Source organism: Gossypium arboreum, chromosome 8 (genome assembly GCF_025698485.1).
Source record: "Gossypium arboreum isolate Shixiya-1 chromosome 8, ASM2569848v2, whole genome shotgun sequence".
Classification (NCBI taxonomy): domain Eukaryota; kingdom Viridiplantae; phylum Streptophyta; class Magnoliopsida; order Malvales; family Malvaceae; genus Gossypium; species Gossypium arboreum.
Genome location: NC_069077.1, coordinates 54992886 through 55064974, shown reverse-complemented (window position 1 = coordinate 55064974; position 72089 = coordinate 54992886). Strand labels below are relative to the sequence as shown.

Here is a 72089-nt window from a genome sequence, read left to right as displayed (position 1 = left end):
GGCCACACCAAAAATTCTGAAAATTTTATGGATGAAAGATACATGAGTCTACATTCGGGGAAAATTAATGGCAATTGATTTTGAGTTTTGTAGCTCCAGTTATAAACAATTTAGTGACTGTTGCTCAGGAAAACTGCTTGTAGTGAATAGGTGATTTTGTTGTAAACTTTGATGAAACTATTTGAGTTGCTTATGAGCTATTGCTGAAATTGATGTACAAGAAAAATATGAAATATGTATGAGATGTATATATGTGATAAGCCCTAATGGCCAATGTGATGAATGTGAAAGTGTGTATATATGTGATAAGGCGATAAGGCCTAATGGCCGATGTGATGAATGTGAAAGTGTGTATATATGTGATAAGGCCTAATGGCCGATGTGATGAATGTGAAAGTGTGTATATATGTGATAAGGCCTAATGGCCAATGTGATGAATGTGAAAGTGTATATATGTGATAAGGCCTAATGGCCGAATGGCTAATGTGAAATATATGTGTGATATGTATATGTGGTAAAGCCGAATGGCTAATGTGAATGTTGTAACATGTGATTAAATGTACATGAAACTTGGAAATATGTTCCGGGTGAGACCCGATGACGTGTGGAGATTATGTCCGGGTAAGACCCGATAACTACGTGTGGAGATTATGTCCGGGTAAGACTTCGTAATAAGAATTGCTTATAAATATACGCAATGCGAAAGGTTAAACAGGTATGTACTCCAAGTTTATATATGATGCACACGAGAGCAATCTATGGGACTATTCCTATGATTATGTGACATCGGTTTAGTGTGAGAGGTTATGTGAAATCATATGATATATCTATGTCACATGAGCTCACTTTTATGTGAGAGTTTATCCGCCTATTGTATATGATGAGATGTGCATATTCGGAAAAGGGATAGTATGCTAGAAAGAAGAGTGAAATAAAAATACGAACAACTATGTTATAATTTTGTTGTTATCTGTTGACCTTGCTTAAAACTTACTAAGCATTGTAATGCTTACTCCGTTTACTTTGTTTCCTCTGTTTTATAGATCTCATTGGAAGCTACAGGCTCGGGGATCGTCAGCAACTAGTCACACTATCACTACCTTTGTTTGGTACTACTACGTTTTGGAATATCTTATGGCATGTATAGAATAGACTAGTAGCGGAGGATATTTTGGTTAATGTATATAAGCCATGCGAAAATGGCTTTAAGTATACTTTGATCATAGCATTGTAATCATTTTGTATGTCATCCATCGAGAGGTATGGAAATGTTGGTAACGGTTAGTCATGGGAATGGTTATTCATGATCACTTTTGGTATATGTATGACAAACTCTAGTTGATCCATGGAGGATCATGAAATAGGTCAAGTTTACCTAAAAAAATAAATGCTGGCAGCAGCAGTGATGTGGATGTGAAAAATCTCTAAAAATAGTAGGAATGGAATTAAATAGTGAATAAATTATGTAATCGAACCTTGATGAATATATTTTCATAGGAAAGTAACGAAACGTTCATATGAACATTATATTATGAGATGTTAAAGTTTTCGTGAGACGGGGCCAGAACAGTTTCTGGATCCCCTGATCTGATTTTGGAAATTCATTGTAAATTAACCAGAGATAATTATGAGTCATGCCATATATGGATAGATTCCTCTTTGAGTCTAGTTTCTATAGAAACAAACAGTATCAGTATTGAATCCCTGTGCAGGGAGATATCCGATTCGTAATGCATGAAGGTCAGTGTAGTCAAACCCTGGAATAGGGGAGAATTTAACTAATAAACTGTACTAATTGGCCTGACCAAAAATTCTAGAAAAAAATATGTAGATGGACATATGAGTCTAGTTTCAGGGAAAAATTACGAAACTGATTTTTGAGTTTTGAAACTCAAGATATGATTTTTAAGGCGACAGTGATGCAGTAACCAGCTTGTCTGGAAAATTTTTTTTTATTGGACTGTGAGAGTAAATGAATTAGTCGGTTAGCACCTCGTGTTCGACTCCGGTAACGGTCTTGGGTACGGGGTGTTACACCATTTTTCAAGTCATTTTGGAAATTTAGTTTCCTTATCGATTTGTTTTTCAAAAATGGTTCATTTGCAATGCAGCGAAAATTAGGAAACAATGTCAAAATTTACTTAAGCTAGATATCATGCATTTTTTTGTTATTATGCTTGAGTAATCCACGCATGCAAAATTCGCCAGAAGAAAAGTTACCAAGTCACAAACTAGAAATAATTAAAAGTTACAAACCAAAACCAATAAAGACTTAATAATACTTATTAAGAATAGTCCAAGGACCAAGGTGATTCTCCAAATGCCGAGTCTAGTCCTAATTTCAAGGTTTACCTGAAAAGTTAAACACTATTGGGGGTGAGCTTATGAAAGCTTAGTGAGAATGGAACATTTATTTAAATAGACATAAATATCGAATATAGTGAAACATATTAGCTTTAACAGAAGAACACAGAACCATCATTAGAATTTCATATCATTATACAGCCTGTAACATCCCGAATTAGGGCCTAGTCTGAACAGTGGTTTCGAGACCAAAAATCTAAGATAAAAATAATTATTTTATGATTCTTATGAGGGTTATGTTATGAATGCATGCATGTGTGAAAGTTTCATGAAGAAATTCTATGCACAAAATGTCTAATTGCATTTTAGGGACCAAATTGAATAAAGTGCAAAACTTGCATTCTAGAAGCTTTAAGCATGAAATTGCTTTAGATTATGAATTGGAGGGTCCTAATTATCAATTTGACCAATTTCCATGATTTTGGACAAAAATGGACATGCATAGGAAAAATGTAAAAAAGAAACCCTAGGGGTATTCTGGTCATTTGGTAATTAAAAGAATAAACAGGGAAAAATAAGTCAAAATTGGTGTCCATATTCTTCCTTCATTGTCGAAAATTGCAAGACACCATAGCTAAGGTTTGTTCAACATTTCCAAGCTTGATTGTAAGTGCATCTTAGCCCTGTTTTTAATGTTCTTTGCATTTTTAAAGTCATTGAAGCATGATCGACCCGTTTTTAGCTATATTTTGAGCTAGGGTTCATGTATAAAATTTTACCCATGTACAACATGCATGTGTTTTGATGATTAATGAAGGAATATGAATGTTTGAGGCATGATAAGCATCTTTTACTAGGTGATTTTTAGTGAAAACACCTAAACAAGGAACTTGTTTGTAAAAGTGTTAAGGTGAGTAGTAATAATGTCAAATAAAAGAACATATGGGCTGGTATGAACATAATAAAGGTTTGGCTAGGCTTTGGTAACCAAGAAAATGCATGCATTCCACTTTACGAGCCTAGGGACTAAATCGTAAATATGTGAAAGGGGTCAAAAATGTAAATTTGAAAAAGTATGATTTATGGACCCATTTGAATAATGTGAATAATAAATAAGTTAAATTTGGCATTATAGATCAAGGAAAACATGAACCGGGACTTGATCGAGGAAAGAATAAAGTATATGACGATTAGGTTCGATTATCATCATTTTGTACTGAAGTAAGTACATATGCAAATAATATGGTTTGTAATATGTTTTTAATGCTTTAATATATTATGATAAGTATTGTATTGTGATTATGAGTTATATGCTTATTGAACGTTACGAAAGCATGAATGTTATTATGGCCGTTACATACGATGTCACGAACAAGTACGATAGAGATATTATATGCAAGTGAGGAAAAGCCCGTTTGAACCTTAGGAATAGTTTTGGATACAAATGACATGTCACTAGGAATTTAGAAATCTGAGCTCGTTGAGTTGGTCTGAGTTCATTATGGATACAATGCATGTGACATCCGAGCTCGTTGAGTTGGTTTGCGTTCATTTTGGATGTACACATCTTATGAGGTAGCTTTGGCTACTTATGTATATGTGGCACTTAGGTTCAAGTTTTCGCGTATCCAATAGTATTCTGAGTGTTCAATGGGTAATGAAATGAATGTGATCATAGTCTCGAGGAGGACATATGAAAGAGGTATGGTTATCGATACTTTACGACGGGTATAGGCATGTATGCTAAACCTATGAGTAATGCCTTGATAAAGATCGATTTACAATGAGCAAGCATATATGTGCGTATGATAAATAAGCAAAAAGGTTTGAATGATGAATACTCTAATGTATATATGCTATGTTTTGCATGCTAAATCTTTACTATCATTTCATATTATTTGTATGTGGACTTACTAAGCTTTAATGCTTACTCCCCTCTCCTTCCATTCTTTGTAGCTCTACCAAGCTAGCTCGGGGATCGGAAGTTGTCAAAGTATTTCGATCACACTATCAAAAGACTATTGGGTATAGTGAAATTATTGTTTTGAGTATGGCATGTATAGGAAGCTTGGTCATTTTGTGATATGTGTCATGCTATTTGGCCAAATTGTGAAGGCCTATGATGATGATTCTTTTTGTAATGGCCATGTGATATGGCTCATATTTGATCATTTGGGTCGTAACTGTAACACCTCTTACACGAGTCAGAGGCCGGGACTGGGCACGAGGCATTACCATACTTAACCATATGCATACAATCATTTCCGAGTTACCAAGACTTGATCAAATTTAAAACTTTTTCTAACATTGTTTAAACTCCTTAATGTGGGCCTACGAGGCCTCAAACTCTCATTGGGAACCATTCGAAACCAAATTGGGTCCTTAAATCGACTTAATAAAAATGACTCTTGAAATAGGGCGCACGCCCGTGTGGAAGGGTAACACGTCCGTGTGTTCATTATAACACGGCTGTGTTGATGGCCCGTGTGACAGACACGGCCTAAGCCTCTAGGGACACGCCCGTGTGAATGAAATTCTAAATTTGAACCTACAGGGGTTTTCACATGGTCTGACACACGCTCGTGTCTATGGCCCGTGTCCCTCACACGACCATGACACGCCCGTGTCCTAGCCCATGTCTAAAAATCTTGACATTTTGTTTCTGAGGTTAGCATCCCATTTAAGGTACACGGCCGAGGCACACGCCCGTGGCCATAAGCCGTGTCCTCCACATGGCTGAGACACATGGCCGTGTCTCTGCCCGTGTGTTTACTACCATGGATACTGACATGAAATTTTTACTTGCAGGGGACACACGGCCGAACAACACACCCAAGGGGTTGGCCGTGTGTCTACCCGTGTGGACAACATAGGGCTATTTACCAAACCCCTTTGCCACCCTGAAACACAAAATAACAACATCCATCATGCTAAAGATCATCATAATATGATTCCCCAATCCAACAGCCACATCTAAGACCTTTACACATTTCATATTCACTAAAACAACCAACAAATTACCCATTCATGAAATAACCTCTTGTATTCATATAACAACTTTCAATTTTAGCCATTTTCGTGGCCTTATACAAAATGAATCAAAATTCTAAAAATAAGCCAACACATTTGGCTGATTAAAAATGACACAAAATCCTAAAGTCAAGGTCCTATACATGCCATAATCAAAATAAATAAATCTAATTATACCAAAGGCTTCTGTAACGCCCCAAATTTCTGTAATTTCGGCTTTTGTGATTGTTAAGCATGGAAATTGTAACACTCCTAACTCGTATCCGCTGCCAGAACAAGATTTCGGAGCATTACTACCATTTGCAGATCACCAAAAATAAAATTTAAATACTTACCGATTCAATGCATCATATAAATAAATATATTACCATTCAATCAACAGTTTGGTACTTGTATAAGCATCAAACAGCAACATTGTTATTATACTTGCACATATCTCATATAAATTCAACATTGATATATCTATTTTCTCGACATATCGCACTTGAGTTTAATAATAGTCTCAACTTACATAATTTCCTTGTATCAGCATATCAAAGATAATCATATATGTACATGTCATGAAACATATCATGCTCTTACCATTTCTTCATAAGCATATATCATTCATTTCATTATATTAATATTTCATGCTCCATCATTTCCATATATTTTATGTATATTTATTAGGTAATAGCTTATATCTTAACATAAATTATATTCCATGTACTTATACTTATTTCGTTTATCTATCTTCATAATTATTTCATACAACTATTTTGTACATATATTTCCATATGACCAGTTCTTGTAAACATTTCACACAACTATTTCATATAATTATTCGTCATTTGATACATATTACCTGAATATTAATTGTTCAACAGATGTCATAGCGTCTCCCATCCACAGCCTTATTTATCTTTGACATGATGTCATAGTGTCTTTCAACTATGGTCTTACTCATTTTCTGTCATGTTGCCATGGTGTCTTTTAATCATGGTCTTGTTCATTTCATATCACGTTGCCATGGTATCTTTCAGCCATGGTCTTACACAATTCTTATCAGGTTGCCATGGTATCTTTCAACCATGGTCTTACACATTTCATATCAGGTTGCCATGGTATCTTTCAACCATGGTCTTACACATTTCATATCAGAGAGCACACTCCCGCGAACCTCATCCTTACAGTGGGATTACTAGTCCAGGCTAAATCCCCTGTAATATAAACTCATAGAGTATTTCGGGATTATCAGTCTAGGCTAAATCCCCTGCAACGACAATTACTCTAATGAGCTTAGATCTGAATTACCAGTCTAGGCTAAATTCAGACCCTAATTCAGATTACCCATCCGGGATAAATCCATTTTACACATATTCTTTAGAAGGGCTATATCAGGATAGGATCACCCGTCCGGGCTAGATCCTTTTTATTACCGTCAATTCCTTTTCAGAGATCCATCGAAATTTCCTTTCATTCAACCGGGATTTCTTCCCCTTTTTATCAAATATATCAATGTTTCATTAATTTTCATACAATGAACATTCAAATCATATTCACATCAATAATATTCAATCTCAAGCATTTAAGAATATAATTCAAGTTATACGAACTTACCTCATTGCTTGTTTGTGTTTATAATTTCATTAATTCGATATCTTTTCTTTTCCACGATCAAGTCTCATATTTGAGTCGTCCGGATCTTTATAAATAAATTTGATCATCATTTTCATTCATTTCATATTCTAATGCATTTAATTAATGCTCTAGGCAAAATTACCATTTTGCCCCTAAACTTTTAATTAATAACGATTTCATCCTTTGGGTCAGGAAAATAAAATTCTTGCAATTTAATCCTTATTTCCAGCTATTATTCTCATATATATTGATAACAGATCCATGAATTCTATAAAATATCGAATTTTCCATAATTTCAACACTTTTCAATTTAATCCCTAAAACATGTTTTCCCCGATCTTGAACTAAATTAATAATTTCATTTAAATTTTGTAATTTAAATAATAAAATAATCCATTTCATGCAATTTGGTCATTTCGACATTTTACAAAATTTCCCATAAAGTTTTACTTTTATTCAATTTAGTCCACGAGCCTAAAATATACAAATTAGTCATGCTAGATGAATATTCATACATATTTTTCCTCCTCCTCCTCTCCATTCCACATCCTTAATGTAGATAACACACTTGTAAGTAACATTATCCATAATTTTTATTATTTACTTTTATGAATATTCAAGCTGTCTATATGCGTCATAGTCACTAAATTATTTATATCTGGCGCTATAGAACTCCAAATTAAGATCCGCTAATTTTTCCTGAAACTAGACTCATATATATTATTACCATAAAATTTTCATAATTTTTGGTTTAGCAAATAAGTACATTTTATTCTTTAAATTCACCCTTATTCTGCTATCTGACAGTTCCGACCTTCTTCACTAAAAATTAATTATCTCACAGTACAGAACTCGGATAATATTCCCGTTGATTTCTCCAAAAAATATACTCATTATGGATTCTAAAAATATAAATTTAAGCCTCTAATTATTTTTCTCCAATTTTTGGTGATTTTCCAAAATTAAAACAAGGGACCCAAATTAATTCTGACCTTGTCTCACAAAATTCATTATATCTCATAATTTACAATTCAATTACTTACACTGTTTCTTCTATAAGAAACTAGACTCAATAAGATTTAATTCCATACTTTATTCATTCTCTAATTCAATTTATACAATTTTTTGTGATTTTTAAAACTTAGACTACTGCTGCTGTCCAAAATAGTCTTGTGCAAAATGTTGATTTTCTACTTTTAATTTCAATTTAATCCTAACTAAATTCACTTACTTTTCTATCTTAATTCATACTTTATTTCTACTCAATTTTTAACCAAACTTAGACATAATTATCTATTTTTCATCATAAAACCATAATTTTAAAATTCTTTCAATTCAGTCCTTAAAGCATAAAACTTATGAATCACTTTACAATTCAATCCTTATTTCATTTCTAACTTGAATTTCTATCAATTTAGCCCTTAATTCATCTTTTGTTCAACTTATTCAACACATAAAATTCATTAACTTCCTAACTTTTGATATAATTCATATAGTACTCTTCTCTAGAATTCCATAAACATCAAATTGACTTACCTAGTAAAGCTTAAGGTTTCAAAAACCCCAATTTTCCTTTTATTTTTCTTTCCTTCCTTTCTTTCCCCTGTTTCGTCTCATTCTCTGTTTTTTTTTTCCTTTTGTTTTACTTTATATATATAATATATAATAACAATAATAATAATAATGACTTTATTAAATATATACTTAATATCAAATATTTATCTTACACTTGGGCACACATATATTATTACATTTGTATTTCATCCTCACCATACACTTGTCATTTTACATTTATTTATCATATAAATATATTATAATATAATTATTTATTTAATTTCAATAAATAATAAATATCCATTTAATATCAAATACATATATTACAAATGTATGTATTTTTTTATTAATACATTTGTACCAAATCATTACCATACACTTGTCTTTATTTAATCTATTCATCATATAATATCAATTTAATAATAATAAATACATTAATTATTTACTTAAATAATAAGTAAATACATACATGTATTACAAATGTATGTATAATACTTATTACACATGTATTTTATTTTTGCCATACACTTGGCACTCCTTTGGCTTATTTATTTATTTAGTCCTTTCAATTTCTTTATCCTATAATTAAACTTTCACACTTCATTCAATTTAATCCTTTTATCTAATTATCCTTTATTTAAGCTAATTTTCTTCATTAAACTTTAATTAATCACTCTCTTAACTTCGTAAATATTTTTAATAAATATTTACGAATCTATTTTTAGAAATACCCGGAAATGCACTTTTTTGATAATTGTAAAAATTTTCAGGGTATAACAGAAATATCAAAACTTTTGTTTTGATTCTTTTTGGTACATATATATGTGGTTTAAGAGGTTATGTGTTTTGGGGTGTGTTTGAGAGGTCCCAAATTCAAGTTTTAACTTGGGCTAAATTTTGGTTTTATTTGAGTAAAGCCTGACTTTAGGTCAGTGGGCTTATAAGGAATTGATGGTAAAAACCTAACAAAATGGACCTACTGGTCTAGTGGTTAAGATGTGTGTTGGTATGTTGGAGGTCTGGAGTTCGATTTCCTGCAGTAGCGATGGGATTATTTTTGCTGCAAGTTTCAGTAGTGTTGGGTTTTATTAAAATTCTGAGTTGAAGGTTTTAAGAAAAATTAAGGGGTTTTCTTATTTCCTTCTTTTTGGAAAAATATTTTCTCTGTCGTTCTTCCTCTTCCAAACCCTAGCTAGCGAACTTCTCTTCTTCTTTTTCCCTTCTTTTCCATTTTTCTTCTCCTTCGTTTTCTTCTTTTTCGATTAGTTGTGGCATGTTGCTAGTAATTTCGTCGGTTCGGTAAGTTTGGTTTTTAATATTCTAGGGTCTGTGGATCATTAATCGAGCTCTTAACAGCGAGGAATCACCGTTATTCGATGAAGGTAAGTAGATATCTCGTTTCGAGATTTGCCTATTCTTAATAATATAACTTAAGAGACTGATTTTGGGCTCGATATTGTCGATTTTAGGCTTTGGAGTGCTCCTGATTGGATTAGCAGTGAAAACGAACCAGGTGTGTACTCCGATTACGCAGAAAATGAATTTTGGTAAAAGCCGAAAAGTGGCCTGTTGACGCCACACGGGCGTGTGTTCTGCCCGTGTGGTAGCCTGCGTCGCGAGACACAGGAGTCACTAACGAACCAGGCCGTGCGTGCCCCACATGGGCACGAAGACACTGGCGTGTGACGGCTGGTAGGTCGTGTGAGAGGCACGGGCTCAGGCAAATGGGTCATGTGGGCCACACGGGCGTGTGGGCCCACACGGGTGAACCACACAAGCGTGTGAGTCCCTTTAATCTAAAATGTTCTGTAAGGTTGCACGGGTCGCCCAAGTCAACTGTGACCTGTAGTAGGGTCGGAAAGCCTTATCTAGACTCTTAATTCTGTGATGTATGGGTATGCATGACATACTTAGCATGATTATCTGATCTGTTCTATTCTGTAAATAAAGGTATGATCTGTTTATCTGTATTATAGCATGTCATGCTTGTATGATGCATTGCATCGAGGTGGGTTTGACGAAGTGAAGGGAGGACCTGAAGGGCTTCATAAACCCTTTATCTGGCAGCTAAGCTGCATACTTATGATATGTGCTGCAATGTGATACTTTATGGTGTGTAGGGTTGGATGGGTCAATTATATCCCCATATACAGTATGCAGGGATGGGTGGGTCGATTTTATCCCCACATGGTGTGTTGGGTTGGACGGAGATGGTGTGCAGGGTTGGTGGGCATGATATTTCTGATATCTGATCTATTATGCATGCGATATCTATATGGCTGAGGCCGAATAATTGTATTCTGTTATCTGTTTGTATGGATGATGTTAGTGGGGATGTACACACTGAGTTGCGAAAACTCACCCCTTTATTTATTTATTTGTTCATGTAATCCCCAGCAATAGATGGATCGGTGTGACGGAGGGCTCGATGGTGACCATTAGTAAACATTTACGGATTTTTGAGTAACACTTTATTTTGTCTGCTTTATTTAAATATATATTTTGGGATTATTTTGGGAATTTTAAATTGTTAAATTATTGATTTATGAATTAATGATGTTTTAGCTTCCGCGTTAATGAAATGTTTTCACTTAATATTTGGAATAGAGATTTCACGACTTAAATAAAGATAACAAATTGGACGACATTTAACTTGCTAAGGTTTTTCTAAAAAGCACTCACATGTAACGTCGCTAGATTCGGCCATAGCATCTAGGCTGGGTTTAGGGGTATTACAGCTTTGATTGATAGTGTGATCGATGCCTCCGACGTCTATTGATCCACGAGCTAAATAGGCGGCACTATAAGAAAATGGAAAGAAATAGGGTAAGCATAAAGCTTACTAAGTTGCATGAAAATAATTATAATGACAACTTTACCAATCTTCATAATACTCATGATACAAAAATAGGTATAAGCACAACTTACTCATCACTATCCAATACCATTTACATAGCATATACTAAGCTCACATCTCATACATTTTAAAATAGGTACCTGTACCACTCACAACACGGTTATACTTTTCTCGTATAACTTAAACTGTAACTCTCACCGTTGAACCAATTAAAATACTATCAGATATTCACTAAGCCTCGGACACAGGGTATAATGCCGATGCCATGTCCCAGACATCGTCTTACACTAGCTCATCCTTTAAGTCAATGCCACGTCCCAGACATGGTCTTACCGATGCATGTCTAAGACATATCTTACACTGGCTTACATCTTGAAGCCAATGCATGTCCCAACATGTCTTACACTAGCTCTCGTCTCAATGCTGATGCCATACACCAGACATGGTCTTACACTGGCTCTCATAATGTGGCTGATGCATGTCCCAAACATGTCTTACACTAGCTCACAATTAACCTGAATGTCATGGCATGAATATCCGATTTATTTCCTAAGTTTCAAACGGAGGTTCTACTATCTCAATATTCATCATAAATAATTATTTTCACAAACAAGCATTTTATGCTATATTAATTCAAACACATATACTAACAATGTAGTTGTATTATTTACATACAACTTACCTTGGTATACAAAATGTAGACTACTCGTTCGGCTTAGTCCACTTGCTTTCCTTTTCCCCGGTCTAGACCTAGATTTTGCAACTCTTAATCTATAATGATAAAAATTCACAAATTTAATCATTTTAATGATCTAGGCACTCAACAATTTATAATTGGGCAAAATGACCATTTTGCCCCTATACTTTTGCGAAATGACCATTTTACCACTAGTTCCGAAAATCAATTTTTTATCGAATTTCTTCATATATTAAGCCTAACCAAACCCTTTTTACTCTTATAGCAACCCAAAATTCCCATTATTTCTCACATTTACCATCTAATTTTTCAACTTATGCAAAATGGTCTCTAGTTAGGGCTTCTATGAAAATTTCTTCACAAAAGTTATTTATTTCACAACCATAACTCATATTCTTCCATAAAATTTTAGAAATCAACATGTCTGCTATCATGGAAAAACCCTATACTTTCAACCATTTTGCAAAATAGTCCCCTTGTTAGGAAGCTCATCAAAAGTACAAAAATATTCAAGAAAAGCCCCCAAAATCACTTACCTACAAAGGTTTTAAGTTGTTGAAATTTTGAAGCTCCAAGAGCTCTATAATGGCTGATTTTTCGATGGTGAATAGAGGGAATTGAGAAAGATGATAGCTATCTTTAGATTTATTATTATTTTATCCTTTTTTGTCACCTAACATTTGTCCATCCCTTAATTTAAGGATCCATGTCTAGCCACTAATATAATATTGGTCTATTTTCTCAATAAAGACCTCTAATTTAATGTTCCGTGACTATTTGACACTTTTAGCTATCTAAATAGGACTTTTGCACTTTATGCAATTTAGTCCTTTTTCGCAATTAAGCTCACAAACGCTAAAATTACTTCACCAAATTTTTTATGCACTAATATAAACATGCTATAACTCTAAAATAATAATAAAATATTATATTTGACTTCAGATTGGTGGTCTCAAAACCACTATTCTGACTAAGCCCAAAATCGGGCTATTATAGTAATCTAATTACCCATACATGCATGAGCTAGTGTTTTGATGGTAAGATACGTTATTGTTTGGTGAGTGCATAATAATGATGCAATATATTGTTGATCAATGAATGCATGGTAAAGTATGAATCTAGTGCTAAAGGATAAGGGATGACCTAATAGCTTAAAATGACCATATGTATGAATGCTCAATTTGAAGTTTTGGTAATAAGTTTAATAATGCATGAAATTGGTGTGGAATGCCTTTAAATGATGCAACAGATGAATGTGCAATAGGATGATATTATAATGATGTGAAAGTGCCATGGTGGGGAACAATTGTGTGCCTAAATATGTCATGTTGCATGTTATAAAGTATGTTTGAATGCATGAGTGATTAAGGGTGACTATTGGCTTGGGAAATAGCCTTTAAATGGTCCACACGAGTAGACACACGGGCATGTGTCTAGACCGTGTGTGACACACGGTCTGCCCCAAGGGCATGTTGAATGGCTGCGTGTCCCCTGCACCTAAAATTTCTAAGTCAATATGCATGATAGTAAACACACGGGTAGAGACATGACTGTGTGTCTCAATCGTGTAGAGGACACAGCCTAGCATACGGGTGTGTGCCCTTAAATGAATGATGATGTCATAAACAGAATGTCTAGGTTTTTGGACACAGGCGATGACACGGGCGTGTCTAAGCTGTGTGAAGGACTCGGGCCTGGGAAACTGGCGTGTGCCTGGCTATGTAAAAACCTCTGTAGGTCCAAAATCAAAAATAAATTCTAGAAATTCCACACGGTATGGGACACAGGCATGTCCCAAAGCACACGGGCGTGTGCATTGCCTCCACACGAACGTGTGAGGCTTAAACCTAGAAATTTTCTTAAAATTTTCCTAAGTTCTTGGTTTAGTCCCAGACTACTTTTAATGTATGTTTTGGACCTCGTAGGTCCATAATAAGGACAATATGATTTTCTTTGATCAGTTTTAATTTGGAATAAAATTTTATGACCCGTATTTTCTAGAAAGACCCTGTTTATGTTTCATAATGCCTCGTACCTTGTCCCAGTCTCGGGTACGGGTAAGGGTAAGGGGTGTTACATTTAGTGGTATCAGAGCTATGGTTTAGTCAATTCTCAAACTAACCTAATGTATTTGAGTCTAGCTAGGCATGCCATACATATATATATAAGTAATGATAGTGTGACGGCTCTTGAAAATATTAAAATGTGTTTTTATATAGCAAACGGATCCCGAAAAAACACTAGAGGATGACGTAGAAAGTAACGTGCCTGTCTAGCAGAAGGAACGGTGCCATCTGAAAGTAGACCTGAAACTGTCAGTAGAGGGGAAGGAGGCAGAAAGGCCTTCCTCTACATAATGACTACATGATATACGGAGTTCGTTCGAATGAAACCGAATGCTCAACCTCTCCCACCTCCCCCAAATCCTCAACAAGTACCTGTGATGCCTCAACATAAGGATTTCATGAGATTTACTAGAACACCTATTGATAGAATTCAGAAATAAGATGCCGAAGAATTTAGGGAAAATTCCAATAATGACCCTGAAAGAGCTGAGTTCTGGTTAGAGAACTCAATACGGGTATTCAAAGAATTATCATGTACACTCGAGGAGTGCTTGAAATGTGCCATATCCTTGTTGAGAATTGCAGTGTATCACTGGTGGAGAACATTGATATCTGATAGTACCACCAGAGAGGGTTACTTGGGAATTCTTTTTGGAGGAATTTCGAAAGAAATACATTAGTGAAAGATTCATCGAACAGAAGCACAAGATATTTCTAGAATTGAAACAGGGTCGTATGACAGTCAGTGAATATGAGAGGGAATTCGTCAGACTTAGAAAATATGCTCGGGAGTATGTACCCTCCGAAGCTAAGATGTGTAGAATATTTGAAGATGGGCTCAATGAGGATATTAAGACATTAATGGGTATTCTTGAGTTGAAAGAATTTGTGGTACTTGTTGAACGAGATTGTAAAGCCGAAAACTTGGTTAAAGAGAGGAAGAAGGCTGAGTCTGATGCAAGAGATACAAGAAAAAGGTACATGAGTAAGTCATTGCCATCCTAGTCTAAGAAATCTAGAGAGATGTATTCTCGTTCACATGTGTCAACTAGACATTCATACGAGAATCCTAGAAAGTAGAATCTGAGTTTTAGAACCCCGGCTACCTCTGCGGCAAGCATGGGTAACGCTAAACCTTCCAAGCCTGAGTGCCTACAATGTGGTAGATGTCATTTTGGCACCTGTAGGGTGAGTGAAGGATCTTGTTTCAAGTGTGGTTCTCAAGACCACTATATTAGAGACTGTCCTGAGATGGTAGAGAAAGAAATATTTCAGAACTCAAGGTCGAGTGGCACAGCTTTTAGAGGAAGGCCCTCGAGAAATGCCGAGAATGAGTCCGGTAGTAAGAATGTGACGCGAGACACAGCAGTGAGGTCTGAAGTTAGGGCTCCGACTAGAGCCTATGCCATACGTGCATGCGAAGACGTAACTTCTCCTGATGTAATCACTTGTAAATTTTGTCTCTATGATACTAATGTTATTGCTTTGATAGACCTTGCTCCATTCATTCGTATGTGTGTATGAAATTGGCATCTAGTATGAATATACCCGTTGAGTCTACAGAATTTGTAATTAAGGTTTCTAACCCATTAGGAAAGCATGTGATAGTTGATAAAATATGTAAGAAATGTCCTTTGATGATTAAAGATCATTATTTTCTGGCCGACTTGATGTTATTGTCGTTTGACGAATTTGATGTCATACTGGGTATGGATTGGTTGACACTACATAAGGCTATAGTGAATTGTAGTTAGAAAGTTATGGAATTGAAATGTGAAAACGATGAAAATTATTTGGGTTGAATCAGATAATGCAGATAAGTCACCGATGATGATTTATTCGATGGTTTCTTGGAGATATGTGAGAAAAAGGTATGAAGCCTATTTGGCATATATATTGAATACAAAGGGGTCTGAATTGAAAATCAAATCAGTGCCGGTTGTGTACAAGTATGCGAACGTATTTCCGGTTGAATTGTTGGGTTTACCTCCAGTTAGAGAAGTTGAATTCAATATTGAGCTAATGCCAGGGACGACACCTATCTCTATTGCCCCATATAGGATGGCCCCGACTGAACTAAAAGAATTGAAGTCATAGTTGCAAGAATTGACTGACAAGGGTTTTGCGAGACCAAGTTTTTGGCCATGGGGCACTCCCGTACAATTCGTGAAAAAGAAAAATGGCTCTATGAGATTATGCATTGACTACCGGCAAATCAGTAAGGTGACAATAAAAAATAAGTATCCTCTTCTAAGGATTGATGACTTGTTTGATCTGCTAAAGGGAGCGACGTGGTTCTCTAAGATAGACTTGAGGTCTGGATACTACCAGTTACGAGTGAAAGAGTCTGACGTGCCTAAGACTGCCTTTGGAACGAGGTATGGCCACTATAAGTTTCTTGTTATGCCATTTGGACTAACGAATGCTCCTACTGTGTTTATGGATTTAATGAACCGGATTTTTTGGCCATATTTAGATAAGTTTGTTGTGGTGTTTATTGATGATATTCTGATTTATTCTAGAGATGAGGCAGAGCATGTCAAACATTTGAGGACTATTTTGCAGACTTTGAAGGATAAACAATTATATGTCAAGTTTAGTAAAAGTGAGTTTTGGCTTCGAGAGGTTGGGTTCTTAGGCCACATTGTTTCAGGAGATGGTATACGAGTTGACCCCAGTAAGATTTCTACTGTTGTCGAATGGAAGCCGCCGAGGAATGTAACTGAAGTTAGGAGCTTTTTGGGTTTAGCCGATTATTAAAGAAGATTTGTGAAAGGATTTTCGATGATAGCCACCCCAATGACGAGGTTGTTGCAAAAGGATGTTAAGTTTGAATGGACCGAGAAGTGCCAACAGAGCTTTGAGAAACTAAAAGTGTTGTTAACCGAGGCACCAGTGTTAGTACAACCGGAATCAAGGAAAGAATTTGTGATTTATAGTGATGCATCCTTGAATGGACTGGGTTGTGTCCTTATGCAAGAAGGTAAGGTAGTAGCTTATGCTTTGAGGCAACTGAAGCCCCATGAAAAGAACTATCCTACACATGATTTAGAATTAACCGTTATTGTATTTGCTTTGAAGATTTGGTGGCGTTACCTATTCGAGGAGAAGTGTCATGTCTATTCAGACCATAAAAGTCTAAAATATCTGATTACTCAAAAGGACTTGAACTTGAGGCAACGAAGGTGGCTTAAATTGTTAAAGGATTATGAGCTTGTGATAGATATCACCCCGATAAGGAAAATGTGCTTGCCGATGCCTTGAGTAGAAAGTCTTTATTTGCTTTGAGAGCTATGAACACACGACTAGCCCTATCTCATGGTGGTGCTACTCTAGTAGAGTTAAAATGTAACGCCCCAATTTTTGGGAATTCTGTGAATGTTGGCATAGGTTTAATTATGTTAGTGGGCCTCTAGAAGGCCCAAGCTTAAGATAGAACCAAGCAATTTTAGTTAATTTTTGTTTCATAAGAAAAAGCGGGTGAAATTATGAAATAGGACCTATGTGAAAATGTTTGAAAATGCTATAGGCTCATTTGTAGTGGCCAAATAAATAGTAGTGCAAAATAGGAGGATTTGCATGTCAAACCTCCCATTTTACAAGAAGTGGCCAGCCATCATGTTGTTGAAGACAATATGTGCACTTGATATCCATAATTTATGGTACAAATTGATAAAAAATTGATAATGGGTTAGGTAAAGGTTCCATGATGGGCATGATAAGCATTATGGGCATTTTTTTTATTGACATTATGGCATAGGTATGGCACAAATAATATAGGTTATTTTGTGTCATAAAATGTTGGGTAATAAAATAACAAAAGGATGAAAAGAACAAAGTTTTTTCCATCTTTGTTCATCATAGCCGAAAGTTAGAGAAGAGAAAGGAGAGGAGAAAGCTCTTGAGTATTCGGTCACTAGGAGGAGGAAAATTGAAGGTATGTTCTTGGTACCTTGCTTCTATTTTGAGGTTCATGAGTTCTTCTTGATTCTACCTTAACTCTTGAAGCATATTTTGGTTTTTAGTTGTGTTGTGAGCATTTATTCATGAATTAAAATGAAGGAAATGGTTGTTGTTTCATGTTCTTTTGATGAAAAATGGAAGATAGGTGAAGTTGAGCCAAACAAATGAGCATGCATGTGCCTTAGATGCTAAAGGGAAAAATCGGCTAACATGTTGTGCTTTAAAATGATGAAATGGAGATTATACTTAAACAAAATCATAGATATGTGATGATTGATTGGTGATATACATGTTTAAATAACATGCATGCAAGGCATGTGTGAAAGAGTGATTTGGTAATAAATCTGCTTGGGACAGCAGCAGTAACGTGACTTTGGAAAATCACCATAAATTGTGAGAGATGAATTAGAAGCTGAATAAATTATGTAGTTAAATCTTGTTGAGTCTAGTTTCAAATGAAATAAATAAGAACATATTTTGAATTCTGTACAATGAGAAATTTGATTCGTAATGAAGAGTGGTCAAATTAGTCAAACAGTGAAACATGGGAAACTTTGAGAAAAATATGGTATTGATTAGCTAAACCAAAAATTCTGAAAATTTTATGGATATAATATATATGAGTCTATTTTCAGGGAAAATTAATGGAACTTGATTTGGAGTTTCGTAGCTCCAGTTATAAATGATTTAGTGACTATTGCTCAGGAAGACAGCTTGCAGTGAAATTATGATTATGTGGTAAACACTGACAAAAATTTGTTAATGAGTTGCTTATTGATTTCTTATAAGCTTACTCGATCTGTAGGTGTGGTTGGACGAATATTGTAAGGGGTTAATCGTAGTTCAGTATTTGAATAGTTAGATTAACGTGTTAGTAATCCAATTGTAGGCGGTTCGTGTGTGGATCTCGTCAGCATATCGTCGCAAACAGGTGTGTAACTAACACCCTCTTATAGACTAGATCGGCAAAAGTCAAAAAGCCGGTATTTTGAGATTAATAGTTTGATGTATATGGTAAATTAAAGTGATAAGACTTCAGAGTGCGCGATTCTGTGCATTTCGATATTTTTGGGCTTAATGGGCCAAAAACGGGATAATGGGCCAACGGGCCCAAATTGTTAAGAAAACGCGGTAAGTGTTTCTGATCGTATGTAAATGACTATGTTATGTATGAAAACCTTAAGAATAGTTGAATTACTTGAATACCCCTATGTATGCAAAATTACCATTATACCCTTAGGGTTACTTTTGACTGAAAAGCATGACGATCTGATTCTGTATGATGTATGCCATGATTATATATCTGTTGCATGGGGACTTGGGTTATACTATGGAGGAAGCGTCCTGGTGGCTATGCCACAATTTATCTAATCTGGTGGCTCTGCCACATATATCTGTCCTGGTGGCTATGCCACAATTATCTGATCTGGTGGCTCTGCCACAATATCTGTATCTGGTGACTTCGTCACAATATCTGGTAGCCTCGTTGCGATTTCTGTGGTGTGTAGCGGTTGGGTGGGTCGAGTAGTCTCCCCACATGGTGTAAGGCTGGTACGGGGGTGTTATGGATGAATCTGGGTTGGGTTTCTACATAAACATGTAATATCATTACGTTACATTATGGGCCTATGGGCTTTATTCAATTGCATTCGGGCTAAGGCCAACTTATCCTATTTACGTGGTTTGGTGATATAGGCTATGGTTGGGTTAATTTACACTGAGTTTCCCAAACTCACCCTTTTATTTTTATCCACGCAGTAATCCCCAACCATAGTGGGCTTGGAGTCGTGAGGGAATTTGAGTGGTGACCATTCGAAAGTTTGATTTTCTTCCGGTGAGTGGACATCCTTTTAATTACGTTTGAGGTTTTGGGCTTTTAAATGTAATAAGGCCGCTTATTTTTTTTTGATGGTTTTTATATGTTTTATTAAGATAGGTAATATTGATATTTAACTGTTGAAATTGGATAGCTTTAGGACGCTTTTTCAAAAACAGTAATTGATTTCAAAATAACACGAAAACAAGCAAAGCTTCCGCAATGAAGATATTTTCCAAAATTAATCACTTTTCCTAAAAAGGACTTAATCAAATCGGTTTCCTAGAAATATACATGATGTTAAGGTATGGCAATGGCGGTTTGCATGTCTAGGATTGGATCCGAAGGAGTTTGGTATAGCGGTCAATGGACTCACCACCTCTTTAGGTTTCCTACGGTGTATGACTTCCATTCACTTTAACCTATAATGAAATTATCTTTTAAAACACTAAGTAAGTTTTCCTGGATCAACAATATAAAATGTTTTGAACGCTTCGATGTGGCATGTCAGATCCGGTCATAACGTCTGGGCTGAGTTTGGGATGTTATATAAAAGCTAGACTAACTTTTCTTCAACAGATTTTTGATGCTCAGGAAGCTGATAAAGAGTTACAAGCTAAGAAATCTCAGTGTGAGTCGACCAGTGTATCAGATTTCCAGAGAGATCCTAATGGTTGTCTAAGGTTCCGTGGAAGGATTTGTATTCTGAAAAATGTTGAATTGATTCTGAATATTTTGCATGAGGCTCATAAAGGGAGTATGTCAGTCCACCCGGATAGCACAAAAATGTACAATGATTTAAAGAAAATGTATTAGTGGAATGGTATGAAAAGAGATATATTCAAATTTGTGTCGAGATGCTTGATTTGCCAACAAGTAAAGGCCGAACATCACGTACCTTCAGGTTTACTTCAGCCTATCTTAGTTCCTGAATGGAAATGGAACAGAATTACTATGGACTTTGTGGCAGGCTTGCTATTTACACCAAGAAAGAAAGATGCCGTATGGGTAGTGGTTGACAGATTGACAAAGTCGGCTCAATTTATACCGGTACGCGTTGATTATTCACTTGATAAGTTAGCCAAACTGTATATTTCTAATATTGTGAGACTTCATGGAGTACCTTTATCAATTATTTTGGATAGGGATCTGAGGTTCACTTCGCGATTTTGGAAGAAATTACAAGAAACTTTGGGTACAAAGCTAAATTTTAGTACCACTTTTCATCCACAGAGTGATGGAAAATGCGAGAGAGTAATTCAGACATTTGAAGATATGCTTAGATGTTGTGCTCTTGAATTTCAAGGTAGTTGGGAAAGGTACCTACCTATGGTTGAATTTGCTTATAACAATAGCTATCAGACGAGTTTGAAGATGGCATCTTATGAAGCTTTGTATGGCCATAAATGTCGTACACCGTTGTATTGGACTGAGATTAAGGAGAATAAGATTCATGGGATAAATTTGATTAAAGAAATCAAAGAAAAAGTGAAAGGAATTCGTGATTGTTTGAAAGCGGCGTCGGATAAACAAAAGTCGTATGCAGATTTGAAAAGGAAAGAAATTCATATCAGGTTGGTGATAAGGTATTCTTGAAAGTATCCCCATGGAAGAAGGTTTTGAGATTCGGTAGAAAAGGCAAGTCGAGTCCTTGTTTTATAGGACCGTATGAGGTTACCGAAACGATAGCGTCTGTTGCTTTTGTTGCTTATCGATTGGTATTGCCGACTGAATTAGAAAAGATTCACGATGTGTTTCATATGTTCATGTTGCGCCGTTATAGATCTGACCCTTCACATGTGATTGTACCAACTGAAGTTGAAATTGGACTTGACATGACTTATGGTGAATAACCTGTTAAAATCTTGGCTCGAGAAGTCAAGCAATTGCAAACCAAAAGTGTTGCTCTTGTGAAATTTTTATGGCAAAGACATGGGTTTGAAGAGGATATATGGGAGCCTGAAGAGGCTATGAGGAAACAATACCCAAACCTTTTTACCGGTAAGATTTTCGGGACGAAAATTCCTAAAGGGGGAGAGTTGTAACATCCCGAATTAGGTCCTAGTCAAAATAGTGTTTTCGAGACCACAAATCTGAGATAAAAATAATTATTTTATGATTCTTATGAGGGTTATGTTATGAATGCATGCATGTGTGAAAGTTTCATAAAGAAATTCTATGCATAAAATGTCTAATTGCATTTTAAGGACCAAAATGAATATAGTGCAAAACTTGCATTCTAGAAGCTTTAAGCATGAAATTGCTTTTGATTATGAATTGGAGGGTCCTAATTAGCAATTTTACCAATTTTCATAATTTGGGACAAAAATGGACATAAATAGGAAAAATGTAAAAGAGAAACCCTAGGGGTATTTTGGTCATTTGGTAATTAAAAGAATAAAAAGGGAAAAATAAGTCAAATTTGGTGTCCATCTTCTTCCTTCATTGCCAAAAATTGCAAGACACCATAGCTAAGGTTTGTTCAACATTTCCAAGCTTGATTGTAAGTGCATCCTAGCCAAGGGCGAAGCTAGAAAAATTTTTTAGGGGGGGCCGGATGAAATTTTAATTTTCTATAGTTTATATCTTTATAATTTGTAAAGGATTAAATCAAATTTTTATAATTTTAGTGGGGGCCAAAGTGCAATTTTACCTTTACTAATTTAAAATTTTTAAAAAAATTTAAGGGCTTAAAATGCAATTTTAAATTTTAGAGGGGCCGGGGCCCATGCCAGCCCCTAGCTACGCCCCTGATCCTAGCCTCATTTTTAATGTTCTTTGCATTTTTAAAGTCCTTGAAGCATGATCTACCTGGTTTTAGATATATTTTAAGCTAGGGTTTATGTATGAAATTTGACCTATGTACAACATGCATGTATTTTGATGATTAATGAAGGAATATGAATGTTTGAGGCATGATAAACATCTTTTACTAGGTGATTTTTAGTGAAAACACCTAAACAAGGGACTTGTTTGTAAAAGTGTTAAGGTGAGTAGCAATAATGTGAAATAAAAGAAAATATGGGCTGATATGAGCATAATAAAGGTTCAGCTAGGCTTGGGTAACCAAGAAAATGCATGCATTCCACTTTACGAGCCTAGGGACTAAATCGTAAATATGTAAAAGTTTTGGGGTCAAAAATATAAATTTGAAAAATTATGATTTATTGACCCATTTGAATAATGTGAATAATAAATAATCAAGAAAAACGTGAACCGGGACTTGATCGAGAAAGAATAAAGTATACGACGATTAGGCTCGATTATCATCATTTTGTACCAGGTAAGTACATATGCAAATAATATGGTGTTGTAATATGTTTTAAATGCTTTAATATATTATGATAAATATTGTATTGTGATTATGAGTTATATGCTTATTGAACGTTACGAAAGCATGAATGTTATTATGGCTATTACATATGACGTCACAAGCAAGTACGATAAAGATATTATATGCAAGTGAAGAAAAGCCCATTCGAACCTTAGGAATAGTTTCAGATACAAGTGACATGTCACTAGGAATTTATGAATCTGAGCTCGTTGAGTTGGTTCAAGTTCGTGATATATGTGAGAAATCCAAACTTGTTGAGTTGGTCTAAGTTCGCGATATATGTGAAGCATCGAAGCTCGTTGAGTTGGTCTGAGTTCATTGTGGATGTGAGCATCTGAGCTCATTGAGTTGGTCTGAGTTCATTATGGATGCAATGCATGTGACATCTGAGCTCGTTGAGTTGGTCCGAGTTCATTATGGATGTACACATGTTATGAGGTAGCTTTGGCTACGTATGTATGTGTGTCACTTAAGTGCAAGTTTCTGCGTATCCAATAGTGTTCCGAGTGTTCAACGGGTAATGAAATGAATGTAATGACAGTCCCGAGGAGGACATATGAAAGAGGTATGGTTATCGATACTTTACAACGGGTACAGGTATGTATAGTAAACCTATGAGTAATGCCTTGATCAAGATTGGTTTACAATGAGCAAGTATATATGTCCGTATGATGAATAAGCAAAAAGGTTTGAATGATGAATACTTTTATGTATATTTGCTATGTTTTGCATGTTGAATCTTTACTATCTTTTCATATTATTTGTATGTGGACTTACTAAGCTTTAATGCTTACTCCCCTCTCCTTCCATTCTTTGTTGTTTTGCCAAGATAGCTCGAGGATTGGAAGTTGTCGGAGTATTCGATCACACTATCAAAAGACTATTGGGTATAGTGAAATTATTATTTTGAGTATGGCATGTATAAGAAGCTTGGTCATTTTGTGATATGTGTCATGCTATTTGGCCAAATTGTGAAGGAATATGATGATGATTCTTTTTGTAATGGCCATGTGATATGGCTCATATTTGATCATTTGGGTTGTAATCTAATTACCCATACATGCATGCGCTAGTGTTTTGATGGTAAGATACGCTATTGTTTGGTGAGTGCATAATAATGATGTGATATATTGTTGATCGATGAATGCATGGTAAAGTATGAATCTGGTGCTAAAGGATAAGGGATGACCTAATAGCTTAAAATGACCATATACATGAATGCTCAATTTGAAGTTTTGGTAATAAGTTTAATAATGCATGAAATTGGTGTGGAATGCCTTTAAATGATGCAACAGGTGAATGTGCAATAGGATGATATTATAAATATGTGAAAGTGCCATGGTGGGGAATAATTGTGTGCCTAAATATGTCATGTTGCATGTTATAAAGTATGTTTGAATACATGAGTGATTGAGGGTGACTATTGGATTGGAAAATAGCCTTTAAATGGTCCACACGAGTAGACAAACGGGCATGTGTCTAGACCGTATATGACATAGGGTCTGCCCCAATGGCATGTTGAATGGTCGTGTGTCTCATGCACCTAAAATTTCTAAGCCAGTATGCATGATAGTAAACACACGGGTAGAGACACAGCCGTGTGTCAAAATCGTGTGGAGGACAAGGCCTACCATACGGGCATGTGCCTTGGCCGTGTGCCCTTAAATGAATGATGATGTCATAAATAGAATGTCCAGGTTTTTGGACACGGGCGATGACACGGGCGTGTCTAGGCCGTGTGAGGGACATGGGCCAGGGACATTGGCGTGTGCCCAGCAGTGTGAAAACCTCTGTAGGTTCGAAATGAAAAATAAATTTTAGAAATTCCACACGGGAATGGGACACGGGCATATGCATTGCCTCCACACAAGCGTGTGAGGCTTAAACCTAGAAATTTTCTTAGAATTTTCTTAAGTTCTCAGTTTAGTCCCAGATTACTTTTAATGTATGTTTTGGACCTTGTAGGTCCATGATAAGGACAATATGATTTTGTTTGATCTGTTTTAATTTGGAATGAAATTTTATGACCCGTATGTTTTTGAAATACCCTGTTTATGTTCGGTAATCCTCATACCTTGTCCCAGTCTCAGGTACGGGTAAGGTGTGTTACATAGCCATTATTGATGTCAAAGAGTGTATGAGCATAGGTTATCATTCATTCGAGTAACAATCATTAATTTAGATACCATTCAATACAACACAATACAATACGTACATAAATCAATAAAATTCGAATATGTCATGAGCGTGATGCAATGCAAAAAATTTCCTAACCATACCATCCACTACATACCACGAGTTCCCAGAACTCGTCTACAAACTCCAAAAAATGTGAGCAAAGCTCGATGTGGTAAAACCACTGAATAATCAATAATGTTGAAAATCTGTTGGATTTCAAATAGTGTGATACAATTGCCAATAACATATAATATGCGATCAAATCATCAATCCTCTTGGTACTCCAGGTGCAGTGCACTGACTACATACAATTACAGAGTTAATATGCCGTCAGTACTCCACGGAACTCCTCCGTCAACCATAAGATATTCCATCCCAATGTAATATGTCACACAAACTCATACATAATCAATCTCAATACTTTTCACATTTATTTGACATGTTCAACATGCCCTCAATAATCACATACTTTCAATAAATGGAAACAATGTTCCAACTTCAAATTACCATTAGGATGATATCATTCAACATTAACAATTTTACATACTTTTACGATTTTCCAATGTGCATGAATAGCAACCTTTCTAATATAACATAGCAAACTATTCATACAATTATATCATGCATAAATTCATATCTCAGCAAATCATGGTATTTATACAATCAATCCCATACCAAATAACACAATCATACATCGCAATACCATTCACACAATCACACTGTCAAACTAGCAACTTTACTAACATATCAATCTTTTAAGGCTCGAAACTTATCTAGTTCAGCCACTTACAAAATTAATTATTTGGCTATTACTCCAATTAGAAATCTAAATCATCAAATATATAAAAAAAATTATCATTTTTAATTAAATTTTTGAGTTTAGGACCAACACCTTATTTTTCGCTTTCTCACAGTACACTAGCGAATCTTTCAATTTTCCTTAATAAACCTTAAAACGAACCTATGTCAAAAATTAGTATAAATTCCATCAATTCATATCTTAACCAGCCCTTAAACACCCACTTATGGGTTCCAGCCAATCGGCAAAATCACAACTATTTTACGAATCCAAACTAGTTAGATTTCTTACACTATTTTGTTACAAATTGTGCGCGTAAACGTCTTTCGACTTTACAGTTGATTTGGGGTGTTCTGGTCAACACTATCACAACTACATGCTGAAAAATAAGTAGATAATATTGATTAAAATCCCTCATTTAATCAATTCATAACCTTTTCCCAACAACTTTTTCTAAACAACAAACTGGTTTACAATTAATCACACTTACACTTCCCTAATTGTGAGATCCAAATGGTTAATTGATCAAGAACGTCTTTCCCTAATTAACATGTGATTAAAGGCTGATTAGGAGGGTTAAAAAACTCAAATTAATGCTAGGAAAATATGGGCAAGAACCGAAAAACAAAATAGCTCCCTTTCTTGTATATAGGCGCACGCACCACCACCCACGATGGCCAAATTCGAGGCTAATTTAAAAGTGATTTAAAGATCCATTAAAAATATGGAAAAATACATTTAAAATATTTAAAATTCCTATAAATTTTATATCTATAAATTTAGGTTTTTAATTGACAAGATTAATCAAAAAATTGAAGAAAGAAGTTATCTTACACAAGTTAGCTGAGAGAAACGGAAATGACACTTTCTTAGCAATGTCCGTAGCTTTAAATTCAGTAGCCCCGTGTTTTCGGATTCTATCAACTGGGGGCTTATTTGACCTTATTTGGTCAGTTACCGGAGGTATTGTAGGTGCGGGGGTGGTATTTGTCGGGAATGGAGGTTGTGGAACAGCCGTATTAGTTCGAATGTATTGGTTGAACCAATCATTCATCACGCTATAGAAAGCTTGTCTAGCTTCATCATTCGGATTACTAGCATTAGGTTGAGAGTCCGCTGGCGCTGTCCCTTGTGCGGGAGCAGGCGCTACACTCTCAAGATCATCAGCTACCGCTCGGTCGGGATCGGGATCCATTACTATAAATAAACACATTTGCAAATGTCAGAAATCACCACACTATCAAATAATCACATAAAATGGCATGTATAGCTAGACCCAAACGCATTACGGTAGTCCTAGAATCGACTAAACCGTAGCTCTGATACCAATAAAATTGTAACACCTCGTAACCGAGACCGTTGCCGGAGTCGGACACGAGGGGTTAACGGGATTAATCCACTTATTTTCACAGTCCATTTGAAAATTTTCCAGACAAGCTGGTTACTGCATCACTGTCGCCTTAAAAATCATATCTTGAGTTTCAAAACTTGAAAACCAGTTTCGTAAATTTTTCCTGAAACTAGACTCATATTTTCATCTACAAGTTTTTTTCTAGAATTTTTGGTTGAGTCAATTAGTACAGTTTTTTAGTTAAAGTCTCCCCTGTTTCAGGGTTCGACTACACTGACCTTTGCGCATAACGACTTGGATATCTCCCAGTACAGGGTTTCAATACTGATTTCGTTTCTTTCTATAGAAACTAGACTCGAAAAGGAATCTATACATATATGGAATGACTTCTAATTATCTCTGGTTAATTTATAATGAATTTCCAAAGTCTGAACAGGGAATCCAGAAACCGTTCTGGCCCTGTCTCACGAAAACTTAAATATCTCATAATATACTGTTCATATGATTGTTTCGTTACTTTCCTATGAAAATAGATTCATCAAGGTTCGATTACATAATTTATTCACTATATAATTCCATTCCTACTATTTTTAGTGATTTTTCACATTCACGTCACTGCTGCTATCAGCATCTATTTTTAAGGTAGACTTTACCCATTACATAGTTTCCATGATTCAACTAGCCCTTTTGCATAAATAGCACAAAATATGATCATGATTAACCATTCCAATGGCTAATCGTTCCCAAACATTTCCATACCTCTTAATGAACATCATACAAGACGATTATAATACTAAGCTCAAAGTGTATATAAGCCATTTTCGTATGGCTATCCAAATTTATACAAAACCAAAGGGTCCATGACCAACGACAAAACGGGTAGTCCTATACATGCCATTTCAAAGTTCAACCAAAAGTGTACCAAAAGGGGCTTTGATAGTGTGGGCGACTTCGACTTCGACACTCCCGAGTCCGATAGCTGACGAACCAAAATCTATAAAACAGAGATTCAAAGAAAGCGGAGTAAGCATTTAATGCTTAGTAAGTTTTGAGCAATGAAATTAGGCTCCATCAAGTATAGCATTCATATAACTAAGCAGATAATTTCATATACATATATTCTCAAAAATCAGTCCTACTTCACATTTCCAACCCTTATATTCATACATAAGGGATCAACTTAACCAAAAACCGGAAGCTCCTTAATCGGTGGCGAATGCTATTTAAGAGGAATCAATTAATCCAATGCATGTTCAACACATACCTCGTTGTTGAGATTTTACGAGCGTATTAATTGAAATTATTACAGCAGATCGCTCGTTCCCAAACTCAAGTAATCTTGAGTTTAGCGGATATAACTACTTGCACAAGGCCTTGGTCTTAGCAGGATATGGTCACTAGCACAGATGCCTTCGGGACTTAGCCGGATATAGTCGCTAGCACAAATGCCTTGGTCTTAGCCGGATATAATCGCTAGCACAAATGCCTTGGTCTTAGCTCGGATATAGCAACTTGCACGAATGCCTTGGATCTTAGTCGGTTATAGTCACCTAGCACAAAAGCCTTGGGACTTAGCCGGATATCATTGAATAACCATGCACATATATCAATAAATCATGACACATCCATATTTCATTTTCATTACCAAAGCTCAAACACAAAACACTTATCACACTTACAAATTTCGGCTCAATAGCCACATACAAAGAGCATGATTTTGATTTACTTAAGACATAATCTAATCGAATCATAATCTAAGCTCCATTACTCGAAAACTTACCTCGGATGTTGTCGAATGATTTGTGACTATTCGATCACTTTTTCCTTTCCTTATCCAACTTTGGTCCTCTAAGCTCTTGAGCTAATTCAAACAAATTTAACTTATTAAAGTCTCATTATGCTAGCTTATGGCGAACATGACAATGAATTTGATGGGTCATATGGCCACCTTTAGCTCAAATACAAAATGGTCATACGCATTTTTAATCACATTAAGCAATTTAATACAATTCATTCGAACATCAAAGAGAAGCTCAAGGTACTTAGCCCATATATACATTAGACATTAGAGTCACATATATACGAAATCACGAATCGAATTCAACATATTAGCTAATATTCCCTTAGCGAATTTTCTAAGTCAAGATAAAGCCATCAATATGCTTACCTATTGCGAACATACACATCAACTTATGTACTCATTCATGTGGCCGAACATACATGTCTATGTTGAGGCCGATTGCAACACTTAATACATTCTACAAGTATGGTCACTTGTATTGACTAAACACCATTTTGTTTCAAGTTCAAAACTTCGCCAATACACATATATACACTAGTAAAGCATCCTCTCCCTTTCCATCAATTCAACACATGTATTACTCATTAATATACAAAATTATATTCGGCCTTAGCACACAACTTGCTAGCCGATTCTTCTCCATCTAGCAACTAATGCACATATGTGCTCATTTGTTGGACTCTACTTCATCTAACAACAACCATATTTTCCTTCTACTTCCTACCATGGCGGATGCTCAAGATACCTCAATATCGAAACTTTTAGCTTGGATTGCTTAAAGAACTTGGTGATGAGTTCAAATTTACCTAACACCTCAAGCCTCATAACACATCCATATAGCTAACATGCTAATAGTCTCAAGGCTTCAACTAAAACTTTTAAAGCCTCTTAGTCGAATACTAACTCTAATAATCCCAAATCCATCCATGAGATAGTTAGAATTTAGACTAATCATCCAAGGGATGTATGAACTTTCAAAGCAACATTAAACATACCTTAATCTAGTGAGCATTCATAGCCGATTTTTCTCCAAGCTCATTCCCTTCCTTTCTTTCTTCTATTCGGCCAAAGATGTTCAAGGATGAACACTTTTTTTTTCTTTGTTTTCTTTCTTCCATTCACGGCAAAGGGGGGGGCATGGATGAGACCATTTTTTTTTCATCACTCCACCTTTTTGCATTACTTTAATCCTAACCCCTTTTTTTATTCTTTCTAACATAACTCACTAACACAACATGTTTACAACATGTTTCCACCCATAACATGGCCGCCACTATGCTTTAATTTTGGGTAATTTGACATGCAAACCCATCATTTCACAACATGCATTATTAGGCCACTTTACATTTGCCTAGCACATTTCCAAATTTTCTCACATAAGTCCTATTTGATAAAATTCACTTACTATTAACAAAATTCAAACATGAAATTTTCACACATGCATATGTACATATAATGAGCATCAACTATGACGGTTAATTATCTTTATGACTCGGTTTAGTGGTCCCGAAACCACTTTCCGACTAGGGTCAATTTAGGGCTATCACAACTCTCCCCCACTTAAGAAATTTTCGTCCCCGAAAATCTTACCGGTAATCAGGTTTGGGTAACGTTTTTTTCATAGAGTTCTTGGTTTCCCAAGTAGCTTCTTCCATCCCGTGTTTGAGCCATAACACTTTCACTAAAGGAACCCTTTTGTTTCGTAACTCTTTCACTTCACGAGCCAAGATACGAATCGGTTCTTCTTCATAACTCATATCGGGTTGAATTTCAACCTCTGATGGATTACTTATGCGTGATGGATCAGATCTATAACGTCGAAGCATCAAAACATGAAAGACGTCGTGAATCTTTTCAAGTTCAGGGGGCAAAATCAATCGACACATAATGGACCGACTCGTTCGGATATTTCATATGGCGGATGAACCTCGGACTCAATTTGCCCTTACGCCCAAATCGAGTATCTTTTCCAAGGTGAAACTTTAAGAAACACTTTATCTCCACGATATTCAATGTCCTTTCGTTTCAAATCCGCATACGATTTACGACGATCTGTGGTCGCCTTTCGACTTTCACGAATTATTTTTACTTTCGCTCAAAGCATCTCTAATCAAATCAACTCGAAAATTTTTCTTTCATCGAGCTCGGTCCAAAACAATGGTGTGCGGCATTTATGCCCGTACAAAGCCTCGTAAGGTGCCATCTTAATACTTGATTGAAAACTATTGTTGTAAGCGAATTCGATCAACGGTAAGTACCATTCCCATAAACCACTAAACTCAAGGATGCAGCATCTCAGCATATCCTCGAGTATCTGAATTATCTGCTCGGATTGACCATCGGTTTGGGGATGAAAAGCGATGCTAAAATGCAGCTTGGTACCCAAAGCTTCTTGTAATTTCTTCCAAAATCGCGAGGTGAATCTCGGATCTCTATCCGACACAATAGAAATCGGTACCCCGTGTAATCTCACAATCTGAGAAACATACAATTCAGCTAGTTTATCCAATGAAAAATCCGCACGTACGGGGATAAAGTGAGCCGACTTAGTCAGTCTATCAACAACAACCCAAATCGCATCCTTCTTACTTGTCGACACTGGCAACCCAGATACAAAATCATCGTGACTCGATCCCATTTCCATTCAGGTATCATGATCGGCTGAAGTAAACCCGTAGGCACTTGATGTTCCGCCTTCACTTACTGACATACTAAGCACTTCGAGACAAAATCGGAAATGTCTCGTTTCATACCATGCCACCAAAACTGACGTCTTAGGTCGTGGTACATTTTCGTACTCCCCGGGTGAATTGACATTCGACTACAATGAGCTTCGTTCAGAATCATCGAAATGAGTTCTGAATTTCTTGGAACACACAACCGATTTCTGAACCTCAAACAATCGTCATCATCAATTTGAAACTCTGATTCCACATTCGGAACACATTCAACCCGTTTTGCAACCAATTCATCATCAACTTTCTGAGCCTCACGAATTTGATGAATCAACAATGGTTTGGCCTTTAATTCTGCCACTAACACATTTTCGGATAGAACGGACAAGTGTACATTCATCGTCAGTAAAGCAAGCGGTGATTTACGACTTAAGGCATCATAACCACATTAGCTTTTCCGGGTGATAGTCAATGACAAGCTCATAATCTTTTAACAACTCGAGCCAACGTCTTTGTCGCAGATTCAAGTCTCTTTGAGTCATCAAATATTTGAGACTTTTGTGATCCGAATATACATGGCACTTCTCCCCAAATAAGTAGTGTCGCCATATTTTCAAAGCGAATACGATGGCAGCTAGTTCGAGATCATGGGTCGGATAATTTTTCTCATGTGGCTTCAGTTGTCTCGACGCATAGGCCACAACTCGACCTTCTTGCATCAATCGCAACCCAACCCAAGTAGGGAGGCATCACTATAAATGACAAACTCTTTGCACGATTAATTTGCACTAGAATTGGAGCTTCAGTCAAATAAGTTTTCATTGATCAAAACTTTTCGACATTTTCCGTCCATTCGAACTTAACATCTTTTGAAGTAACCGTCATTGGTGTGGCTATCATCGAGAAACCTTTACAAACGATCGGTAATGTAAGCAAGTCCCAAAAAGCTCGAACCTCGGTAATATTTGTCGGAGGCTTCCGGTTAAGTATGGCTAAAATTTTGCTCTCGGTCAACTCGAATACCGTCACGGATACCACATGACCCAAGAAGCTAACCTCTCTTAACCAGAACTCACACTTACTGAACTTAGCATATAGCTGCTTATCCCGTAAAATTTGCAACACTAACCTCAGGTGCTCAGCATGTTCGGTCTCATCTCTTGAATAGACCAAGATGTCATCAATGAACACAACTACGAACCGGTCCAAATACTGTCTGAAGATCCGATTCATCAAATCCATAAATACCGCAGGGGCATTAGTGAGCCCAAACGGCATCACTAAGAACTCGTAGTGGCCGTATCTCGATTCGAAAGCGGTTTTGGGTATATCCGAATCTCGAATTCATGGCTGGTAATAACTCGATCTCAAATCTATCTTTGAAAACACCGAGGCTCCCTTTAGTTGATCAAACAAATCATCAATACACGGTAGCGGATATTTATTTTTATCGTCACTTTATTCGGTGACGATAGTCAATGCACAACCTCATGGTTCCGTCCTTCTTTTCACAAACAATCTTGGTGCACCCCAAGGTGAGAAACTTGGTCGAGTGAAACCTCTATCCGTCAACTCTTGCAATCGAGCTTTCAACTCTTTTAACTTCGGTTGGTGCCATACAATACGGAGCTATCGAAATTGGCGTAGTCCCAGGTACAAGCTCAATACTAAACTCTACCTCTCGAACAGGTGGTAAACCCGGTAATTCTTCGGGAAAAACATCCGGGTATTCACAAACCACCGGCACAGATTCGGGTTTCTTTTCTAATTCTTTGTCATCAAGTACATACGCAAGGTATGCTTCGCACCCCTTTCTTACATATTTCTGAGCCAACATTGATGATATTACAGCTGACAACCCCTTTAAGTTCGTAGACTCAACTCGGATTATCTCATTACTTGCGCACCTCAAATCAATAGTCTTGCTTTTGCAATTCACAACCGCATCATGCACGGTCAACCAATCCAAACCAAGAATAACATCAAATTCATCAAACGGCAAAAGCATCAAGTCCGCCGGAAAACAGGAACCTCGAATTACTAGGGGACATTTCTTACACACTTTGTCGACAAGCACGTAACGACCCAAGGATTTGACTCGAATTACGAACTCGATGAGACTCAATAGGTAAAGTCTTCTTTGGATGCTAAGGTTTCACATATATAAGAATGAGTAGAACCAGGTCAATCAAAGCAATCACATTAGTATCAAAGAGAGTAAAAGTACAGGTAATAACATCGGCGAGGAAGCATCCTCGCGTGCTGGCGTATAGCATAAGCCCTAGCAGAGACACGAGCCTCGGATCTGGTCGTAGCATCTCTAGATCCTCTCGACCACCACTAGCATTGCCGTATTTCTAGATGGTCTACCTCGGCGATGGTAGCACCGGTTTCCCACTCGATTTGCATTCATTCGGACAACCTCGGGCAATTTTAATGAAGTGGTCAATCGCCCGCACTTATAATGAGGCGGTCATTGAATCTACAACTCCCGAATTCCATTTACCACAATCTGGCACTCCGCTCTGTCTCGACGATCGGTTCCAAAGATTGGCGATCAAGTGACTCGTGCACTCATAGGGGTCGATCGCGATCTCGTCTAGAAAAGCCGAAGTGTTTCTAGATCGGCCTAAATCATCTCTAAATTTCTTCGATGGTGTTGAAAGGGCCTCCCAAGACCTCTTCTGAAACTCCTTTGCTCCCATATCACTTTTCTTTTCTCCATCTTGAGCTCCTCGGCTTTGCAAGCTCGCTCGACAAGTGCCACAAATTCTCGATTTCCAAAATGCCAACATACTGACTTTATATCATCATTCACCCATCCTCGAACGTTTACACATCACGGCCACGAAGAAATGCATTCTCGCGTCTGGCTAAGCCTTAAAATTTTCGTTCATAGTCGGTAACCGACATGGAACATTGTTTAAGTTCAAGAAATTCCTTCTGTTTTTTATCAATGAATCTCTGACTGATAAACTTCTTTCGAAACTCAGTTTGGAAAAACTCCCAAGTTACTTGCTCTCTGGGCACAACAGAAGTCAACGAATTCCACCAATAGTAGGCAGAATCACGTACCAAGGAGATAGTACACTTTAGGCACTCATCGGGTGTGCAAGATAGCTCATCGAGTACCCGGATAGTGTTGTCCAACCAAAATTCCGCTTGCTCGGCGTCATCGCTGTCCGTAGCTTTAAATTCAGTAGCCCCGTGTTTTCGGATTCTGTCAACTGGGGGCTTATTTGACCTTATTTGGTCAGTTACTGGAGGTATTGTAGGTGCGGGGGTGGTATTTGTCGGGAATGGAGGTTGTGGAACAGCCGTATTAGTTCGAATGTATTGGTTGAACCAATCATTCATCACGCTATAGAAAGCTTGTCTAGCTTCATCATTCGGATTACTAGCATTAGGTTGAGAGTCCGCCGGCGCTGTCCCTTGTGCGGGAGCAGGCGCTACACTCTCAAGATCATCAGCTACCGCTCGGTCGGGATCGGGATCCATTACTATAAATAAACACATTTGCAAATGTCAGAAATCACCACACTATCAAATAATCACATAAAATGGCATGTATAGCTAGACCCAAACGCATTACGGTAGTCCTAGAATCGACTAAACCGTAGCTCTGATACCAATAAAATTGTAACACCTCGCACCGAGACCGTTCTTGGAGTCGGACACGAGGGTTAACGAGCTTAATCCACTTATTTTCACAGTCCATTTGAAAATTTTCCAGACAAGTCAAGTTCTTGCATCATTGTCGCCTTAAAAATCATATCTTGAGTTTCAAAACTCGAAAACCAGTTTAAATAAATTTTTCATGAAACTAGACTCATATTTTCATCTACAAGTTTTTTCTAGAATTTTGGTTGAGTCAATTAGTACAGTTTATTAGTTAAAGTCTCCCTGTTTGAGGTTCGACTACCACGACCTTTGTTCATTACGACTTGGATATCTCCCATGCATGGGTTTCAATCTTGATGCCGTTTGTTTCTATAGAAACTATACTCGAAAAGGAATCTATACATATATGACTTCTAATTATCTCTGGTTAATTTATAATTAATTTCCAAAGTTGGAGCAGGGAATCCGAAACCGTTACCTGTCTCACGAAAACTTAAATATCTCATAATATACTGTTCATATGATTGTTTCGTTACTTTCCTATGAAAATAGATTCATCAAGGTTCGATTACATAATTTATTCACTATATAATTCCATTCCTACTATTTTAGTGATTTTTCACATTCACATCACTTCTGCTATCGGCATCTATTTTTAAGGTAGACTTTACCCATTACATAGTTTCCATGATTCAACTAGCCCTTTTGCATAAATAGCACAAAATATGATCATGATTAACCATTCCAATGGCTAATCGTTCCCAAACATTTCCATACCTCTTAATGAACATCATACAAGACGATTATAATACTAAGCTCAAAGTGTATATAAGCCATTTTCGCATGGCTATCCAAATTTATACAAAATCAAAGGGTCCATGACCAGCGACAAAGCGGGTAGTCCTATACATGCCATTTCAAAGTTCAACCAAAAGTGTACCAAAAGGGCTTTGATAGTGTGGGCGACTTGACTTGACACTCCCAGTCGATGGTGACGAACCAAAATCTATAAAGCAGAGATTCAAAGAAAGCGGAGTAAGCATTTAATGCTTAGTAAGTTTTGAGCAATGCAATTAGGCTCCATGAAGTATAGCATTCATATAACTAAGCGGATAATTTCATATACATATATTCTCAAAAATCAGTCCTACTTCACATTTCCAACCCTTATATTCATACATAAGGGATCAACTTAACCAAAACCGGAAGCTCCTTAATCGGTGGCGAATGCTATTTAAGAGGAATCAATTAATCCAATGCATGTACAACACATACCTCGTTGTTGAGATTTTACGACCGTATTAATTGAAATTATTACAGCAGATCGCTCGTTCCCAAACTCAAGTAATCTTGATTTAGCGGATATAACTACTTGCACAAGGCCTTGGTCTTAGCAGGATATGGTCACTACACAGATGCCTTGGGACTTAGCCGGATATAGTCGCTAGCACAAATGCCTTGGTCTTAGCCGGATATAATCGCTAGCACAAATGCCTTGGTCTTAGCCGGATATAGCAACTTCATACGAATGCCTTCGGATCTTAGTCCGGTTATAGTCACCTAGCACAAAAGCCTTGGGACTTAGCCGGATATCATTCGAATAACCATGCACATATATCAATAAATCATGACACATCCATATTTCATTTTCATTACCAAAGCTCAAACACAAAACACTTATCACACTTACAAATTTCGGCTCAATAGCCACATACAAAGAGCATGATTTTGATTTACTTAAGACATAATCTAATCGAATCATAATCTAAGCTCCATTACTCGAAAACTTACCTCGGATGTTGTCGAATGATTTGGCTGACTATTCGATCACTTTTTCCTTTCCTTATCCAACTTTGGTCCTCTAAGCTCTTGAGCTAATTCAAACAAATTTAACTTATTAAAGTCTCATTATGCTAGCTTATGGCGAACATGACAATGAATTTGATGGGTCATATGGCCACCTTTAGCTCAAATACAAAATGGTCATACGCATTTTCATCACATTAAGCAATTTAATACAATTCATTCGAACATCAAAAGAGAAGCTCAAGGTACTTAGCCCATATATACATTAGACATTAGAGTCACATATGTACGAAATCACGAATCGAATTCAACATATTAGCTAATATTCCCTTAGCGAATTTTCTAAGTCAAGATAAAGCCATCAATATGCTTACCTATGGCGAACATACACATCAACTTATGTACTCATTCATGTGGCGAACATACATGTCTATGTTGAGGCCGATTGCAACACTTAATACATTCTACAAGTATGGTCACTTGTATTGACTAAACACCATTTTGTTTCAAGTTCAAAACTTGGCCAATACACATATATACACTAGTAAAGCATCCTCTCCCTTTCCATCAATTCAACACATGCATTATTCATTAATATACAAAATTATATTCGGCCTTAGCACACAACTTGCTAGCCGATTCTTCTCCATCTAGCAACTAATGCACATATGTGCTCATTTGTTGGACTCTACTTCATCTAACAACAACCATATTTTCCCTTCTACTTCCTACCATGGCTGGATGCTCAAGATACCTCAATATCAAAACTTTTAGCTTGGATTGCTTAAAGAACTTGGTGATGAGTTCAAATTTACCTAACACCTCAAGCCTCATAACACATCCATATAGCTAACATGCTAATAGTCTCAAGGCTTCAACTAAAACTTTTAAAGCCTCTTAGTCGAATACTAACTCTCTAATAATCCCAAATCCATCCATGAGATAGTTAGAATTTAGACTAATCATCCAAGGATGTATGAACTTTCAAAGCAACATTAAACATACCTTAATCTAGTGAGGCTTCATAGCCGATTTTCTCCAAGCTCATTCCTTCCTTTCTTTCTTCTATTCGCCAAAGATGTTCAAGGATGAACACTTTTTTTCTTTGTTTTCTTTCTTCCATTCACGGCAAGGGGGGCATGGATGAGACCATTTTTTTTTTCATCACTCCACCTTTTTGCATTACTTTAATCCTAACCCCTTTTTTTATTCTTTCTAACATAACTCACTAACACAACATGTTTACAACATGTTTCCACCCATAGCATGGCCGGCCACTATGCTTTAATTTTGGGTAATTTGACATGCAAACCCATCATTTCACAACATGCATTATTAGGCCACTTTACATTTGCCTAGCACATTTCCAAATTTTCTCACATAAGTCCTATTTGATAAAATTCACTTACTATTAACAAAATTCAAACATGAAATTTTCACACATGCATATGTACATATAATGAGCATCAACTATGACGGTTAATTATCTTTATGACTCGGTTTAGTGGTCCCGAAACCACTTTCCGACTAGGGTCAATTTAGGGCTGTCACAGTTAGCACTTACAAAAAACTTACAAAAAATAACACATTCAAAGATTAAGAACATAAAATAAATCTTGTAAACTTTAAAGTGAACTCAACAGTAAACTTCCATAAAGATATATTTATGTTCGTTCACTAACAACGATATCCTAAGGCACTAGGAGGACAAGAAAAAGCTCGATACTAAAGATTTGAAGTTGAACGAAAGAAGGAAAGTGCAATTATTGTCGTACCTACTAACACAAGAAACAAGTGTTAGATAATGCAATAGAAGCAAAGAAAGTTAAACAAATGAAAACTTAAGACTAAGAGTCAAAGGAAATAAGATTTAACCAAAAACTCCAAAACTGGGAAGCAACTTAAATTTTCATTCACGTTCCCAATATGCTAAAATTACAAAAAGTTACGCAAATGGTGAAAACTATTTTTTTTTGTTTTCTCTTTTGTTTTTGTTTTTGTTTTGTTTGTCTTTACTTTTTTATTATTATTTTTGTGCAAATGTTTTTTTCTATGCAATACAACTAAAAACTATCAAGAAAAAAATTTGGGGTTGAAAAGAATAAGTTTACCCCACTTTTGGAACAAAATGAACCAAATTTCTAAGTAAAAAAAAAAACTTATTTGGCAGGCACCCAAGTAACAACAAGCAAGAACACAATTTTAGCAAACCAAGGATACCAACATCCCAAAATCTTATACCAAATGATAGATGTCAGCAGATGGATCGATTTCAAGTTGCTAAAAATGTTTAAAATTTTAATATAAAAATTAAACAAACAAATTATTAGAAAGAATGAAAATAAAATAGATTTGAAAAGAAAGAGATGGAAATAAGAGGAGATAGTGTAAAAACATGAACGTCAATAATGGCAATATAGAACGATCGCAAAGCAATAAGAAAGGAAAATAAGAACACATAGATTTTACATGGAAAGCCTTTCGGAGAAATCCACGAGCAGAGGAGAATAAAATTCACTGATATTGAAATTCAAATGATACAAGAGGAGTTTCAACTACTTCTATTTATAGGTTGAAAAACCTTATTCTAATCAATGTCAAATAAAAGGAAAGAAGTTTTATACGGATTCTACTTGTACAATCAATATCAAATAGAAGAAAAGTAGTTCTATACGGATTCTACTTGTGCCACTGTATTTTATTTCTTTAACAGGAATTTGGGTAACACAACTCTAACAGATAGATTTAGGCAACGTGTGATGGATTTTTGAAGGAGAAAAGTCGAATATATTCCCTAAAAATATTAGGCTAAATCTAAAATTAAAAGATAAATAAGTTAGGAACACTTCAATAATAATAATAAATAAATAAATAAAGAGAGATGAAAGATGGAAGGATGATAAACATGATGGTGGTGAAATGAGAAAGAAAAATATTCAATGAAACCCCTTGAAGAACAAGATGATTATGAGGGTAAGTAATATATTCTTGGTTCTATATGTCAATGACATTTTGCTTGTCACTAATGATATAGACTTATTGCACGAAACCAAGAAGTTTTTACATAAGCATTTTGAGATGAAAAAAACTAGGGGACGCCTCTTTTGTTTTAGGAATCCAGATACATTGAGACCAATCTCGGGGTATTCTTGGATTGTCACAAAAGAGCTATATCGATAAAGTACTCAAAAGGTTTGGCATACAAGGTTGTAGACCAGATGACACCCCTATTGCTAAAGGAGACAAATTTAGTCTTACACAATGCTCTAAAAGCAACCTAGAAATTAAAGAAATGCAAAAGATTCCTTATGTATCAGCTATTGGGAGTCTAATGTATGTTCAAGTATGTACTTGTTCGGATATTGCGTACATTGTTGGGATGTTAGACAGATATTTAAGTAACCTTGATATAGACCATTGGATAGTAGTCAAGAGGGCTATTAGGTATCTTCAAAGAACAAAAGATTATATGCTCACATATATAAGGCCTAATAAGTTAGAGATTATCAGGTATACAGACTCCAATTTTGATGAAATATTGATGCAAAATTTTGTCACTAGGGTGCAATTTGTGACAATAATTGGTAATCTTTTATTCTAATAACAACATGAGCACATCAAAATCAAAGCACATAGACTTTAAGTTCCTAGCTATTAAAGTAAAAGGTCATAGTGGTTAGGTGCCTATAAAGCATATTAAGGAAAACTCCATAATTGCGGACCCATTTACTAAGGAACTATATCCAAGGTTTTATAAGAGCACATTGCTCATATGTGTGTGATGACACTCCAAGATATTCAGTTTTAGTGGGAGTTAATAATTTTAAATGTTTTTCTATTGTAGACAATTTTTTTGTTATTTCAACTTAAGGTTATTTTCTGCAAAAATAAAATTTATTTGGTTTATTCACACTCTGATTTTGGTAAGGTTTGATCGCACTAAGGCTAACGAGGACCAGTTGGAAATAGGCATTTTTGGTTCACATTACATGTAATTTTCATGCTACACATCCATACTTGATCTGTGTTATTTAGTTAAGTTAATATACGTGATAAAGTATAGATTTAGGTACGATATATGTAACGAAAGCCGTCTTGGTTCTATGTTAACATAATCAATGGACAAGATTCTTTGAAATACCTTTTGGATATGATAGTAAAGTTTTGAGTTCATAAGGTTATATAATGACATGTAATTATAGAGTAATTAATATATATGTGGTCCAAGTAGGAGATTGTTGGAAAATATGGATATCACATATATAATAATAGTAATTACATGTTATTAATTACTATTATAAAATGCTAGCCCAAGTTAAAAGTGATATAATTTGGTTAAGGTTTATCATGCTTTAGTTATTAAATAAAGTATGGGTCAAATATGTGTAGATACTATAGTAACTAATTTCTAATTGATGATGGGCTGATTAGAAATTAGGGTTAATGTGCAACAGTTATATATTAGGATTATGGTCCCCAAATTGCACATACGTAACTTTTCTAATAACTCATCTTAAGAAAAGATAGAGTCACCTTCTTTGAATTACTTGTGTGTTAATTTGGAAGATCAAAAGTATAAGATCTGAAGATTTCAAGAAATTGATGGATTCAAGTATGCTTCCGCATTTAGTTTTGTTCTTCATTTATAGATCTTGGTTTGTTAAGTTTTATATTAGATCTTGTTTTACTGTTCAAACAGTTTCTCACCACACACAAGAGATATAATTTAATTCATTGTAATTAAATAATTGAAATTTGAAACAAAATTTTGATCCTCAATTAATAATCTGAAAAATTCCATTTTAAACACCAAAATTCTTGAAAATTTACATTTAAGCCCCAAAAGTAAAAGTAAAAAAATTCAATTTAGCCACCAACTAAAATCTAAAATTTTATTTTGGCCCTAAATTCAAATTTAATCAATTAATTTTAACGCAAAAAATAAATTGATATTTAATTTAGTTAAGCAATGGTTAAAAAATTAATTTACCACAATAGTTCACTTAAACCCTTTATTTGAATTTCAGTTTATCAAAACAAAAAGTCCAAACAAAATCAAGTGTTTACACAGAATTCATTAGTCAGTTAAGAAACTCTAATCAAAATATGAAATTTCCATATTGTCAAAAGAAAATATTAATCATTTTAAAATTGTTAATGATCAAAATGTAAAATTTTCAAAACTATGTGACCTAAATAAAAATTTTCAAAAAGAATAACTTGAAGTGTAGTTCATTTTTCTAATATTTAAAAAAAAATTACAATGCTACATGGACATTGGCATGTTAAATATTTTGGTAATACAATTGGCCCTCTCTATAACAGCCACCTACTATAATAACATTTCGCTATAACGAAAAAGTGTCTAGAAGAATTGATTTTTATATTTTATTTTATCCCTTTATAATAAATTTTCACTTATAACAACAATATGCATAGTAACGAAGTATGCTTTTTATTAAATTAGATCTCTATAACAACATATGGTCTAAAATTGTATGTAAAATTATAGTTATTTCATATAAGCAAACCTATTAATTATTGTTTATTAAATGAAAATAATCTTCAATGAGTGGAATTAAAGATATCAATTCAATTCCCTAATTAAATATTCTGCTATAAATTTGAAACATCATAAACTTATGAATTGATTACTTGAATTTAGTAAATCATGATAAACTAATTCATTTAATTTGATAACTCATTGATTAATTGAACTTGCTAGATTTATGAACTTTGTAATTAATCATGTGAAACAATGTAAAATAAAATATGCATAAAAGCAATAATACATGCACTTGTTAGACACATTTTAATTTTGTTGATTTGACTCCCACTTTCTTTCTATTTTTAACATAATTATCACTTTTTTTATTTGATGAAAATTCATGATATAAATTATATTGTAAGCTCACAACAATTTTCTCTCTATATGTTACATGTTGTTGTAGGTGTATAACAGTCACTTCTCTATAACAGGCAAAATTTGGACAAACAAATAGGGTTGTGATAGAGAGGGTTGATTGTACTATACAACATCTTACTAATGCTATTACATTATAACATAAAATCTTTAGTGATTGACGACGATGTAATTAAAAATTTTCTCCATCAATCCAAATTTTCCGTTTGTTAAAAATCATTTTATTAATATTTGATTTTCATTATCAATGTTCATTGTTAATAAGATTTTAAAACGGTTTAATTACTAGCATTTTCTAAATTTACTAGGGTGAACCATATTAGTAGTCATCTAACAATTAGTGAATTTCTTTCTTGGTCACCCAACTATGAAAAGTTAAAGATTGATCATCCAACTATTCAAATTTTTTTTTGTCACCAATTAGCTAACAGTGGCAATGTGGCACCCCAAACCCGACCAGGACGGTCCAACCTGAATTTGGAACGTCACATTAGTCACTTACATGACCACACGACAAATCACCTTCCACACCACACATTTTTATGCATAATTAGCAATCAAACAATCATGGATTACCATACAAACCCTAATAAGACATGTTTATCTAACAAAATCATTCAACAAACATCTAAGGGTGAAATTGTCATTTTACTATCAGCATACGAAAACATTTATAAACACCAAATCAAACATACATTCAACTTTTAGAATTTTATTAGAATAATATTTGAAAGAACCAGTATAAAATTATTACTATTTCTCAAGTAATTTTAAAACAAAGATTTTATGGACTAAATCATAAAGGTAGAAACATATTCAAAATACCATTTTACAAAATTTGAGGTAACCTTACGAAATTAAGCATTTGAATCTCAGTCATGAAAATTTTCAAAGCATTTATCGCATTTTGGACATCCAATTGTATTGCATAAAATTCTGGACTAAATTGCAAAGTTCACAAAACAAGACTCAAACACACAGTGAGTCACGTCATGACAACACATCTTGACGTGATTTGGAGAAGGCCCCCCATCACGATGACATGAAAAAGGGTGTTCCAACGTCGATCCCTCATAGCGACATCATCTGTAATTTCTGCAAAAACAGCCTAGTAACTTGCATTTGACATTTTGGCACAATACTAAACATACCACTTCATGCATTTAATCCTATTTCTCAATTCTAACATGTCATATAGCATACATACATCATAAACATGCTCAAATACATTATAATACATCCTAGAAAAATTGACACCTCAAGTAATTAGTTGTGCTAGTATACAATCCTATGATCTACAACTCATTTACTCAACATACCCAAATCAGCCTACCATGTTTTTATAAAGGTAAAACATGTTCATTTCATACCATTTGGTCATTTTAAACTTGTTAACATTTCCATAATACAATTCTAACACTCATATCAAATTCTAACCAACTCCATTCATTTCTAACACCTACGCTACAACCAACACATATCATGCATTTCAAAAATTATTCAAAAGAAATCAAAAGATTATACAACCAATATTTAATGTCATTAAACAAATAGTCCATAAAGCCCTTTTTACAATACCAAATAGAAAATTTTATATCCCTCAAAAGCAACCCACATTGTGTTTATTTAGAGAGTTTAAAACCACACACATACACAAGCAAATTGCCTTGAATGGATTACTTTGCTTGTCCACTTCTCCCTCCTTGATTGGGCTATTTCTTTGCAAAAGTATTTAACACGAGTGTGAGCTTAACAAAGCTCAATGAGTGCTCAAGAATACCACAATTAAACATATTATCAAAGGTTAAAAGAAAGCATGCTAAAGTCATTCTTGATACATTTAATCATGGTTCAATAACTCAATAACAATACATTGGCATCTTATGACTATGAAGCATGTATGAAAATACAATACATTGATCTCTAACACACCAATGACTTAAAGAGTCTAACATGTCTCAAATAGAGTGAAGTAATAAGTTAACACTTACCAACACACTAAACATGTTCTAATGAATGGAGCTTAGCTCAACATTCCTTATCTCTCCAACATGTCCCATATATCAAACACATATGTAAGTACTCAAATATTATGATATCCCAATTATATCCAATGGTTTCAAGAGATCACGAGGCCAACATATCCACTTTTACACAAATACTTACTATTTCATGCACATTTTCACTTGTCATAAACAACATATTCACAACACTATCACAATCACTTTTAATGCACTTTCAAGTGTCAACACAATTCTCATTGAGTCACATTCACTATAGATCTCATATTGTGCATAAAACTAGCAAGTCCCATATCATGCTATCATAAACACATAGCATTTTGTCATAATAGCTCATCATATACTTTTCTCACAACATATAAGCATTATTTGCAAAATAACATAAGTTTGAGTAAGAAGGCTTACACTTGGAACTTAGGATAAATATTTATGCTAACCTAAGCTCTCAATTAACTCATTGAATTGTGCTTACAAGCAATAATTCTAGATCGCTCACCGATTAGCTTTCGCTCGATTTTCAAAGCTTAAACGAGTTTCTCATTGCCCTTTGCCTTACTCGTAGAAGACTCCGATGGATCCGAAACTTTACAAATAAATTGAATACAATAAAATATAGTCATTTACAGCTACAAACACAGCCAAACATTAACAAAAATGCAGATCCGTTCACTCCTTTCCTTAATTGAAAACTTGACTAGTTTACCAAAATACTTGATTTTCTTATTCGACTCTTGTTTCTATTGCTTAAACATGCTTCTAAATATCTTATATATCATATTAGAATATATCTAAAACATTTATAACACCTAGAAACTTAGATTTAAGTTTTTTTGAAAAAATCACCATTCATGAACATTCAAGAGCAATAACTCAGCAAATCTTTAAATCCTTTAATGATCTACTAAATTGAGTTTAAAAACATTTTAATCACATCAAAGTAGGATGAAAATCATTTAGAAATAGTGATTTAACTTAGAAATCTGAATTTCACCATTTTCAAGCTTAATTTTGGTTTAAAACTTTAGATTCATAGAAATTTCATTATAAGTGATCAAATCTTAATTTGTAAAAGCAACATACATAGAATTATCATTAGGAATCAGAATCTAACATTGGTTAAAGAAGAAAAAAGATTTGAAGCTTTAATTGCTTGAAAAACCTTTGGGGAAGAATAGAAAAATTGAAGAAGAGTTTGAGTGTTTTCTTTAAAATTGAGAGTAACTCTAGTGTTTGAGAGGTGAGAAAATCAATATGCTTTTGCTGTTTGGAGAGAAAATGCTTAAATTTGTTTTTGGAATTTTTTTTCAAATGAGAGAGTTATGAGAGGGAAAAAAACGTGGGATGGGTTTAAAATGGAATGAATAAAAAAAAATTGATTTTTGAAATTTGGGTTATTTTCTTTCGGGTAACTTTCAAGTTTGACCACTTTTCAAATTAGTCCTTATTAAATTAAAACACTTGTTTCTTAATTATTTTTAAAATCCATTTAAAGACAATTAATTTCCAGATGCTTGATTCCAATTTCCCTAACTAATTTTAGGCCACTAATATTATTATATTTTTTTCACTCCGAAATTAATTTCGGGATTCGAATCGGATATCTATTCTACATATCATGTTCTATTGGACCGAATTTTGGGATGTGAGACCCTCAACATTTATGAATTATGTCAATTTAGTCTTGATTCTAAAAAAATTTAACCCTCAGCATTTACACATTGTGTAATCTGGTCTTTTTTTGCAATTTTATTTTTCTCTCTGACATTGAGGGTTAATTTTTTAAAAAAAATGAGAAAAGAAGAAATTTATTACCTTGGATTTTTTGGTGTTTCTATTTTTGTATATTTTCAATCAAATTTAGCTGTTATATTGTTTTTTTTAGCTTTTTAAGTGAAAGGGTCACAAGGAAAACAAGAAAAGCCAAATTCCACAATGTGTAAATGTTGAAGGCTAGATTTTTTAGAATCAAGACTAAATTGATACAGTGTATAAATGTTGAGGGTTAACATTGCTATTATGCCAATTTTAAGAACTATTATTGTAAGCTAGCTAGTGACTGAAAAGACAATTGAATGATTAATTAAACATTTTGTAACTTTTTATAATTAGATGACTAAAACAAATTTATTGATAGTTAGGTGACTATCAATGTTGTTTACCTAATTTACCATAACAAATTATTTTGTTTCTTATACTAAAATACATCGATATAATAACTAAATAAGAATTCAAGTTTAAAAATTAGGAAGCAAATCTTCATTATTTTACTTTTAGAACATTAAAGTTGTGTTCTAACTTTATTGTAATTATACACTTTCAAATTAAAATTTAGATGAGTAAATCAAATTATCAAAAAATATTAAAATTCAATATTGAAGTATTTGATATTCATTTCATCCAAACAAGTGTTCGTCGCTTATAATTCCACGCCTTTATTAACCAACAATTTGAAACTTCTAACTTAAGAAGTTGCCTTACCTTACAATTAACCGAATACAAGTTAGCTCCAAAAAACACCGGTAATCTCTTTGGAAAAATGGCATTAATTATTCATTAGACCATGCTGATAGATGCATACGAATTAAATTACTACATAGTTTGAGAATCTGATCAGAGATCCTTTGATTACACTACTATCATGTTACAAGAACAAAAAAGAAAATCTGTCTCAGAGGCTAGAATGTAGTAATCCATGTGTGAATGCATTTAAATTATTGGAATCCCAGTCCCCCTTCATACCGCACACAGCACCAATACAACCAAAAACCTATCATAATTTAATACACAATAGGATCCAACCCCCACCCTCTCCTTTTTTTGCTCTGCCGGCCTAGCGGAGTATGACTGGAAATTCTGTACCAAACTCTCCTCACCACCAGGAGGGGCCTTTTCTGCATATGGGATTAGTTCAGTTACTCCAATCTCTCTGTTTAATCATTGGATAGGAAAGGGTATTTCCAATCCAATGAATTGGTACATCAAGGACGAATGGCCAATTCATCTGAGTAAAAGTAGTGTCCAAGGTGACCAAACTAAAATTACCCAATATAACATATCAGCCAGAGCTACCGAGCAAAATAAAAATGGCAGATTATGGGACCATCAGATTATGCTATTGTTCAGCTTCTTGAATTTCTGACAAATCGTATGCTGGTCCGTGGTTTCATAAATTTCGATTATGGACCGTATAGCTTTGGCTATCATCTCTTTCTTTTGGTTACCAACAGAATCACTTCCAACGACATCAGACTCAGAACTCGTCTCCCCTAGTGATGAGTACAGCATCTTAAACCAGTCCTCCAGAAAAGATGCTTTCTGTTACACGAGTTAAATAGTTAATGTCTTACAGAAAAGAAACTCGTTAGTGCTTTAATAGTTCATATCTTATAGAAATTTCATACTCCATGAAGAATGCAGCTGTTTTCTATTTGGAACATGAGAAACCATCAATTTTAACAAACAAAAATGATATGCCAAACTTACAAACAAAGGAGCACTGAATTCATTCATGGCATTTGTGAATGTCAAATGAGGTCGATTAAATCTTACTTTGACAAGAAAATCTTTCAGCGGTTTGTGGTCAGTAGCTGAAGCAAGGCTAAGAACATGCAACAAGGTTGAAGTTAACTGCGATAGAAAAAAAAAATCCAATTAATGATCAGGCAGGGCCTTGTCTTAATTACCTTGGAATCCTACCAAAATTTTATGAAATAATCAGTAATAAATGAAGGAATTCATTCTAAAAATTGTCATGAAACTTCAGATTCACAGGAATTATTGAGGTGATTCAAATTGTCTCTTAATTTCACTAAATTTAATACAATTGACATGGATTAGGTAATAAGTATTTCTTTGATAAATGCAGAAATTGCAAGATTCCTAAACTGTTATATCATTTCAAAAGACTATCATATGCATAGAATAACCTGCTTTTCAAGTGCAATCCTATATTTGAAACTTGAAGGTGCCGAAATTGAGTCAGAACCTAGATTCTCCACTACATGCTCCAGGCCTTGGACAATGTCGGGGAAAGATTTCCCATAATCTGTGTCAAACGAGGTATGCCATGTCAATACTCAGCTTTAAAATGTCAAACATAAGATTAAAACCAAGAGTAAACAGAAGAGAAGCAGATAAATCCCAGACTCCCAGTTATTAAGTCTAAGTTTAGCAATAAATAATGATTGAAGGTAGCAGTATTACTCACCAACTGCCGCTTCCGGCACAGCCAATGCAGCAGCAGCTTGTATCCTGATCTTGAAATTCGAAGAATCACGTAAAAGTAATAGAAGAATACCAAAAACTGATGGAGCCCTGCCAAAATCATATACATTCATACAATATAAATCAATTATGCATCATAAAGTATAAAAGGAAAATAAGTTGCTCATAGCATGTGAAATTGAAAATGATCTAGTAACTAAAATTCAAATATCTTGGAGGACCTTCACATTTTAGCTTCAGATATATGAGCAGCGAAGTCTTATTACTAATAAAACCAAGAAACAAAATTTTAGAGGCAATAGAAGTTGAGGATTCTGAGAATAATGACTCGTGCCAGTATATTCATCAAAGGCTAGGATATGTTATCTTAAGAAGAGGTATTAAAAGTTGTTCACATGCAAAAAGAGTTTAATATTAAACATTGTCCCAGGTAGGGTAGGAAACCTACCAAATAATGAGAAAGTGTTCGCACAATATAACCATACAAAATTAGCAGTGAAAAAGATCTAAGGGAGCTAAGCTAGTTTTCTATCCACAAGCACCATTCCAAACAAGAAGTTACTAGCTGAAAACAACTATGAATTTCGTGACTTCTTCCTATCATCAAACCTTAATGTGCAGGTTTTTAAAACTAGGATTGGCTACACCCATGATAATGTAGACTAAAGGCAAGAGAGATGCCCACATGCCCAAACAATGTGAGGGCAAATTGCTCATTCAATAATTCATCCAACCTTTACATCAAACTGTACTGAACAAGAAGAGTTAAACCTATTGGGGCTGTATTCTTAAGAAAAAGAGCATGAAGAAATTAGCATCGTCATACCAATCCATATCCTGCAGTTGTATTGTCTTATTCAAAAACATGTTGCTCAGCGCGTGACAGACATTCCATTGAACCTAGTAAATGTAAAGTCGCAATAAGAAACAGAATATAGCTAAACTAACATTAAAAATGATTATATACTTGCACCATGTTGAGATAATACCTTGACATTTCCAGTTGTAACACAAGATATAAAAGCTTGCACCATTCTCTCTAGCCAATGCAAATCCTTCAATGATGCAGGATAGGATGAAGGTATCACACCTCCATCAAAAGCATTCAGATCATTTCTTGCTGGCAACATAGTAACCTGGTTGCAAGTGGACGAAAATCCTAATTTTGCCACTGGCTTTTTATCCAAACATGAACTCGTGTATCTGACAAATCTTGAAAGATTTCCGAGAGCTCTTACAGCATTTGATTTAACCTAATAGAAGGAAACATGAAGAGATATAAAAGCTAAAAGAGTTTCTAATTGATGTGCTAAGATGATAGATTCAATCTCTTCTACATATGAAAGCCTATAAACTATCACTTGGCTGAACATCAACCGAATATGTTGCTGCAACTTCTCAGTTTTCTTTAAGTGCCCATTTCCGAATGTCTTAACACATTGGTATAGATATGACCTTCAAGGATGCTCCAATATATGGAAAAATTTAGAAAAATCTAACCATACCAGCATAAGATACATACTCGTATCCAACACTCACCCCCGAGTCCAATTAACATAATAAACTAATAATTACCCAAACAAAGTAAAATGCAGCCAGGATACTGGGATCAAATGTAGAAAATATATACAAAATAACAAACAAGGTTCTGCAGTTTGCCGTCAAGCAAAAGGTATCTAGACAAATTGACAGCATTTCATATGTTCCTGGATTTATTATGGAAGAAATAATCATATAGCTGAGCCCACAAGTTCCAGATTCAAGTTTAATGAGAAAACATTCTCACTAGCAACATTTTAGTAACACAAATGAGTTAAGATAAAACTAGGAGATGTGTACAAGCAAAAGAAAATTACCTCCACAAGAACAAAATGAAATTCATTTATTTGATTAGTACATGTATCTTAGCAATTCGACATAGATCCAGTCTATTTTATCGAAATGTGATGAAGGGATTTGCTTTGTCCACCAAACCCAAATTTTAGGAAATAAAAACAGATACATAATTTTTGATAACGTCTTGCTGCCTCTTCCAAAGATTCCCGATTTACTTTTCATAATTTACTAGCTTAGTGAGAGATAGAAACATTGTCTCGTTGTAATAATAAGCGAATCAATGAATGAATATGTAGTCTAAACCAGACTGCCCTATACATTTTCTAAATTGCTAAAAAGGAGAGATACCCATGCCCTTTCCGTCTTCTACATTCTCTTTCTCATATGAAGTAACTCATACCTACATTACCCAGTTGAACTTTGATATGGACGCTTTTATTGCAATAGGAGTTCTTTAGTTTTGTTTATTTATTATATCAAGTTCTATTAAGAGTTTTAGTTTTACTTATTTTCTCTATTATATTAGGTTTTTATTTCCTTCATAAACTCTAAATTAGGAATTCTATTAGGACTCTCTTCTTTGTTATTAACAATCTATAAAAAGCTGCCAATATGAAATAAAGAGAAGCAATTATTCTATCAAAAAGAAATGTTATTTTGAGAGGGGATTCAGTCAAGGACGAATCAGCCTTTTGAGTAATCATAGGTCGAAGCAAGAATTCTTTCTCGTCTAAACCTGTGATTAGATCCTACGCCAAGGCACATAACAATTTGGTATCTGAGCCAGCTGTCATGGGTGATGAAAAGACTTTGACAGCCAAGCTGGAGGCTTTCATGGAACAAATGGCTACAAGGTAACAAGCATTAGAGGAGCAGGTGGCGATATTCTCTCTTCCGGTCCAAAAGATAACGAAAGGAGATTCAAAGAAAAATAATGAAGAATAGGGCAGCAGCGGAGGCACAAAAAGGAACTCAGACTCACAACACGGTGGGTGCATGGTGTCACGATACTCTACAATGGAATTTCCCACTTATGATGGTGTTGAAGACCCTTTAAGGTGGCTGAAAAGATGCGAAAATTTTTTTGGCAATCAACAAACTAACGAAGAAGACAAAGTAGGCTTAACTTCATTCCATCTCTTAGGAGAGGCACAATTGTGGTTTGATCAAATGGAAGAAGAGAAGGCAAATCTTGATTGGGGGTGCTTCAAAGAGTGTTATCATGTAAGGTTTGGGCCACCTATGAGTAATAACCCCTTGGGGAAACTTGCCAACTTGAGACAAACTAGGATTGTAGAGGAATATCAACGTCAATTTCAATCGCTATTGGCTAGGACTGCTAATCTTAAACCTCAACAACAAGTAAACCTTTTTATTGCCAGGTTGGTAGAGGAACTTAGAATTGATATTGAGATGCAACAACCAGAAAACCTTGGAGTTGCAATGAATATGGCTCGAACATTGGAACGTAAACAAAATGTCTCTTCCAAACTGTCATCTCGAGCCATCCTGAACTGGCCAACTTCCCAAAACACTGGCAGCAATTCAATCATTCCAACAACTTCCAACTTCCCAAAACACTGGCAGCAATTCAATCATTCCAACAACTAAGAGCATTGCAAAGGGAGGGATACAAACAACAGAACCAACAGGGAACAACGGCAAAATAGGTTCTTCTGCACCATTTATTAAGTGATTGACACAGACACAAATGTAAAAGGTTTTGGATAGAAGTACCAGATGTTGAAGGCAAGCAAGATGATGATGCGATAGATGATTTTGGATAAGTTCTGAAGTTTATTCTGAATTTGAGCTTGAGGACAAGCTCAACTCCGAGAAGGGGAGTAATGATATGGACGCTTTTATTGCAATAGGAGTTTTTAGTTTTATTTATTTATTATATCAGGTTTTATTAAGAGTTTTAGTTTTACTTATTTTCTCTATTATATTAGGTTTTTATTTCCTTCATATACTCTAAGTTAGGAATTCTATTAGGACTCTTTTCTTTGTTATTAACAATCTATAAAAGGGTGCCAATATGAAATAAAAAGATAAGCAATTATTCTATAAAAAAGAAACATTAAAATTTGAGAGGGGGTTCAGTCAAGGACGAATCTACCTTTTGAGTAACCATAGGTCAAAGCAAGAATTCTTTCTTGGCTAGACCTTTGACTAGATCCTACGCCAAGGCACATAACAAACTTCTAGCGGATAGAAAACCATATCAAGAAACTCATGAAAGAAGAAATAAACTCAAAAGTTTTGCCAGAACAAACACAAAAAAGCTGTGACTGTATCCGAAGCATACACAACAAAAAGGCAAAGTGTGCATCAAATTACTATTTAACAATTAAAAGCTACCGTCACACCAATCTCATTAGTCCATGAAAGGTTATAAGATGCCTTATAACATATTATACCTTGTCCCCATCCTTGGTTAGACGCAGAGCACACTCAATTAACAAGTCCACCAAATGGAAGTTTGTTTCTGAATCTATAAAAGTGTCAAGAAAAGAGTAATTAGATACAGGAAATAATAGTATTAGTCTATCAGATATAGAAAATACAAAAACTAATTCCATCACGCCAGAAAGCTACCCGTTGACTGTTTTAAAGGAACATCATCAACAAAGTGACGGATAGAATCACATATGTTTGCCAAAGCCCAAGAGGCTGGTATTCGCACCTGCAAAAGTATTTGTAAGTAAAACTTGCATCTTAAACACTAGATATATAAGCACTCTCCTAAGGTGTAAATAAAAAAGATCTTAAAATTACCGAGACCATAGAATCACGAGTGTTAATCTCAACAGCATGGATAAACTTGCCAAGGTTCTCTGCACTAAATAGTTTAGGCTTTCCGTAAATTTAGTTTTCATCATTTTTGCACATACAACCCATTAAATCATAAAAACTTGTATCCTAGTAACATTGCAGAATCACCTCGCAGAAGCTTTCTGGAAACATGAGACAACACCAATGGCTCGACAAGCAGCTGACCTAACTGAAGGAACCTTATCATGTTCTGCAGCACTGATCTATTTTTTTTTTTCAAACATAAATCACAAGAAAATGGAGTGAATGTTATGTAAGATCAACACAAAAGGGGAAGGGAACAAAATTTCAGGTTTTAAATAATGCTAAATCAGGACTTACTAAAGACGAAACAATGAAGTCCTGGTTTTCCTTCAAGAGAGAAAAGAATACAGAAGAAGTGATTCCAGCAAAACAAGTTACTGATGCAGTTCTCACCTTCCAAAGAAAAGCAGTTCAGTGTCATATACAGGTAAGAATATAATACTTCAATCTTGTTAGAAGTGTAGTCACCACCTACAATGAATGATATGATAATGATAAGCAATAAAATGAAGGAAATCAAAGCTGTCATAAGTTATTGTATGCCTGCAGGGCATTAAATGAGGCCAAAATGAATTCTCAACTAGCTCTTACAAATCAGTTTCTTGTGCTTAAACAATTAACCTTCACCAGTTCAATGTTGCTCTTACATCTAGCACCAATGCCTTCCATGTTATAAATCAGAACTCTCAAGCTTCTCCAAGAGTGCCAGCAGTTCAGAATTTTGAAGGTCATGTGTTTCCATTCGACACTAGAGTACTTAGGCTTTTTCTATAAAAAAAATTAGCTACTAAAGTTGTGAATCATTTACACCATAACATAATTGGCCAAAAAATAGTTATTTAGAGGAAAATAAAAAAATAAAAAGTTTAAGGCAAAGCAAAATGCATGCATCCACCTCTAATTGCACATAGAAGAATAAAGACAAAACCATGATGACAATCATCATCATAATAATAACAGAGAATCAAGCAACTCAGCTTGAATAAACCTTAATCTGCTGAATGTCAGTTGCTTGGGTGATCTGAAGAGGAGGAACAAGAAGCTAACTAACCATTGCAGATGTATGCCATAGAATGAGAGGCATGAGCTTCTCAATTGTCTCAGCCCACTGCTGAAGTCCTGATGGGAATGTATTTGTTTCTTCTTTTGCATCTTCTGGACCCCGGGGTCCATATGATGGAGCTGATGATACTTTCTTTGTCCTTATGCAATCAGAAGTAAATGGGGAATCCAAAAAATTTTCTTCCGAAAGATCCTCAGTTCCCCTAAAACCAGATATTGCACGAAGGCATTCATCCAAAACCTGAAGAATGAAAATAATAAATTAACATCAAAAGGGAGGAAAAAAAAGAGAAAATCAGAAATGGAAACTGACAAAAACTACCACACAGATAAGGGCATCTTTGCCCATCACACACTAATAACTCTGGCAAGAAGAGTCTCCTGGCCTTCCATGTATTTGGTGCATGGATGTGTTTCTGGAGTTTCCAGACAACAAAATCCAAAGGAGCAAAATAAAAATGATACTAATACCTATAGAGTACATATAAAAATATTTTATATGAAATGTCAATTGGTCACAAAAATTGCCACAATCATATATACAGACACATATATACATGCTCACATACATAAATATATGTATATAAAAAAGAAGAGGAAACCAGTTGGCAATTTCACCTTTATAGCAGCTGTAACAATTTTTTCCCCAACAAACAGAGCTGTATTTCCAGCTAGTTCCTTCCAGGACTTTGTTGCAACTTCGGCATTACCTTCTCTCAGAAATTTATAAACAATAGCAGAAATTTTTCCCCAGCATACTAACATTAAGTCCGGGTAATTGTGAGAAATGGCTCGAAGGGCCTGCAACATGAAATGCATATATGTATACACAAAAGGTTTTTTCAAATCAAAATGCTCAAAGGAATCTCAATAGAATAAACTCAAATCTCAAGTTTCAATATCAAAAATCAACAAATCAAACCTAACACAACCAATCTCTCTATCTATATAGCAAGAGGGAGGGAGGGAGGGAGGGAGAGAGATACACATGCATATATACATGTGTGTATGAATAAACCTAGGTTTCAATTTCAACCCATTGAAAATAAAGCCCACCCACAAAGTCTTAATAAAAGAAACCAAACAAAGAACCCCACAGAAAGTAAATCACATACTTCAAAATTTTGCAAGAATATCTTCCATCATTATACTTCTCAATCAAAATACAACATTGCAAAATGACAAAAATGAAAGTATCTTTTTTGAGACAAACAAATATGAATTTATTCTATTTTATCTTGAACTCTGTTTTTCCATATGGATCTTGATCAATATAGATCACAATCATCCAAAAGCCAATTCCTTCATTTGTTCCTCTTTGTGTGTGTTGTCTATGGGAAAAGGAAAGCTTCCAAAGGCAAGAATGGGCATTTGTAAACATGCTCACTTAACATCAACATTAATAAAACAAGCATTATCTTAGCAATTAACTTTACAAAAGGTTCATCAATTTTATTGCACAGATACCAGATTTATTATTTAGTAATCCAGTGGTTCACAACACATCCAAATGTATCTCATTCCCTCTTCAGCTTCAATTATTTCCTCTTATCTTTGCTATAGCAAGCAGCTAGTTTTGGCATCTTAGCAATGTCTAATTGAATGAAACAACATATATTGAATAATTACCAATGATTTACCAATAATCCTACACTCTATTAATATAAGATACCAAATTGTGAAAAATCAAGAAGTATCAACTGGAGAAAAGGAGGAAAGGAGCACACAAGAATCAGGGATAAGAATGATACATTGCTCAACCAGAGAAGTATTAGTAAGCCACCAGAACTCGACATGACCAACTAACACATTAAATGCTATAACTTTAAATTTACTTGAAATTACCTGAAGTGCTTCAAAGCAAACTGTTGGGTTGCTTAGTCGTTCACAATGCTGAAGTAATGTTAGAAAAACACCAGACTTATTGTCAGCCTCCACAAAACCTAGAATAGGCTTCAAATAACAAGGTTCAATTAGAAAATGATTTCTAGAAGAGAGAAACAAAAACAGAAAATGATTTCAAATAACAGGTCAATGAAAACTGGAAGTGGTATCCATTCAACTGATGGTCTGTTCACATCGGAAAGACTCAACCGTAAAATAATAAGAAGAATATGAATAATAAATAATCAAGTACCGGCTATCATTTCATTAAAAGAAACCAAAAAGAGTTATTGCATTACATGAATGATACTGAACAAACTTTAGAGAGAAGATTATTTTTTATTTTAATTAGGTTACAGATTTTTATAGGTAGAACTAAGTACAGAAAAGGAATCAATCCCTAGAAATCAGTAATTTCCTAAGAATTAGAGATTAATATTAGATCCTACTACACAAGGTAATTCCTAGGACTAAGGCAAGTATTCTGTCCTTAATCTTAAGAATTCTAACACTCCCCCTCAAGCTGGAGTGTAGATATTTATCAAACCCAGCTTGCTAATGAGTTCTTTGAACATGTTCCTGTTCAAGCTTTTAGGTAGCATGTTTGCAACTTGTTGCCTGGTAGGTAGGTAGGTGATGCACACTTCTCCTAAGTCAATTTTTTCCTTGATGAAGTGGCGATCTATCTCTACATGTTTGGTGCGATCGTGGTGAACAAGGTTTTAAGCTATGCTTACAGTTGCTTGGTTGTCACAATACATCTTTATAGGTCTATTGTAGAGCACTTTTAGTTTCCCATTAGTCGTTGTATCCATATTCCTTCGCATATGCCATGAGATAGTGCTCGATACTCTGCCTCTGCGCTATTGCGTGCTACAACAGGCTGTTTTTTGCTTCTCCATGTCACAAAATTGTCCCACACATAGCTACAATAACCACTTGTAGAACGTCATCATTGATTGAGACCACCTTGATCTGCATCAGTGTAAATTTCCACACTTCGGCTGGCAGTTTTCTTGAAGTGTAGGCCTTTACCAGGGTCCCCTTTAGATATCTTAAAATTCTGTAAGTAGCTTCCAAGTGCTTCTCTCTTGGAGCATGCATATATTGGCTGATAACACTCACACCAAAGGCTATGTCTGGACGGGTGTGAGATAGGTAGATGAGTTTTCCTACCAGTCGTTGACATCTCCCCCTGTCGACTTCTTCTCCATCTTTATCAGTTCCCAATTTAAGATTGAATTCCATGGGAGTTTCAGTTGGTTTACACCCCAACATCCCAACCTCAAATAATAGATCAAGGATATACTTTCTTTGAGTGATGGAAATCCCTGTTTTAGACCTTGCTTACACTTCCATTCCAAGGAAGTACTTAAGGTTCCCTAAGTCCTTAAGTTCGAATTCAGAACTAAGAAATTCTTTTAGACTTTTAATTTCGCTTGAATCATCCCCAGTTAATATTATATCATCCACATAAACAATAAGGATGCAGCATTTCCCACCTTTCGAATGCTTGTAAAACATGGTATGATCTGCCTGCCCCTGGGTGTAGCTCTTACTGATCATAGCATTGGCAAATCGGCTGAACCACGCCCTTGGAGACTGTTTCAGCCCATATAAGGATTTCTTCAACTTGCATACTTGGCCCTTGCTTTCTTCAAACTCGGGTGGGAAATCCATGTACACTTCCTCATTTAACTCTCCATTGAGGAATGCATTTTTTACATCCAATTGAGTCAAAGACCAGTCCATGTTGACAGCTAGGGATAGAAGAACTCGAATGGTGTTTAGTTTGGCAACCGGTGCGAACGTCTCATCGTAGTCTAGGCCATAGGTTTGGGTGAAACCCTTAGCAACGAGCCGAGCTTTATGTCGATCAATGCTGCCATCAGGTTTAAACTTTGTGGTGAAGATCCATTTGCATCCTACAGTCTTCTTCCCACTAGGTAGATCCAAGACTTTGCAAGTTTCATTTGCCTTGAGAGCCCTCATTTCTTCCATCACAGCTTTCCTCCATTCAGCAGATTCAAGAGCCTCTTCTATATTTTTTGGTGTTTCTACAGAATCAATATTAGATACAAAAGCTCTATAAGACTTAGATAAGTTTTCATAGGACACAAACCGGGAAATAAGGTGTTGAGTGCAGCTTCTTGTGCCCTTTTGAACAGCAATTGGAAGGTAGATGGATGGTGATAAAGGTGAGACTTCTGTTTCGAAACAATCCTTGGTTGAGGATGAACTTGGCACTGCTGTCTCGGCTTCAGGAGGACACTGTCGTCGAGAATAAACTCGTAGTTCTGGAGCCTGTTCTTGCTGCCTTTCTGTATCAGGTGGCTGCCCTATTTCTATTTCTTGCTGCATGGGGGAACCACTGTCTAAATCTGGAACTACAATAACACCCTGATTTGTAGGCTTGGTAATGGTGGTAGGATCAATAGGTATAATGAGAAGGGTGTTAAGAGTCTCATCTTCATTAAGAGTCTCACCCTGAAGATGAGCTGCTGTAAAGTATGGTTCATTCTCAAAAAAGGTGACATCCCGAGAGATAATCAGTCGACGAAAGATAGGTGAATAACACTTATAGCCTTTTTATGTTGGAGAATAGCCAACGAAAGCACAAGTATGGGCTCGAGGATCAAGTTTGGATTGATTTGGTTGGTGGTTATGGACAAAAGCTTTGCAACCGAAGATTTTGGGTGGAAGATTGGGAACACGAAATAAGGGAAAAGCCTTTTGAAGGATATTTATAGGTGTTTGGAAATTTAGAACCTTTGATGGTAGTCGGTTTATGAGATAGCAGGCTGTTAGACAGCTTCTCCCCACAGGTATTTTGGGACCCCCATGGTGAACATTAGTGCACGAGCCACAGCAAGGAGATGACGATTTTTTCTCTAGAAAATCCCATTTTGTTGAGGGGTGTCAGGACAAGAACTTTGGTGTATGATGCCTTGTTCAGCAAGATAAGGACTCATGACAGAATTAAAATATTATCTCCCATTGTCAGTACGGAGAGTATGTATGGTAGAGTTAAATTGGGTTCGAATCATTGAATGAAAGTTTTGGAAAACTTTAAGTGTTTCTGATTTTTCTTTGAGAAGGTAAACCCAACAAATCCTAGTGTGGTCATCAATGAAAGTTATGAACCACTTAGCCCCTGTAATATTTTTCACTCGGCTGGCTCCCCATAAGTCACTATGAATTAAAGAGAATGGTTGGGACTGGTTATAGGGTTTCAATGGTATGGTACACGGGTGTCTTTGGATAACTGGCAGATTTCACATTTCAAGGAATCAACATTTTTATTTCTAAATAACAGTGGAAGGTGTTTCTTCAAGTACAAGAAGTTCGGATGTCCTAGTCTACTTTGCCATAACATAATTGTATCTTCCTTGGAGATAGATAGAGCCAACCCTTCTTGTCCACTGTCTTTATTCCAAATATAGAGACCATCATCAACTTTAGCAGTACCAATCATCCTCCCCAATTTTTGTTCCTGTACCACACAACCAGTTGCAGAAAATTCAGCAAGGACACTTTCATCCTTAGTTAGTTTACTGATTGAAAGTGAATTGCAAGATAGGTTTGGAACATGTAACACTTCATCAAGAGAAAAATTTTTTGTTAATTGTATTTTTCCAACACCAGCCACAAGTGAGTAAGAGCCATCGGCAATGCGGATTCAGGACTGATTATGACAAGGTGTATAGGTGTGAAACAAGGTGGAGTTACCTGTCATATGATCAGAGGCACCCGAATCGAATATCCAAGAAGATTGATTGTTAGGTTCAAAAGTACTGTTGAGGGCAGTACCTTGAGTGGCTAGGGATCCTTGAGCAGTGGTAGTGCCTAGTATCTTATGGAGAGCCTCAAGTTGATTTTTGGTTAGACGAACATCAAGAGTTTCATCTGCAGCAGTGGAGGTGTTAGAGGATACTAGTGCAGCCTTATTATCCTTCTGATTTTTTCCCGGAGCCATGTAGTTTGAAGCATTTTTCCTTTGTATGTCCTACACGGTTACAGTGGCTGCACCATGGCTTGGTTGAGCCTGAATCATTCCCAGCACATGGCTTTTGTGGTTGTGGCCCTCTGGAGATAAAGGCCGAGTTTTCAATAGGACGGTGACCAGCAGTTGTCACAGGTTTAGATTCTTTTAAATCCCCCAACATGACAAGTTGACGCATTTCTTCTCTTCTAACTTCTGCAAATGCTTCACCAATGGTTGGTAGAGAGGTTTTGCCCAGAATTTGACCACGAACCTCATCAAGTTCTCGGTCCAGTCCTGCCAGAAACTCATAAATACGTTCCTTGTTGAGGTGAGCCATAAACTTGGTGTGTTCCTTGCCTTCTCCCCAGTCTGCCTCATAGTACATGTCCAGTTCCTGCCACAAAATTTTCAAGTTATTGTAGTACTAAGTTACTTCAAGTGTTCCTTGTCGGATATCCTTCAATTTCAGTTTGATCTCAAATACTTGGGAGGCATTTCCAAGATCCGAGTAATTTTCTTTGATTGCATCCCACATATCTTTTGCAGTTTTGAAGAAGAGGTAGGTGCGACTAATATGGCCTTCCATTGAATTGATTAACCAAGCCATTACAATCGAGTTGTTGAGTTCCCAGGTGCCATAAGTTGGGTCTGTTGTGGCTGGTCGTGGGAAGTCTCCATTAATATTCCCTAGTTTTCCACGACCACGAATCACCATAATGATCGATTGGGACCACTGTAGGAAATTTTTCCCATCTAGCCGATGGTTAGTGATTATAAGATAGGAATTAAGGTCCCCTTGAGGAGTTCCTTGATTAGTGTTTGGAATCATTTGTGAGGTTTCAATCTCAGATGTAGTTTCGATAGTGTCACTCATGGGAAGGAATAAAACAAGAGACAAGAGAGATTGAAGAAAGGGGACGTTTGGAACGAGAGATTAGAGAAGTCGATATCAAAAAAATTCCAATGGCTCCGATACCATGAACAAACTTTAGAGAGAAGATTATTTTTTATTTTAATCAGGTTACAGGATTTTATAGGTAAAACTAAGTACAGATAAGGAATCAATCCCTAGAAATCAGTAATTTCCTAAGAATTAGAGATTAATATTAGATCCTACTATACAAGGTAATTCCTAGGACTAAGGCAAGTATTCTGTCCTTAATCTTAGGGATTCTAACAGATACACACATTCACTCAGGTCCCTTTGTGACATACCTAACAAAAATCCTCTGCCAATAAACAGAAATTGCAGCAATTTCTCCATTAACAAACGTTTTTATGAACCATGTGTAAAGTGTTCAACAAGGTAATGGGTCACAAACATGGCGAGCAAGTCATAACCAGCTTCTATTCTTAAGCCTTCTAACATGGTGTCCAATGCAATAATGTCTAAATGCTTACATGTAATCATGGATTTGAATTAGTGAAAAACTCGTTAAAAGACATTAGTCTACAACATGCAATGGAATGATACATGAGAAAGTGATAAAGGGGAAAAAATTCTAATCCTTCAAGAGAGACGTATGTTTGTGATAATATGAAATGGTTGAAGAAACAAAATGAATACCAAGGACAAAAGGTTAAGAGTAGAGTACATCCCGGTGCCTCCTATCACTCTGACTGGGGTTCAGTCACACAACGTTCTCTCTCCTAAGCATGAGATGTCGTTATAAAAGTTATCAGCTCCACGATTTTAATTTTATTACCAAAGGTATAACCAATCAGCATATTGCTTTTTAATAAACTCTTTCATTCGAAACCACTCTAATGATTACCATATATGTTTTAACTAGTTTCACAACTGAAATTCATGTCCTCCACCCTCCCCCAACTCCCCCTATAAAAAGAAGAGAGGAGAACCTACCTGAAAAGAAAACTAATTTTGACCATAAAAATTGGGCAAAATTTATAAAAAGTGAGCTAACCTGTCGACAATTCCTTTAAAATCATTTCTTTGACATGGATGGAAGGAGAAACTGATAAAGCAGTTGTCAAACAGCTAATAGCAGCAGCCTAACAAAAGAAGTAAGACATAATTATCTTCACAAGCGAAAGGCCTAAATGTTGCCATCCACACCAGTCAAAGATAAAATATGAAAACAATTAAAAGAACCCTGCCTGCAAACCAGTCTGATCACTTTTGAAAGCAAAACCAGCTTCAATCCTTGCTTGTAAAGATAAAATTACTTTCGGCAACAATTCACCTGGCATTCGTGAATATCTGTGGAATTACAAGCAAAACGACAAAATAAATCCAATATAAATATGCTAGGCTCTTCCTAAAAGATCAAAGGAGGCAACATATGAACTTAATGAAGTCATGGATAAAAAGTAATCAGTTCCTTTTCAAGCTGCTATCCAACACATCCAATAAAAACCACACTGGGTTTTTCTTTATGCATAGAAACTATTCAAACAATTCTACCACTTAAATCCTTCGTAAGTCCAAGTGACCCTGAAAATAGATCTGATTATCTAGTTTGTTCTTATCAGTTCAGAGAATTGTAAACCTGTTCTAACCTGGATTACAGAAGTGCATATCATGTAAATCATTTTGCATGCACACCACAAAAGCAGATCCTATCAGTCTTCCAGACAATGACCAGATATCATGATACTAAGAGCATACAAAACAATATTAGCAGTGAAAGAGAAGGGAGAGGATGATGCGGGCAACAAAGGACAGAAAGAAGATAGAAATGAAATCACCCAGGGATTGATATAAGGCCACTCATCAATCTCATAAGTAAAAAAATATGAATTTAAAATAATCCCAAAAGTAAAAAAAATATGAATTTAAAATAATCCCATCAATTTATAATTTCTCTTCATTCTCTTTGTTTTGAACAGATTCTCTCTTCTTTTTTTGTTCTTTTTTCTCAGTAGGTATAATTCACTATATTTGTCTCTATATTGCCACCTAAAAGAGACTCCACAGATTCAGCTTTATTATACCCGATTGAACAGAAGTAAAAGAAACAGAGTTCAGTGTCGTATGAATATACATGCAACAGAAAGCATTAATTGAAAAGTACCAGCTAAAAAGGAAGAAAACTAGTAAGCATTTTAGCAACCACAAGAAGAGATAAGAAGAAAGACTCATACGGTGTGGATGATATCAAAAGCATTAGAATCTTGAAAACCAACACCAGCAAACGACTATTAGTTTCATGCTGAATTAAGTATAGAGTACCTACATCACAAAGGCAAGGGCCAAAGATATTATTATAAACAACTTTATCAAAATTCATAATAATAACTAACAAGTAAGAAACACATATGGGAAGTACCAAAGGCAAGCAGAGTCTTTAAAAAAATGAACTACACAGGATATAATCAAGTACCAGTATGCAGCTGCATTAGTATCTGGCCAAGTGAACTAGAAAGTGCCATAAAAGATCCCAATTTAGCAGATTCTTTATATTCTGCTACCTGAAGGAAAACAGTAGCAGGCCCATCCATCATGACAGCCAGAGCCGAGGCAGATGCCATCCGTGCCTAGGCATCACAAAATTGCTCATGTAAGCAAAAATCACGATTTAGGCTTAAGTAACACATCTGGCAACTATATGATGTAAAGCCATAAACAACAAAGAACATATCTTTGTCATAATCCAGTGATTGTCAACTAAACTAAACATGAGGCAGGTGTTATATAATTTTCCAAGAACAATAAATGCTAAGGAAAAAAAAAAACCTACAACGACAAAAGTTTTACCTTCAAGTAAGGATCAAATAGCAAGGATGCCATTAAAGTGTCTTCAAATTTTCTGCAGTCAGCTATGTTAAATAAATGGAACAGAAAGACTTGCTACAGGAAAACAAAATGATAAAAAACTTCATGGAAAATTAGCTCAATAGAGCAATAATAGGATTACATTACCTTGGTTGTAGTACATCATTGGTCGGCAAAAGCATTGTCCATTGAGATGTAAAGGATTTGGGATCAGCTTGACAAAGATCCTGCACCAGAAACACGCAACCAAAGAAGCCCTGATTCAGATTCAAGTTCATGTGCTTGCACAAAGTGAAAGTACACGCACATTAATCCACGTCTTTTGGAGCAATTAAAGAATTAGGGCACTCTTCCTTTTTTAGGGACAATGAGATCATTCACTAGTACCTTTCCCATTAATGGCCAAAATGGAGCCACAAAATGCCACCAAGCAAGAAGTGCCATTCCACCAAATTTTGAAAACCATATAATAAAAAATTAATAAGACATGCAGTGTCCATGTTTTGATAGCATCAATTCACATTAGTTAATCCAGGAGTGGAAGAAAGCAATATCACAGTAACAAAATAAATACTATCACAAAACTAAAAAAGGTAAAGGGCTATCAGATCATAGTTTTGAACCAAATATAAAACAGCTGGATACTCAGAAATTCCAGCATCAACAAAATGACAGGTGTTCAGGAAGGAGTACTTAAGAATGTACTAATAAAGATTTAGGAAGCATAAAATAGAGTTTTGGTTGTTTTGAAGAACATGGAGAGCAATTAACCGTATAAAACCAATTTAAGTTAACTTCCAACCTAATTATTTACAGACATAAGAAATCCTAAATGCATGAAGTATCAAATCAAACATATAAAACAAACCACCAAAAAACCATCCTTCATGCCATATCAATGTTGATTTCAAAGTAATTATTTAATTTCAATTCATATGATTAATCAGAAATTTTAACAGTTTAGACTACAAATTTTCAGTTCTAAAAGAATTGGTCTATGCTGAACGACCTAGATTTGGGTATCTTCCTCATTGTTCATGAGTATTCCCACTAATTCCTAGATCAAAAAAACGCCACATTTAAAAAGTTTTCCACATTTAATATGGCAAGCTCAAAAATCACCTCAAAGAAGGCTTTATAGCTGCATATAAACATTGAGGAAATAAAATCAAAAGGTAGTCACAAGTAAGAAGGAATGATGTTCTAAACTTACCTGTATACAAACAATGGCAGACACTCTAATCTTTGAGCATCGAGAATCATTAATATCTTTAAGTGATCCATCACTGTCACTGTAATCAGAGTCTGATGATGTAACATCAACCATAGAAGAAATCTGATCAGAAGAACTCTGAGGATCTAGAGCTTTTGCCTGCCTAGTATTTAAATTGTCCTTTTTGCGCAAGTGTGGAGGCCTATATGGAGTACTATTTGTTCGTTTAGGCTCTTCTAAAGTCAGCTTAAGCCTTGGTGAACCAGATTCTTTCTCCTTGGAACTCACAGCAGCACACATGACTTGGTTTCCACTGGTAAGGCCATAAACGAAAAACATACGCAAGGATGCCACAAAACTAGACACCTGAAAGTAACTTTTGTATTACATTCATGCAGTAGCAAAGCAAAAAGAATTTAACATTTAAATTAAAACTATGTCCATAAGTTGTAATGATTTGCTTACATGTTCTGAAAGAGAACCTTTAGGATCCAGAAGAACCAAATGAAGGCAATGCAGAAGAGAAGAATAAAACCTGTAGACAACAAGAAAACTTGTTAATTAATACTTGAAAGAGCAATGCGTGTTTTTATTTTATCAAGTTCTCTCCACGGATAAGAAGGAAAGATCATACCTTGACATGATAATGTCTTCCACAACCATATTCTTAGAGGCTAATAAATCCATCATCTTCCTAAAAACCTAATTAAAAAAACTCAACTTCAGCATCATGTTTACAGAAGCCACCAAAGCCAAATAGAGAACTTGCCTGAATGGTTGACTGCCAAATATCAACTGGAAAGGAAGAACCGCTCCTTGAATATAGTTCACCAAGCATAGTAAAGGAAGCAGTTAGAACTTCCCAAAAACTACCATTTCTCTGTAATTTCTTCCCCATTTCAATAGCACTCTTTTGATTGCGACTTGAAGCATACAAGGAGATTAAATCCGTATGAGAACGTGCAATGATGTGAAGAAGAACATTTACCAACTGAATATCATCTGGCAGAGAGCATTTTCGTTGGTTTTCACTGACAAGGTATCTGAGGATTGAAAAAATTAATAATATTGTTATTATTAATGAATTCGAGCAAGCATAAAAAATAAAAGACAAATGGATAAGAAAAGAATGTGAAATTGAACGAACCTGAGAGTTTCCAAGCATTCTAAAGTTGGTTTATACAAAGAAGCACTGGACGTTGCTTTGGCAAGAAAATGATCAATGATTTTGGTGGAGGAGTCAAGAAGCAAGGCCCAAGATGAGGTATTGATATCGAGAGAAACCCGATGACTGACATCATGGATCTAGGGCAAACAAGGATATAGATTAGCAACTAGATAACAAATAAAAAATAAACAAATAAGAACAAGTATGATCGAAATTCAAATACCAAGCGGCAAGTGTTGGAAAATGTAGGGACCAAATCGTGTTGAAATTGGGAGGCATTGGCAACAAGTTGGATGAGAAATAAAAGATCGGAAGTCACCTGAAAGTAACAATCGAAAATCCTTAACATTAAATGAAAAGTAAGAGCAAGAAAGATGGTGGAATTTTGGGAAATAAAAAGATACCTCGTGAGCAGGGAGGTGGGAGGCGGCAGATATGAGAGAAGAGTGAGAGTGAGAGAAGATTAGGGATTGTACAAGTTGAGGGATGGAAGGAGGGCTTGTTAGTGTTTCGTCTCTCAGAGTAAGAAATGCCGTTCTCCATGACCTCACAGCCGTCAGTGACGATGATGATGCCGCCATTGACGGTGTCTCCGCCTGGGGATGACCAAATACTACAAGCTTAATTATTCTTTCAAATTTTCTGTTTTGGTGATGGAGTTCAACACGGCTGGGGCCTCGTGAAAATTCGCCTGCGCGCTGTATCACGACCTTCTACTTCGGTCAGGTAAACGGCGCGGTTTTAAATAAAGCCTTGGGTTCGATTCAATTAGATTTTTCGAATCATTTGCGATAGTTTAGTTCCACTCAACTTTAATTTTTGGCTTTATACTACTATTTAAGTAATATGAGTTAGTGTTACAATCAATAGAATATTAACCAGGCAATTAAAAGTGATAATTAAAATAAATTATATTATTTGAGTATATACTAATCTTTTATTTTAAAAAAACTCAATAAAAGTTTTGCATGAGATTACATTTGAGTGTATTTTATTTGCATTTATAAAACATTAATTTTATCTTTAAATCAAAGCTTTATTTTAATATAATATTTACATTTTAATTGTATTATGCATACTTTATTATATCTCTCAATTGTATATATTGATAATGTTATTAATTGAGTCGGTGTTACAAACATTGTAGTCAATATCATTCCATAATTGCTCGTGCCAACTGAAAAAATAAACTTTAAGTTCCGTTCCGATGCAAATTCTGATTGGCACCAGCCGTACAGATGCGTATCGATTAGTTTCGCCCCTATAGGTCGAAATATGGTGTACCGGCCAGTACAAAAAAAAAGACTAAATTACTAATAAATGCCAAAAATAATTTAAATTTACCTGATTAAGTCGTTTTTTGGAAGAATTATGGGAATAGGCTAATTTTACAAAAATGCTTCCACGTAGACTCATTTTCAGGTTTAATGCAGAAAAACGCTCCTACGTGGATGCGTTTTCTGACTAATCAACTAAAAAAGCTTCTAGCTGGAAGCGTTTTTAGTGTATTTCTAGGAAAACGCTCCGAAGTGGACGTGTTTTCTGAAAAAGCTTCCGGCTGGAAGTGTTTTCCATCTAGATATTTATGGTGTTAGGGCTTTTTATTTTAGGGTTAGTGCTTTATGTTTTAGGGTTTGAGATTAGGGTTTTTAAAGTATGGTTATTTAGGATTTAGGGTTTAAAAATTGTTAAATAATTATTATTACATTCAAAATTTAAAAACATTGTATTTTCATCGAAACTCAGAGTACTCGTTTAGGATGAAATATTAGTTTTAAAATTTTTGCACATTTTCAATACTAGTTCGATCCAATATTTTAGTAAATTATTTATCACAGTGCATTAATATTGACGAGATGGGTTCTAAAAATATATCACGGGATTCTTGGGATATATGATGAGTTTTTGTCTTAAGTGGAGGTTAAAATTTGTAGAGAGATAACGCTCCAAGTGGGATCCACTATCAGTAAGTGTACTAAAAGCACGTCCAGCTGAAAGCGCGTCCAACTAACATTGTACTAAAAACGCTTCCAGTTGGACGTGCTTTCAATACTCTTGCTGACAATGCGTCTTGCTTGGAGTGTTATCTCTCTACAAATTTCAACTTCCCACTAGTCGGGGAAAATTTTCAAAATCAACTTGAAGCTCATTTTTTTGTCTATAAATGAAACATATTTCAGCCTCAAGTGGTATAAACCATTTACAAGCAAATAAAAAGTTGTTAGAAAGACCAGAAGAAGAGAAGTTTGTGGAGAAGATATAAGTTGGAGCAACAACGCAATTTGCATTAAAGTAAGCATTGATTTTTGTTGTTCATATTTAGTTGCAGCATTAATTTTTTGCATAATATTTTTATTTCGAATGTCTCTCGACAGATTATTTGGTTGAAAATGAGTGGGCAGATTAATGTTATTATTTATTATGACGGTGAAGTGTGCGACACGAAGAATAGGGTCGCTTTTTTTATTAGAGAACACAGTGCGACTGGCTTTTAACCAAAACATACAATTGCTAGAACTAAGGACAAGAATTAGGCAGAAAATCATCTAATCCAACCAGCTTAGAGTATCGTCCTTTAAATATCAATTTGGTGTTTCAGATGACCCCGTTAGATATGACGCTTTCGATATCAGAAGTGTGAGAGGGTTGGAGGCGATGTCGCAAACGCATCTGGTAGTGGATCACTATTTCTTAAGTTATATGCCAAATTTTCAAGGCCAGACAAAAACAATCAAACGTCGAAATTTGTTCCTATTCAAGATGCTGGAACGAAAGAACATACCGATAGTCCAATGACACAATTGTATAGTAGGTTCACCACTTTGTTAGGAACTTTCAATTATGATATTCTAGAATAATCAATGTGAAGACACTCATATATCTCAGCCCTAAATTTTAACTGCGGCGGGCAGAACACTAAACAGTCAGGTTAGAGTGGTAGGGCAGAATACACAACCCATACACGTCACTGAATTAGTGGTATTGATTTAAACTTCAATCAACCGACGTTCAATGCTAGGAACTTTTATAGGGGAACGACATCAACTTCTAATGGTTGGTTATCGACAAATGATTTTGGACGTTTCGAAAACTACATGAGAAGGGATGATGTACTCTTTATGACATCCACTGGCAATGGGACATCCAATATAGCAGATGTTGGTAGGTCTGAGAATTAAGACAATAGTGATCTAATACCGATCCAATCCAGGAGCCCGGTGTTAATGGTTCAAAAATTGCATTATTTTTTAGACCATCAATTATTCCAACTGAACCAAAAGATGGTGGAAAAGGTGAAGATCCTAACGAAGATACCGAAGAAGATCTACGATTCAATGTGTCTCGTCTCTAACCCACATGCATAATGTGGAATTATCAGTAGATGATGGGTTGGAGTTTGCAAAACTACCAGGGCCACACGAGTTCTTCGTTAGATTCGGGAGATTTTGAAGTGGAGAAGGAGTTTTCCACTAAAGATGGTTTTTTCGCTATAGTGAAGCGATACAACATCAAAAACGGGGTAAACTTCCACTTGGTTAAATCCAGAGCTGAGAAGTTCAAGGCGAAGTGGGCAATGCAAGACCATAGATGTGGATGGAAAATCATAGCTTTTATTAAGAAGAAGACAGGGTTTTGGATGATAAAGAAGTTTACCGCTCCCCATACGTGTGTTGCGACAGGTACTGTATCAATACCAATATAGATTATGTCATAGTTGAATTGCTAATTTTAATGTACTCATGTGGTTGCAGGTATTTCACAGGATTATCCAAAATTGGATTCTAAGATGATCGTAGACATTATATTACTTATAGTGAAAACAAGTTCCAGGATTGTTGTGTCGATTTTAATTACAAATATTCATACTCAGTTCAATTACACACCTTCATACCGTAAGGTGTGGATGGCAAAGTAAAAGGCATTGAAGAATATGCACAATAGGTGGGACGCGTCATACAGCGAGGTATGGCAGTGGTGTCGAGTCTTGGAGACATACATCCCAGGTTGTGTAACTGGCATAGAAACAAGTCATGTGTACTACAATAACTAGTTGTTTCATGAATGTCGAGTGTTCAAACATTTGTTCTGGACTTTCAAGCAATGTCGAGAGGCATTCCAGTACTGCAAGCCACTTGTACAGATCGATGGTACTTTTATATATAAGAGATATAACCATCGATTTTTGTTGGTTGTCGCACAGGACAACAATAAAAAAATCCTACTGACTACCTTTGCAATCACGCCTGGAGAGTCAACAAAACATTGTGATTTCTTCTTATCTCAGTTGAGGAGACATACATACCCCCAACCCGATATTTACATTATCTCTGATCGGGGACTTAGAATATTGGCTGCAATTGAATGGAAAAGAAGCCTCTGGGACCGTACACACCATAGGTACTGTCTAAGGTATGTTGTATCAAACTACCACAGATACTATCCCTCAAATGCTAAGTGAGCACAAGTGACCAACATGGGCATGTAGTTGCCACTATTAAAGATTCTTTAAAATTTTTTGCTATGTGCCACTATTCACTTCTCTCGACAGCGTACGAGCTCGTGAAAAACCATTTACATAAAATGTTAGCAAACTTACGGGCAATTAACAATGCAGGTGTAAACTACCTTTATAACATACCCTTCGATCAATCAATACAATCTTATGACAAGGGTTTACGATATGGCTACATGACAATAAACCTAGC

At 35.5% G+C, this 72089-nt stretch overlaps 1 protein-coding gene across 2 annotated transcripts; it reads right to left on the bottom strand.

Moving 5' to 3' along the window:
* Positions 1 to 47941: 47941 nt before the first annotated feature.
* On the bottom strand, positions 47942 to 68220 carry LOC108469683 (uncharacterized). 2 transcript variants are annotated; one of them, XM_053031705.1, is made up of 27 exons: positions 67788 to 68220; positions 67607 to 67702; positions 67363 to 67520; positions 66985 to 67258; positions 66850 to 66917; positions 66681 to 66750; positions 66216 to 66581; positions 65150 to 65229; positions 64985 to 65036; positions 64611 to 64764; positions 64372 to 64459; positions 63385 to 63487; positions 63192 to 63279; positions 57243 to 57340; positions 56016 to 56198; positions 55387 to 55638; positions 54633 to 54728; positions 54420 to 54514; positions 54255 to 54318; positions 54075 to 54162; positions 53897 to 53970; positions 50630 to 50893; positions 50467 to 50540; positions 49624 to 49730; positions 49343 to 49461; positions 48900 to 49043; positions 47942 to 48731 (listed from the first exon to the last, which is right to left on the bottom strand). In XM_053031705.1, exons 1-27 carry the CDS (start codon positions 67962 to 67964, stop codon positions 48519 to 48521), a joined length of 3645 nt encoding a protein of 1214 aa, XP_052887665.1. In that variant the 5' UTR covers positions 67965 to 68220; the 3' UTR covers positions 47942 to 48518. The 2 variants fall into 2 exon arrangements, with proteins under 2 accessions (XP_052887665.1, XP_017626158.1); XM_017770669.2 differs by having other exon boundaries at positions 48966 to 49043.
* Between the last annotated feature and the right edge of the window lie 3869 nt (positions 68221 to 72089).

Excerpts from the sequence above, each read along its gene's own strand:
- LOC108469683 (XM_053031705.1), bottom strand. The coding sequence starts at position 67,964 with ATGGCGGCATCATCATCGTCACTGACGGCTGTGAGGTCATGGAGAACG. Across the intron at positions 65,037-65,149 it reads AATGATGTACTACAACCAAG|AAAATTTGAAGACACTTTAA; the intron begins GTAATGTAATCC and ends AGCTGACTGCAG. Across the intron at positions 57,341-63,191 it reads TTTAAAGGAATTGTCGACAG|GTTTTGTGGAGGCTGACAAT; the intron begins GTTAGCTCACTT and ends AGCCTATTCTAG.